This window comes from Triticum urartu, chromosome 1A (assembly GCF_056163025.1).
Source record: "Triticum urartu cultivar PI428250 chromosome 1A, HENAU_Tu73, whole genome shotgun sequence".
In the NCBI taxonomy this organism is placed as follows: domain Eukaryota; kingdom Viridiplantae; phylum Streptophyta; class Magnoliopsida; order Poales; family Poaceae; genus Triticum; species Triticum urartu.
In genome coordinates this window covers 516,118,420-516,190,508 of record NC_141873.1, presented here as the reverse complement: position 1 = coordinate 516,190,508, position 72,089 = coordinate 516,118,420, and the positions used below count along the sequence as shown (strand labels likewise).

General features: G+C 42.3%; 3 protein-coding genes and 1 non-coding gene across 4 annotated transcripts; 2 read left to right on the top strand and 2 right to left on the bottom strand.

The window, feature by feature from the left end:
- Positions 1-19,262: 19,262 nt before the first annotated feature.
- On the top strand, positions 19,263-20,303 carry LOC147992122 (photosystem II reaction center W protein, chloroplastic-like). Its single transcript, XM_087539761.1, has 2 exons — positions 19,263-19,572; positions 19,649-20,303. The coding sequence occupies exons 1-2, from the start codon at positions 19,404-19,406 to the stop codon at positions 19,978-19,980; spliced, it is 501 nt and encodes a 166-aa protein (XP_087395887.1). The 5' UTR covers positions 19,263-19,403; the 3' UTR covers positions 19,981-20,303.
- Positions 20,304-22,098: 1,795 nt separating this feature from the next.
- On the top strand, positions 22,099-22,188 carry TRNAM-CAU (transfer RNA methionine (anticodon CAU)). The gene is given in 2 exon segments: positions 22,099-22,136; positions 22,153-22,188. It is a non-coding gene; the product is annotated as a tRNA-Met (tRNA).
- Positions 22,189-63,455: 41,267 nt separating this feature from the next.
- LOC147992121 (protein FAR1-RELATED SEQUENCE 5-like) lies at positions 63,456-64,825 on the bottom strand. The gene is made up of 4 exons (XM_087538936.1): positions 64,382-64,825; positions 64,157-64,255; positions 63,979-64,039; positions 63,456-63,865 (listed from the first exon to the last, which is right to left on the bottom strand). The coding sequence occupies exons 1-4, from the start codon at positions 64,823-64,825 to the stop codon at positions 63,456-63,458; spliced, it is 1,014 nt and encodes a 337-aa protein (XP_087395062.1).
- A 681-nt stretch (positions 64,826-65,506) lies between these two features.
- Positions 65,507-66,225, bottom strand: LOC147992120 (protein FAR1-RELATED SEQUENCE 5-like). Its single transcript, XM_087538935.1, has 2 exons — positions 65,771-66,225; positions 65,507-65,666 (listed from the first exon to the last, which is right to left on the bottom strand). Exons 1-2 carry the CDS (start codon positions 66,223-66,225, stop codon positions 65,507-65,509), a joined length of 615 nt encoding a protein of 204 aa, XP_087395061.1.
- Between the last annotated feature and the right edge of the window lie 5,864 nt (positions 66,226-72,089).

The following is a 72,089-nucleotide window of genomic DNA, read 5'->3' as shown; positions in this document are numbered from 1 at the left end:
ACAGAAGTAGTACTACTTACAGACAGTAGCAGGCGACCGTTGTTTTATCGAGGGCCAATTGATTGAAAAACTGATAGAACTCAAATGGAATAGGCAACAGATCAATTCCAACGAGGTCATGCTTCTTTTAACTTTCACATACAAAGTACTCCTCCCCCCAGAGTCTCTGCAGATTTTCAAGTACCAATCATGCAATCTTCGCATCATCGTTGATAGAGATCTTTCATCTTTGACGAGAGGCTTCCCGTACTCGTATCTTTGTATTTGCACCTCCATGGGTTCATAATGTACTTCGTCGGGCAGGTAATCTGCAAGATTGCTATAACCGGGCACCATCCTCGGATCATTATCGACGTTGTGGCTAGGCACCTTGAGCGGGGGGCACGATTGCTTCGCTTGTTCGCCGAGCTGGGCAATTTGTTTCCCAGCTCGTCGTTCTTTCAGCCTTTGATCACTGACAGTACTTCCCGACCGCTCCGCTTCGGCAAATTCCTTTCCAATAATGCGGTCATAGTTTCCTTTCGGCGGATCAGACTTTGGTGGTTTTGTCAGGGCAGCCAGAGTGCGCTTCACTTTCACCCAATCTACCTTCTCCTCCGGAGGTGGATGTTTCTTTGCTTTCACCCCTTCAAAGAAGTTCCTCACTTCTTCTCGCGCGATCTCGGCGTTCTCCTCCAGGGTCCTCTCATATGGTAACTTCTCTGGAGTCTTCAGAGAAGGACCGAATCTGTATGTCCTCCCGCCTCTGGTTGTACTGCTAGACGCCGACCGAGCAGACGGAGCGGTTGTCTTCTTTACTTGCTTAAGCGACGGAGGAGAAGGACTACGACGCGCCGGAGCAGTTGGAGCGGCGGCAGGTCTCTTCCGCCCTTGCTGACGAGGCGGAGAAGGAGGAGGCTGGCTGCTCGGGCGCGTCGGCGCAGGCGGAGAAGGAGGCGGAGTGCCGCCACGCGCCGGAGAAGGAGCCGGCCGAGGGCCCTGATCGTCACTCGCCGGAGGAGGAGGCGGTGGAGGCGGAGTGCCCTGACTCGCCGGAGGAGGAGGAGGCGGTGGCGTCCAGTTCGGAAGGTTGATGAGCTCCTTCCGCCATAGGCATGGAGTCTTCAGAGCAGACCCCAGCCGAGTCTCCCCTTCACCGGTAGGGTGGTCAAGCTGGAGGTCCTCAAATCCCTCCGTTATCTCATCCACCATCACCCTAGCATATCCTTCTGGAATCAGCCGGCAGTGAAAAGTTGCGCCGGGTTCAGTAGGATAAACAGAGCCAACAGCCGCCTTGACCTTCAAATTCATCCATTGCGTCATAAGGTGGCAATTTTGAGACTCTGTTATAGCATCCACGGGATAGCTGGCAGGAGCCGTCAAGGCATGCTCCAGCTGAAGCAGCTCGGTGGAAGCCACGCTGCTTCTGCGCTGAGATGGCGGGGTAGCTTCGGGGGAGGCTTCGGCAGTACGTTTGCTGCGATTTGCTTCTCATTCCTCTATCGCGTCTACCCTTGCTTGCAGCGCCTGTATTTGGGTCTGCTGCACTTTTTTCCTCCTCTCATGGGATTTGTAACCGCCTGCGTCCGGAAACCCAACCTTCCACGGAATGGAGCCTGGCGTGCCTCGTGTCCGTCCAGGGTGCTCAGGATTCCCAAGGGCCATTGTGAGCTCGTCGTTCTCTCTGTCTGGAAAGAACGTCCCTTCCTGCGCTGCTTCGATATACTGCTTAAGCTTACTGACTGGTATGTCCATTTGATCGTTCGTCCAAATGCACTTCCCTGTTACAAGGTCCAGTGTTCCGCCAGCCCCGAAGAACCAAGTCCGGCAACGGTCTGGCAAGTTAATTGTCTCTGGTTCGATCCCTTTATGAACCAGATCATTCTCAGTCTTGGACCACTTAGGCCGGGCTACGAGGTAGCCACCTGACCCCGTGCGATGGTGAAGCTTCTTCTTCGCAGCATTTTGCTTGTTTGTCGCCGACATCTTCTTACTCTTTTCTGATGTCTTGTGGGCCACAAATGCGGGCCAGTGATCTCTGATCTTCTCATATCTGCCCTTGAATTCTGGTGTCTCATTATTTTCGACAAGCTTATTCAGCTCTTTCTTCCACCTCCTGAATAGTTCTGCCATCCTCTTCAGAGCAAAAGACTTGATTAATTTCTCTTTAACTGGGTTCTCTGGATTATCCTCAGGCGGTAGGGTGAAATTTGACTTCATCTCAGTCCAAAGATCATTTTTCTGCATATCATTGACATAAGACATCTCAGGGTCTTCTGTAGCCGGCTTAAACCATTGCTGGATGCTTATCGGGATCTTGTCCCTAACTAGAACCCCGCACTGAGCAACAAATGTGCTCTTTGTCCGGAGGGGTTCAATAGGTTGGCCGTCGGGCGCGATTGCTATGATCTCAAACTTTTCATCCGAGCTCAACTTTTTCTTCGGGCCTCGTCTCTTTACCGAAGTTGTGCTCGATTCGGAGGGCTAGAAAAAAGAACAAAGACTTAATTAATATGTGTACATACCAAAACAATGAATGCATTAATCAGCTAGTCAGCATAGGCTTAACTAATATATATACCTGGCCGGACTCGGTTCGGTCACCGGAGCCGTCATCACGGTCTCCTTCTTGCACCGGCATTGGGTCACCGGAGCCGTCCTCATGTTCTTCTTCTTGCACCGGCATTAGGTCACCGTAGCCAGCTTGTTCACCCTCTCCTTCCAGACCATCGGTTTTGTTGAGAAACAACGAGATGGCATCACTTCCTTCTGCGATTATGTCCCTCAACAACGCTTCTTTTGTTGCTTCGTCTAGGGCGGTGTCCATACTTTCTACAAATATTTACAACATGGCAATTATTATTCAAACATGACAGATGGATATATTGGTGCCAAACGTAGAACTAGCTACCTAATCATAGTAAGCTATCGGGAGGGGGTATATATCGACAACGACGACACTACATCTATGTCCCTCGACGACCCTCGTTCCCGATAAAAAAAAGAGGAAGAAGAAGAAAAATAAGAGGAGAAGAAAGAATAGAGGAGAAGATCTCCTCTATTCTTTCTTCTCCTCTCTTTTTTTCTTCTTCCTCTTCTTTTTTTATCCTCTTCTTCCTCTCATGTTCGATAGGATCGCCGAGGGGTCGGGAGGTTGCCTAGTGTCAAGGGATTCAACAAAACCATGTCTTCATCATTATGCGAAAGTAACATGTGCATGATGGTACGAAGCTCTTCAAAGTTGTTCTAGAATGGAGTCCCAGATAGAATAATTCGCTTTTTGGTACAAAGTTCAGCAAGAGCCTTCCGAATATCGCTATTTGGAAGGCCTTTGCTGAATTCGTACCAAAAGGCGGATTATTCTATCCGGGACTCCATTCTAGAACAACTTTGCATAATTTCGTACCAACATGCCCTGGTTACTTCCGGCTAATGATGAAGGCATGGATTTCTTCAATACTTTGACACTAGGAAACCTCTCTCTACTTCCGGCTAATAAGAAGAAGAAGAAGAAGAAGAAGAAAAGAAGAAAAAAAAGAGGAGAAGAAGAAAGGAATAGTGGAGAAAAGAGAAAATAGAATATATTCTATTTTCTCTTCTTCTCCACTATTCCTTTCTTCTTCTCCTCTTCTTTTTCTTCTTTTTTCTTTTTCTTATTTATTTCTCCTCTTCTTTTCGGTAGAGGAAACCCTAAATAGCTAGCAAGTATCGTGGGTGTGAGATACATGTGGCCTTCGGTGTCGGACACTACATCCACGTCCCACAAGTGACGTGGGCGTCGAAGCCCGCGCCACTTGTGGGATGTGGGTGTAGTGTCCGACACCGACGGTACATGTATCTCACACCGACGATACTTTCTATTTAGGGTTTCTCCTCTACCGCTCCTCGACCTCTCGACGACCCTCGTTCCCGATAAAATAAAGAGGAAGAAGAAGAAAAAAAAAAGAGAAGAAAGAATAGAGGAGAAGACTTCCTCTTCTTCCTCTCCTCTTCTTCTCCCTCTTCTTCCCCTTCTTCCTCGCCTCTCTCATGAATGTCCGGCGTTCTCGACCCCCCCCCCCGACGTGTCGAAGAAAAAAAGAAGAAAAAAAAGAGGAGAAGAAGAAAGGAATAGAGGAGAAAAGAGAAAAGAGAATATATATTCTATTTTTCTCTTCTTCTCCTCTATTCCTTTCTTCTTCTCCTCTTCTTTTTCTTCTTTTTTCTTCTTCTTATTTATGTCTCCTCTTCTTTTCGGTAGAGGAAACCCTAAATAGCTAGCAAGTATCGTGGGTGTGAGATACATGTGGCCTTCGGTGTCGGACACTACATCCACGTCCCACAAGTGACGTGGGCGTCGAAGCCCGCGCCACTTGTGGGATGTGGGTGTAGTGTCCGACACCGACGGTACATGTATCTCACACCGACGATACTTTCTATTTAGGGTTTCTCCTCTACCGCTCCTCGACCTCTCGACGACCCTCGTTCCCGATAAAATAAAGAGGAAGAAGAAGAAGAAGAAAAAAGAAGAGAAGAAAGAATAGAGGAGAAGACTTCCTCTTCTTCCTCTCCTCTTCTTCTCCCTCTTCTTCCCCTTATTCCTCGCCTCTCTCATGAATGTCCGGCGTTCTCGACCCCCCCCCACCCTCGACCCCTAGGCGACCGTCGACCCCTCCCGATAAAAAAAAGATGAAGAAGAAGAAAAAAAAAGAGGAGAAGAAAGAATAGAGGAGAAGCTCCTCTATTCTTTCTTCTCCTCTTTTTTTTCTTCTTTCTCTTCTTTTTTATCCTCTTCTTCCTCTCATGTTCGACGACCCTCGACCCCGATAACATTTTTTTCCCCGATAACATTTTTTTCTCCGAGATAGTTAGTGTTCCCGAGTGAACCGGAGGGGGACATTTTTTTCTATGAATGTTCTATATACATACATCCATCGATATCATTCCATACATACATATACATCTACATTATATATGAACAAAAAAATATCAAAATTCATCATACATACATGTACAGTATATATGAAAAAAAATTATAAACTTTCTCCCCAACTCATACATACATACATACATCTACATCATATCAATATTTTGCAAATTAAGGAGCAGGGAAGGAAGGAAGGGGGGGATGGGGCGGTAGCTACCTCTCCCGGAGGGATCGGGGAGGAGACGCGGGCGGCCGGCGTCGGGGGCGACGGCGACGAGGACGGGCTCGGGGTCGGCGAGGGTGAGGGCGACGGCGGGGCGCGCTCGGCGGCGGCGGACGGGCTCGGGGGCGCAGGGGGTGCTCGGGGGCGGCGGATGGGCTCCGCGGTGCAGGGGGTGCTCGGGGGCGGTGGACGGGCGGCCGGCGACGACGGCGAGGCAGGGCGCGCTCGGGGGCGGGGCAGGGGCAACGGCGGCGACGGCGAGGCGAGCACAGGGGCAGCCTGGCGGCGACGTCGGGGCAGGATCGAAGAAACTGAACCAAAATTTTCACAAGTGTGGCTTATATAGACGGAGTATTGGTCCCGGTTGGTGGCACAAACCGGGACTAATGCCCCCTTTAGTCCCGGTTGGTGCCACGAAGCGGGACCAAAGGCCAATTTTCAGCAGCCCAAAGGGCGGGAAGCGGCGGCCTTTGGTCCCGGTGGGTGGAACCAACCGGGACTAAAGGGGGGCATTGGTCACGGTTGGTGCCACGAACCGGGACCAATGCCCCCCTTTAGTCCCGGTTGGTGCCACCAACCGGGACCAATGGCCTTTGCTGCCCCGAGCCCAAAAGTTTAGTCCCACATCGCTAGCTGAAGGGCGCCGACACTGGTTTATAAGCGCTGGTGTTCCTACCCATTCGAGCTCCTCTCTAATGCAGGCTTTCGGGCCTAAACTTGCTACTGCCTGTGGGCCTATTGGGCCTTTTGCGGGCCTGAATCCTGGCCTATGTAGGGTTTCTAGTCGTATTCAGGCCGTGGAGGCCCAGTAGGAGGCATTTTTTTTGGTTTTTTCTTTTTTATTTCTATATTTTTTTGGTTTTTTATTTTTTTTTTATTTCTACTTAAAACTAAATACTTACAGTTTTTTAGTGATTTCTTTTTGCTTTTAGGTCACAAAAATTATAAACTTTCTGTTAGTGCCATTAGTTTTAAATTTTAAATAGTTTAAATTTGAATTTTTAAAAATTTGTGTGAATCACTAGTTTATGAATAACTTTACTATAAAAATAGAAAAAAAATTCTATTTATTTTTTATTTCTACTTATAACTAAATACTTACAGTTTTTTAGTGATTTCTTTTTGCTTTTAGGTCACAAAAATTATAAACTTTTTGTTAGTGCCATTAGTTTTAAATTTTAAATAGTTTAAATTTAAATTTTTAAAAATTTGTGTGAATCACTAGTTTATGAATAACTTTACTATAAAAATAGAATTTTTTTTCTATTTATTTTTTATTTTTACTTACAACTAAATACTTACAGTTTTTTAGTGATTTCTTTTTGCTTTTAGGTCACAAAAATTATAAACTTTCTGTTAGTGCCATTAGTTTTAAATTTTAAATAGTTTAAATTTGAATTTTTAAAAATTTGTGTGAATCACTAGTTTATGAATAACTTTACTATAAAATTAGAAATTTTTTCTTCTTTGCTATTTATTTTTTATTTATACTTATAATTAAATACTTATAGTTTGATTTTAGGTCACAATTTAATGCTATTTTAGATCACCCGCGCCGGTTTATTTATACTTACAATTAAATACTTATAGTTTCTTCTTTGACTAAAGGGGAGTCTTTGGTCCCGGTTCAAGCCACCAACCGGGACCGATGGTGGTGGGCCAGGAGCGAGGCCCATTGGTCCCGGTTCGTCCCACCAACCGGGACCAAAAGGTCCAGACGAACCGGGACCAATGGCCCACGTGGCCCGGCCGGCCCCCTGGGCTCACGAACCGGGACCAATGCCCACATTGGTCCCGGTTCTACTCTGAACCAGGACTAATGGGCTGAGCCGACCTGAACCATAGCCCTGTTTTTTACTAGTGTTACCAACCCAAGTGAGATGACGGAGAAGATCACTGAACTTGAAGTTGTGTCGAAGGCTTGCATCAACACGTACTGTTGGCAGGGGCAGGGGCATGGAATCTTACTGGCTGATGAGTCGTGTGCAAGGCTTGCATCAACACTGTGGGCAGGGGTATATGTTGCGAATATACCATAGTCAAACTAGAACTTGAACACAAATCTGATTAACGGTACGAAGCAAGTTAAGTTGTGTTAATCTATCTCATCCGGCTGGGGTTCGAAGTAAGATCCAAAAGCAGAACACTTAATTTGTTTCAGGTGTGTTAAATCTCATCGGAGTTTTCAGGGAGTTTAACTGCATGGGAAGATACATGCATCCCCTAATTTCTCTCCTTGTAGTGTTAGGTGCAATGCTGCAATGCAGGTACTAGACAGAAGTTGGCAGTAAACCAAAGGAACAGATTGGCCTTCAAATTTATGAGCCAGCATATGAATGAGCATAGTATGGTCCAGAGATATCTTCCATGTTCTCGCTTCATGTGTAGCTCAACTGTAACCATGATAATAAACACTGTTTCACTTCATTAGCACAATTGGGTGGCGAGCGCAGGCCTCATAGCTAGAGCGTGAGTGATCCTTAAGTTGAGAGTTCGAGCTTCTACTCTCACCTGCGTTATTAAAAACAACCTTGTAGTGATGAAAAACTCTGTGACAACTTGGGTGGTCACATCCCCACCTGAGTTCAGGGGGTTAACTGAGCAAATCTTAATCTGTCTCGAATTTTCATTTTTTTGCTTAATCATGGACCACTATGAAGCACTTGGTTAGACGGCTGCATGGTACTTCCTCCGTTTGAAAATAGATGACCCAAATTTATACTAACTTTGTATTAAAGTTAGTATAAAGTTGAGTCAGCTATTTTAAAACGGAGGGAGTAGCTCTGAACTGAATGAACATCAGTTTTGTTGTATTTCTTTTAGACGGAGGCAAAAGTTTTACCTCGTCTCATTAATTAAAAGCAATTTTACAAGTTACCGAAACGGCCGAAAGCGGCCAAAAGTCTCATAAGCCTACTCTCACAGCATCAAAGATTTCAAATGCTTAGCGCCCGCTACGCCTCAAAGCGCGGACTCCACTTTAATCCTACTTGCTTTTACACCGGGCCTCACACCAGTACACCACGCTGCCACGTTCCTAAAGACTTGCATTTCTCTTGTTCCTAATCTCCCATGAAACCAACATAATCATGGACGAGACACCTTTCCTCACACTACTGTTGGCATTTACCATGGAGTACCACCAATCTTTGACCGAGTTAAAATTGCTCCAGTTGTCCAAGGTGATGTGCGCTAGATTAAGCCAATTTTTGATGTCATACCAAATTCGCCTTGTGTATCTGCACCAAAGTTTCAAATCGCCGGCGAAAATTGAGCGATAGCGGCGCTATCGCGGGCTGGGAGCCTCCCCGCGACGCTATTGATGGAAAACCGCGATCTGCCGCTAATCACGCGATCGCGCGCGAGACGTAGCGATTTGTCGTTGCGGTAGCTGCAGTTTCGTGGGACGGGCCGAAAGTCTGATACACATGGGCCCAAACAGACCAGAAACGGCCCAAATCTCTCACAATACATATAGCAGCTCCTCTAGAAAACCTAGCGCTATGTCCCCGTTCCCTTCTCTTCCTCCCAGGTTGTGTCGGCTCGGCAGTTCATCACAGCCGTGCTCTGCGGGCCGGTTGTTGCTTGGCCGCTTGCCAGAGGTAGTGACGGACGAGGCGGCAAGGCGGCGACTAGGCTCCAGGTAGCAGCCACGTCCTATACGGCAGGTCTGCAACCGGCGATGAGGGGTCTCTCCGCCTCTTTACGACGACATCGACAAGTCCAAGATGTCGTCTCGAACAGAACCAGGACATGGCATGCTCTTGGTTCCCTTGTTTGTGAACTGGTGATGCTTGTTTCAGTTTATAACTAAATACTCTGTTCACCTAATGCTAATTTAGGGATTTGAAAACATGTTCACTAATATTTTTAAATATTCATGAATTTCAAAAAAAGGTTCACTATTCTAAAAATGAATATTTAGTAAATTTTGATGAATTTATTTTTGAAAATTGATGAAAATTATTTATAATTCCGTTAAATTTTTTGACCGGATGAATATTTTATGTGATTCAATGGGCATTTTTTTGTAATAATGAACAAATTTTCAATTCAATGAACATTTTTTTTGAAATTCTTGAAAATAAAGTAAATTAAATGAACATGTTTTTGAAATTTATGAACAAATGTTGTATTTGAGAACATTTATTGACGAGTGTTTTTAAATTTGACGAATTTTTTGAATTCAATGAAAAAATGAATTTCAAAAAAAGTTCACCAATTTGAAATAATGATTGAATTGCAAAAAAGGTTCACCAATTTGAAAAACATGTACCTAGGTTTCAAAAAATATTTTTAAATTTGCAACGAAAATAAAACAATGGAAAAAAATGGAAAATGAAAAATAAAGGAAAAATGAAAAAGAGAAAGTGATGAGGAACACTAGATGAGAAGAAAGAATACACATGACAGATCTGTTTGGCTACTTCTAGATGCCTCCACTCTAGTGTAGTATTCCTTTCCTTTTATTTTCTATCCTACCTACTGTTTTCTAGAGTCTTCTAGTTGTGAGTAGCTATGAGTAGAATGGTGAAATTTACATAATGTTTTCTAGAGTATTCCAGCTATAAGTAGAAGTATGCGAAGCCTTTCCAAAGCCCTATAAATAGGGGTCCTCACCTATACTTTGTACCCAGACTATGTACCCCTACCTATAATAGAACTTGTTGTTCTTATCTAAAATCTTGGAGTAGATCTTGTGCCCTAGGAGTTCTGAATTGAACTCTTGCTGCCCTATCAGCCTACATTCGCCTCTAAGCGATATCTAGCGCAGCACGTTAAAGCTGTTGCTTCAACACTTGCGCTATACACATTGTAGCAGCAAGGTGGAGTTGCTCCTTCTCAACCTTTGTGCCGCTTCAGGTGGTATCAGAGCCTTGTTGACCCATAATTGTTCTTGTTGTCCTCTTCGAGAGCAAGTTGCAGCAAGCAATGGAGCAATTGGAGAAGAGGATGGATGTTGCTGAACAACAAATCAAAGAGTTGTGTGAAGATCTTAATAGGAGATTTGACCAGCTAGTTGAGATGATAAGAAAGGGTGTCCCCCCTTCTACCAATGAAGGAGTTTCATCTAAAGAAGAGGAAGATGTTCATCAAGGAAGAAGGAGAGGTAACCTTGGAGCAAGACCGCCACAACAACATGTTGTTCAACGTGCTTCAAGAAAGGCAATTTATGTTGAAGCTTCTGAAGGTGAAGAATATGATGATGCCCTTGAAGAACCAAATCTCTACGCATATTGGAGAGCACCCGACCCTACATATGCAAGAGATACATACAAGGTGAAAGCTGAGATCCCAAGTTTTAATGGAAATGTTGACATTGAAGGGTGCCTAGATTGGTTATATGAAGTGGAGACTTTCTTTGAGGTCATGGAGGTTCCGGAAGATCGTAGAGTTCCTTTGGTCGCATACAAGCTAAAAGGAGGGGCTGGTGCATGGTGGCATCGCGTTCAAGAAGAGCGCAGGCTGAGAGGAGAACCTCGTGTGAGAACTTGGTGGCAAATGAAAAGTCTCTTGAAAGGGAGATTTTTGCCCGCTGATTATGACCAGATCCTATTTATCCAATTTAAAAATTGTGATCAAGGAAATAGGACTGTTTCAGATTACACGGAGGAGTTTCTAAGGCTACAAGTGAGGTGCAACCTTGCTGAAACTGAAGAGCAACAAGTTGCAAGGTACATCAATGGTCTCAATGATGCTATTCAAGATCGATTAATGATGCAACAAATCTGGTCCATTGATCAAGCACAAGCTCTAGCCTTAAAGGTCGAGAGGTTTGTGAGGATGAGAAAGACAACTAAGGCTCCATATCCTCATACCGAAGGCTCATCTAGGAACCAACCTAATAGAGTGGAGAAAAGACCACTCCACCAAAGACAAAACAGCCCATCCTGAAGCAAATTAGAGGCAGGGTAAGGCAAATGAAGGCCCAAAGTGCTATAAATGTGGTAAAGAGGGACACATATCCAGCGGTTGCCCACTAAGGAAATTTGTTAACACGACTATCCATGATGGTGAAAGCGATGAGGAAGAATACGAATCTGAAGATGTAGACGGACAAGAGGTTTGTCAAGAAGAAGGTGAAGAGGTGGTATGTGTGATCCAGCGTGTCCTATGTTCCACACCACAACTCGATGACACACAACGGAAGAAAATATTTGAGAGCAAATGCACGGTGAATGGCAAGGTATGCAAACTAGTGATTGATAGTTGCAGCTGCGAGAATCTTATCTCCGAGAAGTTGGTGGACCATTTAAAGCTTGAAACCCATGATCATCCAAATCCCTACACTATTGGATGGATCAAGAAAGGAGTGAATATGAGGATCACCAAACAATGCAACCTGCCACTTTTTTTGGGTAAGCATTATCGCTCAAATGTGTTGTGTGATGTGGTTGACATGGATGCCAGCCATGTTCTTCTTGGGAGGCCTTGGCAATTTGATGTGGATACTACACACAAGGGCAAGGAAAATTCTTACTCTTTCATTGGAACAAGAGAAAGATCATTATCTTACCAAACAAAGCCGAAGGTAATACCTCTAAGGAGGAGGGGAAAACTATGTTAACTATCTCCCATACCTCTCATGAGTTTATGGAAGACTTGAAGGAGGCAGATTTTTGTGTTGCACTTGTTGTAAAGGGAGAAGAACACCTGACTGTTGAAATTCCAGCAAAGGTACGTGGTTTATTGGCAGAATTTCAGAACATACTTGGGGAACCACATGGCTTGCCACCGATGAGAGGAATTCAACATAGAATTGACTTAATTCCGGGAGCAAGTCTTCCTAATCTTCCACACTATCGAATGAGCCCAAAGGAGCATGATATTGAAGGATAAAGTGGAGGAATTGTTGTAAAAGGGACACATTCGAGAAAGTATTAGCCCATGTGTTGTACCAGCCCTGCTCGCACCTAAGAAAGATGGATCTTGGTGCATGTGTACGGACAGTAGGGCTATTAACAAGATCACCGTAAGGTATAGATTCCCTATTCCCTGTCTGGATGATATGTTGGATCGGCTTAGTGGAGCAAGAGTGTTCACAAAGCTAGATTTAAGAAGTGGATATCATCAAATCCGTATAAGACCCGGGGATGAATGGAAAACCGCCTTGAAGACAAAGGAAGGGTTGTTTGAATGGCTAGTCATGCCATTTGGACTCTCAAATGCATTGAGTACCTTTATGCACTTAATGAATCAAGTCCTTCGACCCTTCTTATCCCACTTTGTTGTGGTCTATTTCGATGACATCTTGATCTATAGCAAGGATGAGGATGAACACTTTGATCACATTCAGAAGGTGCTAGAAGTACTAAGGGAAAATGAGCTCTACGTCAACTTGAAGAAATGTGTTTTCCTACAAACACAACTTCTTTTCCTAGGATTCATCATAACATGTGACGGCATTCGTGTTGATGATTCTAAGGTTGAAGCAATCCGAGAATGGTCAACTCCTAAGACCATTGCTGAGGTAAGAAGCTTTCATGGCCTTGCAACTTTCTATAGGCGATTTGTGAAGAATTTCAACACTATCATGGCACTAATTACCGAGTGTTTGAAGAAAGGAAAGTTCCAATGGACAGAAGCAGCTGAAGCTAGTTTCAATGAGATTAAACAAAAGCTATCACAAGCTCCTGTCTTGGTACTACTTGATTTCAACAAGACTTTTGAGTTGGAGTGTGATGCAAGTGGAGTAGTCATTGGAGCTGTCCTATCTCAAGAAAGGAAGCCCATTTCTTTCTTTAGTGAGAAGTTAAGTGAAGCTAGACAGAAATGGAGTACCTATCAGCAAGAATTAAACACCGTTTTCAGAGCGTTGAAAACTTGGGAAGTCTATTTGCTGCCTAAAGAGTTCATTGTTTATAGCGACCATCAATCCTTGAAGCATTTTAGAAATCAAAAGCATGTTGACCGCATGCTAGCAAGATGGGCAGCATACCTGGAGAGGTTTAACTATCTCATCGTGCATAAATCTGGAATAACTAACAGGGTGGCCGATGCTTTGAGTCGTCGTGCATGCCTCTTGACTTCTTTTGAAGCTGAACTTCCGGGCATGGATCAAATAAAGGAGTTGTATGAGGGTGACGAAGACTTTGGCCATGTTTGGGTAAAGCATGCAAGGGGCCAACCATTAGGTGATGACTATTTGATGCAAGATGGATATCTCTTCAGAAATGATTGTTTGTGCATTCCAAGAAGTTCTCTACGTGACAAGCTAGTTAGAGAGCTCCATTCAAGTGATCTTAGTGGCCATGTTGGACGGGACAAGACTGTCTCTAGCCTGGTAGCTTGCTACTTTTGGCCACAACTAAAGAGAGATGATGGAAAGTTTGTTCAGCGATGCCCTACATGTCAAACCTACAAAGGCCAAGTCTAGAACACAGGGTTATACATGCCTTTGCCTGTTCCTGTCGCTCCATGGGAGGACATCTCTATGGACTTCGTCTTGGGCTTGCCAAGAACAAGACGAGGGAGTGATGCTGTGTTTGTGGTCGTGGACAGATTCTCTAAGATGGCTCATTTTATTCCATGCCGCAAGACAACGGATGCTCATCATGTGGCAAACCTATTTTTTCGAGAAGTGGTCAGACTTCATGGAGTTCCAAGGTCCATCGTCTCAGATCGTGATAGCAAGTTTCTTGCTGCATTTTGGCTCATTTTGTGGAAGCAATTCAACACTGAATTGAAATTTTCTAGCACTGCTCATCCACAAACAGATGGACAAACGAAAGTGGTGAACAAGTTTTTGGGTAATCTGATCCGTTGCATTTGTGGAGAAAGAAAGGGGCAATGGGATTTGGCTTTATCTCTTGCAGAGTTCTCCTACAATAACTCCAAGCATAGATCAACAGGAAGGAGCCCTTTTTCCATTGTATACACTAAAGTTCCAACACATGTGGTGGACCTGGTGAAGCTTCCATCAAGGGGAAACTCAAAAATCAGCATTGTCCTTTGCTGATAATTACACCGAGTTATTTGAGGAGATTCGTGGCGCTTTGGAAGCATAAAATCAGAAATATAAACAACTTGCTGATTGCAAAAAGAGGCCAAAATCATTCCAAGTCGGTGATAATGTGATGGTCTACCTCCGGAAAGAGAGGCTGCCTTTAGGTGTTAAAGGGAAACTTAGGCAGCGAAGGTATGGGCCCTTCTCTATCGTGAGGAAGATAAATGATAATGCTTATGTGATAGATCTTCCAAGTGACATGGGTATCTCCAACACTTTCAATGTTGCGGACTTGAGTCTCTACCATCCAGAAGAAGCACTCTATGAAGATAACTCGAGGGCGAGTTCCAAACAACCAGGGGAGAATGATGAGGAACACTAGATGAGAAGAAAGAAAACACATGCCAGATCTGTTTGACTACTTCTAGATGCTTCCACTCTAGTGTAGTATTTCTTTTCTTTTATTTTCTATCCTACCTACTGTTTTCTAGAGTCTTCTAGTTGTGAGTAGCTATGAGTAGAATTGTGAAACTTACATAATATTTTCTAGAGTATTCCAGGTATAAGTAGAAGTATGCGAAGGCTTCCCAAAGCCCTATAAATAGAGGTCCTCACCTCTACTTTGTACCCAGACTATGTACCCCTATCTATAATAGAACTTGTTGTTCTTATCTAAGATCTTGGAGTAGATCTTGTGCCCTATGAGTTCTGGATTGAACTCTTGCTGCCCTATCAGCCTACATTCGCCTCTAAGCGATATCTAGCGCAGCACGTTGAAGCTATTGCTTCAACACTTGCGCCATACACATTGTAGCAGCAAGGTGGAGTTGCTCCTTCTCAACCTTTGTGCTGCTTCAGAAAGTGAAAATAAACGGAAATGGCTAACTAGGCCCCAAACCTACGCAGCGTCAAGGGGGTGGGGCGCCCATATCTCGGGAGCAACTAACGAACGAGTGCTCGTTCAGGAGCCCCACAAGGGTCACCTGGGTGTGGGCTGAGATCGTGCCACTTGGCGCGCTCTCAGCCGCCGCCAGGTGTCGCGCTCTGGGCGCCCCCTCTGACTATTTTTTTGCTTTTTCGCACGCATTTTCGTCTATTGAGATGATTTTCCCGGGTATTTTCGGCTTTATGGTTGTCCACCGGTCTTTCTTAGCTTTTGGACAAATTTTTTTCAAAAAAACATTTTCTTTGTCTGAAAAAGCCTTTTTTTCCTTTCGCAAGTGGCACGTCCGTGCCTCTCGGAAATGGAAAAAATGTGATTTCTTTCCTTTTTCTTTCGCTAGAGGCATGGCGTGCCTCTCAAAAACGAAAAAAACGTGTTTTCTGTTTTTCCTTCCGCGAGAGACACGGCCGTGCCTCTCGAAAAGGGAAAAATATGTTTTTTTCCTTCCGCGAGAGGTAGAGTCGTGCCTCTTTCGGAAAAGAAAAAAATGTGCTCATGGTTAATTTTTTTCATTCGTTTTTTCGTGAAAAATAAGTTCGGCAAAATCTATTAACATCGGATCTAATTTTGAAGATCTCGACGCAAGAAATCCAACGATGAAAACGGTTTGAGATTTGGATGCATGATTTAAGAGATAAAACGTTTTGAATAAATAGATGTATGAAAAATAAAAAAACTCCCTGGTTGCGTCAAGTGGTGCACATGTAGTGCACCACTTGTCGCAACCTGGGAAGATGGGAGTGACCTTTGCAAAGAGTGCTTCTTAATTAGTGACTAGTAAGATGCCACTGTGTTGCACGTAACACCAAAGTGCATTGATCTGGGTCATCTCATGTTTAACAAATATCGATAGGTTTCTTCGGATATTCATTCTTCTCTAGAGCTCACAAGCATCTGGATGAATAGTAAATGTAGAAAAAATAGATAAAAAATATCTTTTGCAAACAAAAGCGTTCAAGTGTTCAACCTACATCCAAAACTTCCTGAAGAAATAACACTTATTGTGCTTTGCAGAAAATGATCTTCAAAAAATATTTTTTGAGTATGGATTTTGTTTATGTTTTCTAGACAGCCATGAATGTAACTTAGGATGACTTGGAAGGGGGCAGAGGATATGGCGAGGAGGAGGGGGTCGTGGTGGTGGTCGGCAATGCGGCCTAAGCGAAGGCATGAGAGGCGTTGGGGGCGACGACGCCAAGCACAGCGATCTCTTCAGATCCTTCTTATTTTTTTATGAGATGGCTAGATGAGGTGAGAGGCAGGGGGTTATCTACAAACAAGGAGTGAAGTGCGGGAGTCATTTTACAAATCTGACATAGTTTGTTTTAGATGCGTTGGATGTAAATCGAATTGTTGTAAATGAAGGATGACAGGCACACCATTATCATAAACTCAGCTTTTTATATAAAAAATAGAGATTTTGTCATATCTCGCTTTCAGCAAGATGCGCGAGTGTTTCTAAAAAAAAGCAAGATGCGCAGAGGCTATGTATAGCCTTAAGCGAGATGTGAGGAAGGCTGTGAGCATATGGGCCGGCCTATTAGTTTAGGTTTGATCGCTTTGCTCACTACCATCTGTTTTAGGTTCGCTCGCTATACATTTTTTCTTTTTTCTTTTTTTTCACCCGGTTTTGTTAATTTTCTTCTTTTTTCTCGTTATAAATTCAGTTTTCACTGATTTTCTTGATTTCTTTCTCGGTTTTCACAAACTTTTGTTTTCTTCCCTTTTATTGTTTTCCTATGGAGTTCTTGATTTTTTGGTTTCTTTGGTTTTAATTCAGTTTTCAAAATATAAGTTTTCCAAAAATATTAATCATGTATTTAAAAAGTGATTAACATGTACATAAAAAATATTTCAGATATATATGAAAAATGTTGAATGTGTACTGGAAAAAGTTAACATGTGTTGAACAACAATTAAACCGATGAACATCGACAAAAAAACAAAGAAATAAAAACAAAAGACGAACAAAACAAAGATAACCAAAGTATAGCGAAGAACGAAAAAAACCAGTGAAAAACAAAAGAAAACAAAATTTATAACAAAGTAAAAAGAAAAGCTGAAGAAAACCGATGAACATCGACAAAAAAAATCAAAGAAACAAAAACAAAAGGCGAACAAAATAAAGCTAACCAAAGTATAGCGAAGAACGAAAGAAAACCGGTGAAAAACAAAAGAAAACAAAATTTATAACGAAGGAAAAAGAAAAACTGAAGAAAACCAATGAAGAAAAAGAAAAAAAGAAACAAGGAAAACCAAAGAAAGGAAAAAATTCTGAAAACCGATAAATTAACAAAGAAAAGCGGTGAGAACAATAAAACTGGAGAAAAAAAATAGAAAACCAAAGAAATCTGTTGAAGAAATAGAGAAAAACTAAAGAAAAAGAAAAAAAGGAAAAGGAAAAAAACCGAAGGAAATAGCGAAGTGAACGGATCGAACGCAACGAGCGAGCGAACTTTTACCGTAGCGAGCAGGGAAAAACCTTGTACGTACGAGCCGAGCATACATGGCTATAAGCGAGATATAGCTTGGCGCGTAACCTCCCTGATTCCCTCGTCTTCTCCTCTCGATCTCTCGTCGCGCCGCCTGCTCGTCGTAATTTTTGTGCGCTGTGACACCATTGATGGAGATCGGAGATCCCGGTGTGTTCATACCCAACAAATTGCAAATCCCGCAGTTTGCAGTGGTCAGTAGAAATCCCTTCTGCATAGCACTCAAATTCATTGCATCGATTTGATCTGTCGTTCCATGTTCGTGTGACTTTGGTGCTCCCCTAATTTTGATTCTTCAGTTTCCATTGGGTTGACAGAGCATATGGGATGTCTAGCTTGCCAGCTGCGTGTATCCGTTTACGTGGAACTGAAGGAGCGAGCCTTTGTGCGTGCATGGAAGAGTCAAAGCCGAAGCATGCATTATCTGCGTGCCTCTTCGAGTCTAGCTAAAAATGCGCACTTCGTCCATCAATCTTTCTGCACCGACTGGTTCTTGTCGTGCCAGATCCATAGCACTCTTTTTTTTTCTCGAATACTCGGAGGAGGGGAACGACATCCCAGAAACTCCGCAGGTTTACATAGATAATTGCACGGACTACCCCGTCACATCCGCTCTACTGATTTGGACCCCAAGTGCATGTTTTTTCTCGCGGGGCACCGAAATTCTCGGTTACCGCGGTATCCGTGAAATCCCGAAAAAAATTCGAACGAAAATTGAATTTGAAATTTGAATTCAGTTTTCTTTCCTCTACTATAGATCATGCCTGGACTCCATTTTATCGTGAACCGCCTTGTGGCGCAATGGTTACGTCTTGTGGGTGTTTCTCTTGCCTTGAGGTTGCCGGATCGAATCACTCAGGCAACATTTATTTTTCACATGCATCTTCCTTTTTTCCCTAAAATTTGCGCAAAAAATGTGCATCCTAGAGACTCGAACCCGAGACCACAGGGCTTATAATTAAAACGCCCGTGCTTACAAGTACGCCACCGCAGCCTAGCTGTTCGTTCTGAGTTCCTAGCGTATCTAACTTAACTTTCGGAGTTTAAATTCAAAAATTTCAAAAAATTCAAACTTTTTCGCTCGGTACAAAGGTTTCTCGTGGGGTGGCGATAAACACGGTTACCGGGCGGTATCCGAATATTCCGCCCGGTACCCAAAACCATGGCACTACAAACTAACGGAATTACCCACGCTGCTAATCCCGCGAAGAACCCATCGAGGTCCCCTTGAGCGATCTTGATTGCCTCCAATCTACCTTCGCTATCGATCCTCTGCGTTAGCCTATGCAGAGATGGCGCAGCTCCGTTGAGGTTGAGGTGATTGGCAGCACTGCCTCACCGCGTTCTCCATCAGCTAGGAAAGCCCATCATCGGTGCCCACCACTCCGATGAAAAACTTGAACCATATTGAGATGGAGGGCTGAAATGAGATGATTGGCAGCACTGCCTCAGCGCGTCGCGTTCTCCATCACCGGTGCTCACCGCTCCTGGCGCGAAGGATCGGCATGCGCCAAAGCATTTCCTGGACTCGTTCTTGTCAGTTTTCCCTGATCAGGTATAGATCCAAGGCGAAGCATCAAGCATGTGTTACCTGTGCGCCACCGGAGCAGCTAAAAACGTACAACGCGCCCATCATCTTTCCGCGCGGCCCTCTTGTTGCGTAGTGCAACCCTACCCTCTTCTGAACCTCTGATACGTGTGCCTGCTCGCTACATTCGTCGGAGAAACACAAGTTGGACGCCTGCTTGCTTCCGGCTTCATGCCTTCCGCTTGCTTCCGCTCCGCCACGACTCAAGTTGGTTCTGAATGTCTGAGCGAGCCTAATTTGCCTCGCACCGGCGACTTTTCCAACAAGAATCTGTGGTGCCAAAGGTGCCAGCCAATTAGTAGCCCCATCGGACCGCCCGTGATGAATGATGATGCAGTATATATACTGGCCGGGGCGCCTCTGGCTTCTGCGTACTGCATACTCACAATCACAAGTTGGCTCTCCTCTGCATCTCCCGCGGAGCACACATCTATCAGCAATGGCGGCCACCTCCATCGTCGACGTCTTCGCCGCCCGACCGTCGCCGGCTCTAGGTAAGCAAGCGCATCATCCGGAAAAAATGCCAGCCAGACATGTTACAAGTTGCTAACTAACAGTGGGGCGCTGCAGGGCTGCCTGGGCTGAGACTCACCAGGGCCAAGGGGCTGAGGTGCAGGTGCAGTGTCAGCAAGAAGGCGTCTTCGGCTCTGGCTCCGATGGTGGCCAAGGGCGCGCCGCTGCTCGCTAAGGCGAGCTGCATGGCGTCAACAGCCCCGATGCTGGCCTCGGCTCTGGCGCTGGTGGACGAAGGGATGTCAGGTGAGCGCGCCGGGCAGAGCAACGACCTGCTGGGCTGGACTCTGCTGCTTGCCTTGGGCCTCGTCTTGTGCTTCTACGCCGTCTACTCCACCACCTTCGACGACGACGACGACCACTCAGGTGGCGGCGGCATCACGCTCTGAACTCTGAAGTCTCAGCACCACCACCATCTTCTTATGCTGCCTGCCTGCCGGCCTGATCCGTAAAAGCTTTGTGTAATTATTAATTACCATCAATCTACTGTATCAAGCATGGATGAACACTGTGTTACTGCATGATTACGGTAGGAAAACTGAAGCGAGCTATATATGGCAGTGTTAAACAGCTGCAGACATTATGGGTTTGTTGTTGTACCGCGGATCTCGTCGTCGATGCAAAGCAAGTTGAGCTGTATGAATCTATGTCGTCTACCTGTTACAAATCTGGGGTTCTAATCAATATAAGTTGTGTTCAATCTCATCCGGCTGTTGATAAGGGAGCTTAACTGAATGAAACTGGCAAGACACAGCCACACAGGCATCATTGAATTTTCGCCGTGTAGCATTGAATACGTACAAGTTGGCACTTGGCAGTTACTTAGGAACGAACACGCCTTGAAACTATATTGCCAGTATAGATAATCAGAAACACGAACCGTAAGTAATGTGCCATCTACGTCTACAATTTGGAATGCCCAATGGTCCTCTTTCTCAACAAGGACATTTGTTTCGCTCTTAGAAAACAACAATTGGGGTGTTGGCGCAGTTGGCTAGCGCATAGGCCTCATAGCTAAAATAAATGCGAGTGATCCTGAGGTCGAGAGTTCGAGCCTCTCTCACCCCACACCATTGTTTTAAATAGCGGCGAGGCACCCTGCTATGCCCCACACACGAAAAGACCATCGTTGTGATGAAACGCTTAGATTTACTCTGGAGCAACTCTGAACCTGGTCTCATCCTTTTTAATTTTTGGTTCTGCACAATAAGTGATCTCCTCCACTGCTGCACCTTCCTCTCTCTCACTCCCTGCTCCTCCTGCCCAAGCACCGACGTTCAGGCTCACAAAGATTGGAATTGCACATGATGCATTGCCTAAAATATCTTGATCATGCTACAGAGGTCTTCTTGAGCTACCAGCTTCGGGTTCTCGATTTTAATTATCTGGGAATTGGTATGAAGCACTTGGATGGATGGAGGATTGGTACAGTAGCTTGGAAGTTGGAACAGTCTGGGCACTTTTTGAGTTCTTTTTTTTGCGGGTGGGCACTTTTTGAGTTCAGCTTTAAGAATCCACTATGATGAATTTATTGTTCGATTGCTGGGAGACACATCTATTTCCTAACTTGCCAAGAAAGAGAGGAGAATAAAAGCATGCTTCGGGATTAATCCCGCTGCACTATTTGGTTGGGATTAACTTCTGAAGCTCATGCTTTGTTTTCTGGACATCTACAGAGGAAAAGGCACCTGAAGCCAGCTTTAACAGTGAAAAATAAACTCATCTGCGCGGCATGATCATCGTGCAGGCAGCCAAATTGCAATACTGTGGCTTGCCTCTTACAATAAGATTGTGACTAGAGACAATTTGCAGAAAAGAAATATGAACAAGCCTCTAAACTACTCCCTCCGTAAACTAATATAAGAGTGTCTAGATTACTAAAATAATGATCTAAACGCTCTTATATTTCTTTACAGAGGGAGTACTATGTTTCTATTCTGAACAGCGTCTATTTTTTGATTGCATAGTGGCTCAAATGGTTTGGGCTGAAACTAGATTATTCTTTGAGATGCATTTTGACCTTTCCTTTGCTTCTATCTCATCATATTGGATGGCTGGCAAAAAGCTTGATGTTTTCAACACTGCTGCTGCGGCTGTCCTTTGGTTTTTAATTGGTGCCACTTGGTTGTCTTTGAAACAGATTTGGTCTCTGCTTTTATTTAAACTCAATCAAGAACAGGCACCTCTTGTTACATACTGGAGAAGATGGATGCTCTCTGAATCACATCCAGCGGCTGCTGACTGAACCAAGCAAGATTGGGGAGAGCTGAGCCCTCGCTATTCCTCGCCACCGAAGACCAGGATGTTGGGGGTCCTGAGCCCAACATCCACACTTGAGGCTCCTGAATCTCCTGCAATGCCAGTTTTCCTGCCTACTGTTCCCTCACAGATGTAATGATCTTGTTCATGTAAAACCAGAGAGCTTTGGTTGTACTGTTCTTTATGGTTTTGCAATGGTCCTGCTGCTTTTTAACAAGGGCGTTTGTTTCGCTTCCAACACAACAAGTGGGGTGGTGGCGCAGTTGGCTAGCGCGTAGGTCTCATAGCTGAAAACGTGAGTGATCCTGAGGTCGAGAGTTCGAGCCTCTCTCACCCCACACTTGAAAAATGACCATCGTAGTGAAGAAACGCTCAATGGCAACTTTGGGTCGCCACATGGTACATCTGATTCTCAGGTGAAACCGAGCATGTCTGAACCATGGCCTTCTCCATATATATATATTTGGTTCAGCTGCCTAAAATATTTGGCCTTTTCCATATATATAATATATATTTGGTTCAGTTGCCTAAAATATCTTGATCATGCTACAGAAGTCTTCTTCAGCTAACACAGCGTCGGGTTCTTGATTTTTAATGGTGTGAGAATTGGTATGAAGCACTTGGATAGTTGGATGCATGGCAGCTTGGAAGTTGCTACAGTCTGGGCACTTTTCTGTTTGAAATGGGCTAAAATATTCTTGGGTTATCATTCTTCTGGTTCTTCGGATGGGAATGTTGATATTGAAAATGGGAGTATCGCTCTTTTAGAATCCAGTGATACAATTAGCATTCTCAAAGATTATTCGGTTAGCTAGCATGGCAAGAAAGAGAAGAAAAAGAATAACTGTAAATGCACTGTATGATAGTATTAACTTCTGAGTATACGTACGCTCTTTTATTGCTGAATCGATGTGGTCCGTATAGGTATTGATTTGAGTGTTTTCATCATTTCCATGTTAAGTTACTTTTGGGGCATCAGGTTTGAACAGAATAACTCTGATGCTATTGTGGCTTGAACAATCAGTTGTGCTGCACTACTTCTGAAGCGAAATTAAGCTCACTCTTTTGTTTCCTGGACATGTACAGAAAAAAGAAAGAGGCACCAGCTGGTAAGCCATCTTCTTCTGCACAGACCACAGAGATATGATTGATGGCACCACCTCGCCGCGTTCTCCATCGTCAAGCACGGAGTGCCTCTGCCTGGATGGACACCCACAAGTAATTGGCCCTCCTACTGTCACCTGCTCTGCTGCTGTGCTGCATCTTATTCTTCCCCATAGGACGTACTGTATTTTTCAGAATTCAGCAATGGCAATGATCAGGGCCACCACCGTCGTCTTCGCCGCCAGACCGTCGCCGGCTCTAGTAGGTAAGCAAGCTCGTCATCCATGGGAAAGAGATGCATGTCATGTTAAGTTGCTAACTAAAACCCGGACGCTGCAGGGCTGCGTCGGCTGAGAATGGCCAGGGTCGAGAGGCCGAGGCTGAGGTACAGCAAGAAGGCGTCTTGCTCTGGCTCCGGTGGTGGCCAAGGGCGTGCCGCCGCAGCGCCACCGCGGGCATCTATGCTTGGCATCGCCCCGCTGCTTTTTAACAAGGACGTTTGTTTCGCTTCCGACACAACAAATGGGGTGGTGGCGCAGTTGGCTAGCGCGTAGGTCTCATAGCTTAAATAATGCGAGTGATCCTGAGGTCGAGAGTTTCGAGCCTCTCTCACCCCACACCAAAAAAAGACCTTGTAGTGATGAAACGCTCGCTGACAACTTGGGTCGTCAGATCTGGACCTGATTCATCAGGCGAGATGAGCAAGTCTGAACCTGGTCTACTGATTTAAGGATTGCTCTGTCTATTACTACCTTCATGTGCGCGAGTGCTGGGCTGAACTTCACTCCAGCGCATATATCACTTAAGATGTTCAGTACTCCCTCGGTTCATTTTTATAAGTCGTTTTAGACAACTGAAAATGAGCTATTTTGTACCCTGTCTGAAATGTCTTTAAGGCCTTATAAAAGTGAACAGAGGGAGTATAATTGTAAAATGCATGTGGCCCAGTGTCCTCTTACAATTTAACCTAATAAAAAAGGTTGATATGCAACGAACGAAAAATCCAGGCCCGAAATCCTGCTTACTATAATCGAATTGAACTCCTGTGAGTTACTTCCCCTGTAAAGAAATATAAGACCGTTTAGATCACTCCCCCACACTTGCCGAGAACCACTTGGACAGAGAAAGTCCAGCGTATGTTATTTTTGCGGAAAAAAAGAGAAGAGAGTCGAACATATTGGGTATAGTTTAGCTCGGTCTTCATGTTGATCCTGCTCAATGATGTGATGTTATGTATCAGCAGAAGTATATGTTCTCTGCAGTGCTAACAGTACAGCCGTGCGTTGTATACGCAAGCATGGTCCAATCGAATTGTGACCCCAATAAGAACAAGTCCATGCATCTCGAGTTGGTCATCCATGCTCAACAGATTTGGAAAACTATGCATCTTGAGCTTTGAAGTCGACGCAAGTGCTCACTGCTGCGTTCTCATGAAACCTCATTCCGTGTCATGTGGTGTCTGAAGACTTGCGTATTTTTTGCTGCGGAGGGAGCTAGTCAAGTTGTTTTGGATGTCTCACAGCACAATGGATGATATTGTTCCAAAAGATTCTCCTGTGAGGTGATCAAGTTGTTTTACATTGTTGGTTTGAGTTATATGATTCGGCGAAACAACATACTGAAATTGGCATAGACCAACAAATCAAGGCCAGAATATCAGCACGGAGACAACACCTTCAACAAGGAAATGGCATTGGGTATGTTGGTTTTATGTGAGCCTAATCCAAACTGGGCGGATAATGCTCCAGCGTTGAAACATTGAACACTAGTACTCGCGTAAATAATAAATATTACCAAAAAAGGTAAATAATAAATATTACCGAAAAAGGTAAATAATAAATATTCTCATTTTAAGTCCATCGGGAAGCATGCCTGCATGCATTGTTGGCCCAGAAAAGTAGTGGATACACCAAAGTTCATTGCAGCCCATGATGAACAATAAAATCAAAACAAAATCAAAAAAATATGAAACTTCGTGGCATTGATTATGAACAAATGTTGTAGGTACTTGCAAAGTTTGATGAACAAATAACATCAAATGATCTCCATACAAACGAAATACAAATTCTGCTCAAACAGTGCACATATGTTTGAGCACAATTTTTTTCAATAGAGCTCTTCAAATGTCATTTGGCCACCACATTTTGCAAGCACCTAAAACATTTGCTCATAATCGAAGCCACAAAGTTTCAGACTTTATTTTATTTTATTTGCTATGTTTTCGATCATGGGTTCAATGTCCCTGGGAGTAGAAAAGCACTCTCAGCTTGGCCCTAACAACAGGAGATAACATGTTGACTAAAAAACCAGGAGGAGTGAGTATGGTGGGGGAAGAGAAGATATCAATCCTTTTAGGTACAACTAACTTGGGTATTAATATTCTACAAACCACAATGAGTATATCCGCCAGCCTTGAGCATTGTAGAACCCCATAACAAAACTTCTATAAATACTCGACACACATAAACACATTATACATGAAAGTGGTACTAATTAGTACGTGTATGTGAGTGTTTGTGGTTGTATTGTGTTTTCTAGAAACAAACATGTATGTTTCTGACTTTTTCCCTTACATTTAGACTAGAACCATATACTACCAAAAGATTTTTTCTTCCGGATGTTCCATACCAAGTTTTGAAAAATAATGCAATTTCCTTGTACTAAAACACTACTATAATCACAATGTTACATATTGTATAACGATAAACAATGTATTATTATATGAATAAACACACTTATATATATGGCAAGAGTTTTAGATAAGAGAAAACATTAACTAAAATTGTATGTTGATAAATGATCAATAAAATACTAGTTAAGATTTACTTGTAGAATAAATTGTAAACAAGTAAAATTGTTTGGTATAAATAGGGACTAGCTATAGGTCAGTCGACTGAAAATAAGTTTCGGGTCAGTAGCTCTGTCATCTATCGTTGATTTCAGATTAGAAGGCCAAAGACAAATTCTGTACAAACTGAATCAATTGGCTCAAATTATAAGGTAAATGATTCTATTTAGACAGTCTAACCAAATAGTTTGTAGCTTTGGTCAATTCAATGCAAAATACAAGAAGCCCAACAAACCAGGTTGGACCTGTTAACCCGGTTACCTGATCATACCAAAACACACCTGGTTGCCAGCCGCCACACAGATCCCTAGGGTCACTTTATTTCCTTCCATCCCTTTCCTATGATGTTTTTGATTCCAGTCACCGCACAGATCCCCATGCAACGATGGCGCCACCATACATTGCGAGAGGAGGGAGAAATTAAAAGGGGAAAAAGATAGCAAAAATAAGAACACACAAGTTTTCTCATCATGGTAAAAAACTATCATTTCGCATCAAGCTTTCTCCCTTTGTAATTTGGTTTCTACATATTTGAATTTCAAAATGCATTGGCTATATAAAAATGAAAACAGTCCCACAGAGATTTTGCACATATGAATACTACAAAATCATTCAGCTTATATTAAAAACAAAAACTTGATCCTCCGGGATTGAGAAACTTTTGGAAGCTATCGACCCAAGGATCGAATCCTTGCTCTAAAACTTTTTGCACCTGGATGTGCAATGGTGATGAGTGGATTTTATGCGCACTTTTTAGAGTATATCTTAGTGCCAAAGTCATTCATATCATACCTATCTACCACCTTTTCATGTCCTATGGAGACTTGGTGATCTATGATGATTGATTTGAGTTGTATGTTATATAATGTTGTTGTCCTTTGGTGCCTAATTTACAAGTGCACGAGTATGTCAGATCACATTTTAGGGTTTGCAATATGTGATGGTTTCCTTAGGATGGATGGTCGGAGTGGCAGATATTAATTACCGTATCCTGAGTTTGTGAATTGCTGCATATCGAATAAAGAGGACCCATAGATCTTAACACTATGGTTGGGGTTTACATTAATGAATCTTTAGTATTTGCGGATGCTTGCGAGCTAGGTTTCCAATCATAACTGCATGTTATCAATGGATTTTGTTGCATGTTAGCATAGGCCTCTCTCACATATAAAACTACAATGCTTGATTATGAATCTAGTATCATAGAGAATTGCGTAGAGACAATTTCACAATTCCTACCACCGCTGCTCCACACTCGCTTTCTCGGTTTCTCTAAAAGCTTGCAAACTACTTGGTTAAGACAAAACAACATTTGGTGCATGTAGAGTTTTGAAGTGACATATATGACCTGAGAGAATACAAATCCTACCTTTAGCTCGTTTTGAGTTCGACACTCCATGCTTACCACCTCCACTTTGGAAGGTGCTACAATACTATGTGCACTCGGGGATTATCAGTCATCCATAAGATGCACAGGTTAACTCAAATTGCAACATTATTACAAGGAATGGAGCTCACTACCGAAAAACAAGGCAATACATGTCGGGTCTATGACCACATACGGAGGTGCGGGATACCCGACTGCATGATAGAGTGATACGTCTCCGTCATATCTACTTTTCCAAACACTTTTGTCCTTGTTTTGGACTCTAACTTGCATGATTTGAATGGAACTAACCCGGACTGACGCTGTCTTCAGCAGAATTACCATGATATTATTTATGTGAAGAAACAAACGTTCTCGGAATGACCTGAAACTTCACGGAGCAACTTTTTGGAAAATATAAAAAATACCTGCAAAATATGAAGGCCAGGGGGCCCACCACCTGTCCACGAGGGTGGGGGCGCGCCCCCCTACCTCATGGGCCCCCTGGTGCCTCTCCGACTCCAACTCCAACTCCATATATTGTGTTTCGGGTAGAAAAAAATCAGAGAGAACAATTCATCGCGTTTTACAATACGGAGCCGCCGCCAAGCCCTAAAACCTCTCGGGAGGGCTGATCTGGAATCCGTTCGGGGCTCCGGAGAGGGGAATCCATTGCCATTGTCATCATCAACCATCCCCCATCACCAATTTCATGATGCTCATCTCCATGCGTGAGTAATTCCATCGTAGGCTTGCTGGAAGATGATGGGTTGGATGGGATCTATCATGTAATCGAGTTAGTTTTGTTAGGGTTTGATCCCTAGTATCCACTATGTTCTGAGATTGATGTTGCTATGACTTTGCTATGCTTAATGCTTGTCACTAGGGCCCGAGTGCCATGATTTCAGATATGAACCTATTATGTTTTCATCAATATATGAGAGTTCTTGATCCTATCTTGCAAGTCTATAGTCACCTATTATGTGTTATGATCCGTTAACCCCGAAGTGACAATAATCGGGATACTTACCGGTGATGACCGTAGTTTGAGGAGTTCATGTATTCACTATGTGTTAATGCTTTGTTCCGGTACTCTATTAAAAGGAGGCCTTAATATCCCTTAGTTTCCGTAAGGACCCCGCTGCCACGGGAGGGTAGGACAAAAGATGTCATGCAAGTTCTTTTCCATAAGCACGTATAACTATGTTCGGAATACATGCCTACATTACATCAATGAACTGGAGCTAGTTCTGTGTCACCCTAGGTTATGACTGTTACATGATAAACAACATCCGGCATAATTCTCCATCACTGATCCATTGCCTACGAGCTTTCCATATATTGTTCTTCACTTATTTACTTTCCCGTTGCTATTGCTATCATCACTACAAAATACCAAAAACATCACTTTTACTAATGTTACCTTTTGCTACCATTACCACTACTATCATATTACTTTGCTACTAAATACCTTGCTGCAGATATTAAGTTTCCAGGTGTGGTTGAATTGACAACTCAGCTGCTAATACTTGAGAGTATTCTTTGGCTCCCCTTGTGTCGAATCAATAAATTTGGGTTGAATACTTACCCTCGAAAACTGTTGCGATCCCCTATACTTGTGGGTTATCAAGACTATTTTCTGGCGCCGTTGTCGGGGAGCATAGCTCTATTCTTTGAGTCACTTGGGATATATATATCTGCTTATCATTATGAAGAACTTGAGAGATCCAAAAACCAAGATCTATCCCTCAACTACGAGGGGAGGTAAGGAACTACCATCTAGCACTTGATTCACCTTCTGTTTTGAGTAAGCTTGCGACACCTAAAACTGCTTCTGCTATTCGTTCTGATATGTGCATGTTATTGATGATGCTACTTCTGCTATGCATGATACTTATGATGAAACTACTTTTATGCTTGATACTACTGTGCCACTTGGTGATTTTTTTGATGAAAAACTTGCTAGGGCTAGAGAGATTGAAAATATTGAATCTGATAATACTGATGAAAGTGATGATGAAGAATCACTTGTTATTCCCGAGGGTTATGTTTTTGATCAAGAAGCTTCTTTAGCTATTTTAGCTTGCAAAGATAGATACGAACTTAAGAGGTTATTAGCTAATTGGAACAAGCAATCTCTAAATGCTAGAATGAAACCTGACCCTGCTTTTGCTACTTCACCTATTTGTGTTACCGATAAGGATTATGAATTCTCTGTTGACCCTGATATAATTACTTTGGTTGAATCTGATCCTTTTCATGGCTATGAATCTAAAACTGCTGTGGCACATATTACTAAATTAAATGATATAGCCACCCTTTTCACTACTGATGAGAGAACTCGTTACTTTTATATCCTTAAAATATTCCCGTTCTCATTAAAGGGTGATGCCAAGATATGGTTTAATTCTCTTGATCCTGGTTGTGTGCGTAGTCCCCAGGATATGATTTATTACTTCTCTGCTAAATATTTCCCTGCTCATAAGAAACAAGCTGCTTTAAGGGATACATATATATAATTTTGTGCAAATTAAAGAAGAGAGTGTTGGGTTTCGTAGTAATTTCAAAAAATTTCCTACGCACACGCAAGATCATGGTGATGCATAGCAACGAGAGGGGAGAGTGTGATCTACGTACCCTTGTAGATCGACAACGGAAGCGTTAGCACAACGTGGTTGATGTAGTCGTACGTCTACACGATCCGACCGATCCAAGCACCGTTACTCCGGTACCTCCGAGTTCTTGGCACACGTTCAGCTCGATGACGATCCCCGGGCTCCGATCCAGCAAAGCGTTGGGGAGGAGTTCCGTCAGCATGACGACGTGGTGACGATCTTGATGTTCTACCGTCGCAGGGCTTCGCCTAAGCACCGCTACAATATGACCGAGGTGGAATATGGTGGAGGGGGGCACCGCACACGGCTAAGGAACGATCACGAAGATCAACTTGTGTGTCTATGGGGTGCCCCCTGCCCCCGTATATAAAGGAGTGGAGGAGGGGAGGGCCGGCCCTCTCTATGGCGCGCCCTAGGGGAGTCCTACTCCCACCGGGAGTAGGATTCCCCTTTTCCTAGTCCAACTAGAAGTCCTTCCATGTAGTAGGAGTAGGAGACAAGGAAGGGGAAGGGAGAAGGGAAGGAAGGAGGGGGCGCAGCCCCTCCCCCTAGTCCAATTCGGACTAGGCCTTGGGGGGCGCGCGGCCTGCCCTAGGCAGCCCCTCTCTATTTCCCGTATGGCCCAATAAGGCCCAATACTTCTCTCCCGTATTCCCGTAACTCCCTCTGGTACTCCGAAAAATACCCGAACCACTCGGAACCTTTCCGATGTCCAAATATAGTCGTCCAATATATCGATCTTTACGTCTCGACCATTTCGAGACTCCTCGTCATGTCCCCGATCTCATCCGGGACTCCGAACTCCTTCGGTACATCAAAATTCATAAACTCATTATATAACTGTCATTGAAACCTTAAGCGTGCGGACCCTACGGTTCGAGAACAATGTAGACATGACCGAGACACGTCTCCGGTCAATAACCAATAGCGGGACCTGGATGCCCATATTGGCTCCTACATATTCTACGAAGATCTTTATCGGTCAGACCGCATAACAACATACGCTGTTCCCTTTGTCATCGGTATGTTACTTGCCCGAGATTCGATTGTCGGTATCTCAATACCTAGTTCAATCTCGTTACCGGAAAGTCTCTTTACTCGTTCCGTAATACATCATCTCACAACTAACTCATTAGTTGCAATGCTTGCAAGGCTTATGTGATGTGCATTACCGAGAGGGCCCAGAGATACCTCTCCGACAATCGGAGTGACAAATCCTAATCTCGAAATACGCCAACCCAACATCTACCTTTGGTGACACCTGTAGAGCTCCTTTATAATCACCCAGTTACGTTGTGACGTTTGGTAGCACACAAAGTGTTCCTCTAGCAAACGGGAGTTGCATAATCTCATAGTCATAGGAACATGTATAAGTCATGAAGAAAGCAATAGCAACATACTAAACGATCGGGTGCTAAGCTAATGGAATGGGTCATGTCAATCAGATCATTCACCTAATGATGTGATCCCGTTAATCAAATAACAACTCTTTGTCCATGGTTAGGAAACATAACCATCTTTGATTAACGAGCTAGTCTAGTAGAGGCATACTAGTGACACTCTGTTTGTCTATGTATTCACACATGTATTATGTTTCCGGTTAATACAATTCTAGCATGAATAATAAACATTTATCATGATATAAGGAAATAAATAATAACTTTATTATTGCCTCTAGGGCATATTTCCTTCAGTCTCCCACTTGCACTAGAGTCAATAATCTAGTTCACATCGCCATGTGATTTAACAGCAATAGTTCACATCACCATGTGATTAACACCCATAGTTCAGATCGATATGTGATCAACACCCAAAGGGTTTACTAGAGTCAGTAATCTAGTTCACATCACTATGTGATTAACACCCAAAGAGTACTAAGGTGTGATCATGTTTTTCTTGTGAGATAATTTTAGTCAACGGGTCTGTCACATTCAGATCCGTAAGTATTTTGCGAATTTCTATGTCAACAATGCTCTTCACGGAGCTACTCTAGCTTATTTCTCCCACTTTCAATATGTATCTAGATCGATACTTAGAGTCATCCAGATCTGTGTCAAAACTTGTATCGACGTAACTTTTTACGACGAACCTTTTTGTCACCTCCATAATTGAGAAATATTTCCTTATTCCACTAATGATAATTTGGACCGCTGTCCAGTGATCTACTCTTACATCACTATTGTACTCCCTTGCTTAACACAGTGTAGGGTATACAATAGATCTGGTACACAGCATGTCATACTTTATAAAACCTATGGCTGAGGCATAGGGAATGACTTTCATTCTATTTCTATCTTCTGCCGTGGTCGGGCTTTGAGTCTTACTCAATTTCACACCTTGCAACACAGGTAAGAACTCTTTCTTTGACTGTTCCATTTTGAACTACTTCAAAATCTTGTCAAGGTATGTACTCATTGAAAAACTTATCAAGCGTCTTGATCTATGTCTATAGATCTTGATGCTCAATATGTAAGCAGCTTCACCGAGGTCTTTCTTTGAAAAACTTCTTTAAAAACACTCCTTTATGCTTTGCAGAATAATTCTACATTATTTCTGATCAACAATATGTCATTCACATATACTTATCAGAAATGCTGTAGTGCTCCCACTCACTTTCTTGTAAATACAGGCTTCATCGCAAGTCTGTATAAAACTATATGCTTTGATCATACTATCAAAGCGTTTATTCCAACTCCGAGAGGCTTGCACCAGTCCATAAATGGATCGCTGGAGCTTGCACACTTTGTTAGCTCCTTTTGGATCGACAAAACCTTCCGGCTGCATCATATACAACTCTTCTTCTAGAAATCCATTCAGGAATGCAGTTTTGACATCATTTGCTGGATTTCATAAAATGCGGCAATTGCTAACATGATTCGGATAGACTTAAGCATCGCTACGGGTGAGAAGATCTCATCGTAGTCAATCCCTTGAACTTGCCGAAAACCTTTTGCGACAAGTCGAGCTTTGTAGATAGTAACACTACTACCAGCGTCCGTTTTCCTCTTGAAGATCCATTTATTTTCTATGGCTTGCCGATCATCGGGCAAATCCATCAAAGTCCATACTTTGTTCTCATACATGGATCATATCTCAGATTTCATGGCCTCAAGCCATTTCACGGAATTTGGGCTCATCATCGCTTCCTCATAGTTCGTAGGCTCGTCATGGTCAAGTAACATGACCTCCAGAACTAGATTACCGTACCACTCTGGTGCGGATCTCACTCTGGTTTACCTACGAGGTTAGGTAGTAACTTGATCTGAAGTTACATGATCATCATCATTAGCTTCCTCACTAATCGGTCTAGTAGTCACAGGAACAGATTTCTGTGATGAACTACTTTCCAATAAGGGAGTAGGTACAGTTACCTCATCAAGTTCTACTTTCCTCCCACTCACTTCTTTCGAGAGAAACTCCTTCTCTGGAAAGGATCCATTCTCAGCAACGAATATCTTGCCTTCGGATCTGTGATAGAAGGTGTACCCAACATTTTCTTTTGGGTATCCTATGAATACGCACTTCTCCGATTTGAGTTTGAGATTATCAGGATGAAACTTTTTCATATAAGCATCGCAACCCCAAACTTTAAGAAACGACAACTTTGGTTTCTTGCCAAACCATAGTTCATACGGTGTCGTCTCAACAGATTTAGATGGTGCCCTTTTAACGTGAATGCAGCTGTCTCTAATGCATAACCCCAAAATGATAGTGGTAAATTGGTAAGAAACATCATAGATTGCACTATATCCAATAAAGTACGGTTATGACGTTCGGACACACCATTATGTTGTGGTGTTCCAGGTGGCATGAGTTTGTGAAACTATTCCACATTGTTTTAATTGAAGACCAAACTCGTAACTCAAATATTTGTCTCCGCGATCAGATCGTAGAAACTTTTATTTTTCTTGTTACGATGATTCTCCACTTCACTCTAAAATTCTTTGAATTTTTCAAATATTTCAGACTTGTGTTTCATTAAGTAGATATACCCATATCTGCTCAAATTATCTGTGAAGGTCAGAAAATAATGATACCCGCCACGAGCCTTAACACTCATCGGATACATCACTATGTATTATTTCCAAGAAGTCAGTTGCTCGCTCCATAGTTCCGGAGAACGACGTTTTAGTCATCTTGCCCATGAGGCATGGTTCGCAAGCATCAACTGATTCATAATCAAGTGATTCCAAAAACCCATCAGCATGGAGTTTCTTCATGCGCTTTACACCAATATGACCTAAACGACAGTGCCACAAATAAGTTGCACTATCATTATTAGCTTTGCATCTTTTGGTTTCAATATTATGATTATGTGTATCACTACGATCGAGATCCAACGAACTATTTTCATTGGGTGTGTAACCATATAAGGTTTTATTCATGTAAACAGAACAACAATTTATTCTCTTACTTAAATGAATAACCGTATTACAATAAACATGATCAAATCATATTCATGCTCAACGCAAACACCAAATAACACTTATTCAGGTTCAACACTAATCCCGAACATATAGGGAGTGTGCGACGATGATCATATCAATCTTGGAACCACTTCCAACACACATCGTCACTTCACCCTTAACTAGTCTCTGTTTATTCTACAACTCCCGTTTTGAGTTAGTAATCTTAGCAACTGAACTAGTATCAAATACTGAGGGGTTGCTATAAACACTAGTAAAGTACACATCAATAACATGTATATCAAATATACTTTGCCATCCTTCTTTATCTGCCAATCACTTGGGATAGTTCTGCTTCCAGTGACCAGTCCCTTTGCAGTAGAAGCACTTAGTCTCAGGCTTAGGACCAGACTTGGGCTTCTTCACTTGAGCAGCAACTTGCTTGCTGTTCTTCTTGAAGTTCCCCTTCTTCCCTCTGCCCTTTTCTTGAAACTAGTGGTCTTGTCTACCATCAACACTTGATGTTTTTCTCGATTTCTACCTTCATCAATTTCCGCATTACGAAGAGCTTGGGAATCGTTTCCGTTATCCCTTGCATATCATAGTTCATCACGAAGTTCTACTAACTTGGTGATGGTGACTAGAGAATTCTTTCAATCACTATCTTATCTGGAAGATTAACTCCCACTTGATTCAAGCGATTGTAGTACTCAGACAATCTGAGCACATGCTCACTAGTTGAGCGATTCTCCTCCATCTTTTAGCTATAGAACTTGTTGGAGACTTCATATCTCTCAACTCGGGTATTTGCTTGAAATATTAACTTCAACTCCTGGAACATCTCATATGCTCCATGACGTTCAAAACGTCTTTGAAGTCCCGATTCTAAGCCATTAAGCATGGTGCACTAAACTATCAAGTAGTCATCATATTGAGCCAGTGAAACGTTCATAACGTCTACATCTGCTCCTGCAATAGGTCTGTCACCTAGCGGTGCATCAAGGACATAATTCTTCTGTGCAGCAATGAGGATAAACCTCAGATCACGGATCCAATCCGCATCATTGCTACTCACATCTTTCAAAACAATTTTCTATAGGAACATATCAAAATAAACATAGGGAAGCAACAACGCGAGCTATTGATCTACAACATGATTTGCAAAATACTACCAAGACTAAGTTCATGATAAATTTAAGTTCAATTTAATCATATTACTTAAGAACTCCCACTTAGATAGACATCCCTCTAATCCTCTAAGTGATCACGTGATCCAAATCAACTAAACCATGTCCGATCATCACGTGAGATGGAGCAGTTTCATTGGTGAACATCACTATGTTGATCATATCTACTATATGATTCACGCTCGACCTTTTGGTCTCCGTGTTCCGAGGCCATATCTGTATATGCTTGGCTCGTCAAGTATAACCTGAGTATTCCGCGTGTGCAACTGTTTTGCACCCGTTGTGTTTGAACGTAGAGCCTATCACACCCGATCATCACGTGGTGTCTCAGCACGAAGAACTTTCGCAACGGTGCATACTCAGGGAGAACACTTCTTGATAATTAGTGAGAGATCATCTTATAATGCTACCGTCAATCAAAGCAAGATAAGATGCATAAAAGATAAACATCACATGCAACCAATATAAGTGATATGATATGGCCATCATCATCTTGTGCTTGTGATCTCCATCTTCGAAGCACCGTCGTGATCACCATCGTCACCGGCGCGACACCTTGATCTCCATCGTAGCATCGTTGTCGTCTCGCCAATCTTATGCTTCCACGACTATCGCTACCGCTTAGTGATAAAGTAAAGCATTACAACGCGATTGCATTGCATACAATAAAGCGACAACCATATGGCTCCTGCCAGTTGCCGATAACTCGGTTACAAAACATGATCTCATACAATAAAATTTAGTATCATGTCTTGACCATATCACATCACAACATGCCCTGCAAAAACAAGTTAGACGTCCTCTACTTTGTTGTTGCAAGTTTTACGTGGCTGCTACGGGCTTAAGCAAGAACCAATCTTACCTACGCATCAAAACCACAATGATAGTTTGTCAAGTTGGTGCTGTTTTAACCTTCGCAAGGACCGGGCGTAGCCACACTCGGTTCAACTAAAGTTGGAGAAACTGTCACCCGCTAGCCACCTTTGTGCAAAGCACGTTGGGAGAACCGGTCTCGCGTAAGCGTACGCGTAATGTCGGTCTGGGCCGCTTCGTCCAACAATACCGCCGAACCAAAGTATGACATGCTGGTAAGCAGTATGACTTATATCGCCCACAACTCACTTGTGTTCTACTCGTGCATATAACATCAACATATAAAACCTAGGCTCGGATGCCACTGTTGGGTTTCGTAGTAATTTCAAAAATTTTCCTACGCACACGCAAGATCATGGTGATGCATAGCAACGAGAGGGGAGAGTGTGATCTACGTACCCTTGTAGATCGACAACGGAAGCGTTAGCACAACATGGTTGATGTAGTCGTACGTCTTCACGATCCGACCGATCCAAGCACCATTACTCCGGCACCTCCGAGTTCTTGGCACACGTTCAGCTCGATGACGATCCCCGGGCTCCGATCCAGCAAAGCGTCGGGGAGGAGTTCTGTCAGCACGACGGCGTGGTGACGATCTTGATGTTCTACCGTCGCAGGGCTTCGCCTAAGCACCGCTACAATATGACCAAGGTGGAATATGGTGGAGGGGGGCACCGCACACGGCTAAGGAACGATCACGAAGATCAACTTGTGTGTCCATGGGGTGCCCCTGCCCCCGTATATAAAGGAGTGGAGGAGGGGAGGGCCGGCCCTCTCTATGGCGCGCCCTAGGGGAGTCCTACTCCCACCGGGAGTAGGATTCCCCTTTTCCTAGTCCAACTAGGAGTCCTTCCATGTAGTAGGAGTAGGAGACAAGGAAGGGGAAGGGAGAAGGGAAGGAAGGAGGGGGCGCAGCCCCTCCCCCTAGTCCAATTCGGACTAGGCCTTGGGGGGGGCGCGGCCTGCCCTAGGCAACCCCTCTCTCTTTCCCGTATGGCCCAATAAGGCCCAATACTTCTCTCCCGTATTCCCGTAACTCCCCGGTACTCCGAAAAATACCCGAACCACTCGGAACCTTTTCGATGTCCGAATATAGTCGTCCAATATATCGATCTTTATGTCTCGACCATTTCGAGACTCCTCGTCATGTCCCCGATCTCATCCGGGACTCCGAACTCCTTCGGTACATCAAAATTCATAAACTCATTATATAACTGTCATCGAAACCTTAAGCGTGCGGACCCTACGGTTCGAGAACAATGTAGACATGACCGAGACACGTCTCCGGTCAATAACCAATAGCGGGACCTGGATGCCCATATTGGCTCCTACATATTCTACGAAGATCTTTATCGGTCAGACCGCATAACAACATACGTTGTTCCCTTTGTCATCGGTATGTTACTTTCCCGAGATTCGATTGTCGGTATCTCAATACCTAGTTCAATCTCGTTACCGTCAAGTCTCTTTACTCGTTCCGTAATACATCATCTCACAACTAACTCATTAGTTGCAATGCTTGCAAGGCTTATATGATGTGCATTACCGAGAGGGCCCAGAGATACCTCTCTGACAATCGGAGTGACAAATCCTAATCTCGAAATACGCCAACCCAACATCTACCTTTGGAGACACCTGTAGAGCTCCTTTATAATCACCCAGTTACGTTGTGACGTTTGGTAGCACACAAAGTGTTCCTCTGGCAAATGGGAGTTGCATAATCTCATAGTCATAGGAACATGTATAAGTCATGAAGAAAGCAATAGCAACATACTAAACGATCGGGTGCTAAGCTAATGGAATGGGTCATGTCAATCAGATCATTCACCTAATGATGTGATCCCGTTAATCAAATAACAACTATTTGTCCATGGTTAGGAAACATAACCATCTTTGATTAACGAGCTAGTCTAGTAGAGGCATACTAGTGACACTCTGTTTGTCTATGTATTCACACATGTATTATGTTTCCGGTTAATACAATTCTAGCATGAATAATAAACATTTATCATGATATAAGGAAATAAATAATAACTTTGTTATTGCCTCTAGGGCATATTTCCTTCAGAGAGTCTCCCACAAGCTTGGGGGAGGCTTCTCCAATTACTTAATGCTTTGCCTGATCATCCTCTTAAGAAAAATGAAATACTTGATATCTTCTATAATGGACTAACCGATGCCTTCAGAGATTACCTGGATAGTTGTGCTGATTCTGTTTTCAGGGAAAGAACACCAGATGAAGCTAAAATTCTGTTGAATAATATGTTGACAAATGAAAATAATTGGACACCTCCGGAGCCAATTCCTGAGCCTATTCCTAAACCAACTCCGAAGAAGAGTGGTATTCTATTTCTCAGTCCTAAAGATATGCAAGAGGCAAAGAAATATATGAAAGAAAAAGGTATTAAAGCTGAAGATGTTAAGAATTTACCTCCTATTGAAGAAATATATGATCTTAATCCTATACCTATTGAAGAAACTCATGGTCTTGATAACCCGACACAGGTAGTAAAGGTAAATTCTCTCTATAGATATGATAAAGCTGAAATCCCATTTACTAAGTTTGCTAGCCCATGCTTAGATGAGTTTGATAAATTTATGGCTAAGCAAGAAGACTTTAATGCTTATTTTGGTAGACAATTGAAATACAATTCAAATATGCTTGAACACTTGGGTGATTATATGACTAATGTCAAAGGTGAACTTAAACTTATTAGTAAACATGCTTCTATGGTTACCACTCAAGTAGAACAAGTACTTAAAGCTCAAAATGATTTGCTTAATGAATTGAATAGTAAGGATAATGATAATGCTGTTAGAGTTATGACTAGAGGTGGTAGAATGACTCAGGAACCTTTGTATCCTGAAGGCCATCCTAAGAGAATTGAGCAAGATTCTCAGAGAAATAATATAGATGCACCTAGTCCTTCTAAAAGGAAGAAAAAGAAAAATGATAGGACTTTGCATGGTTCTAGTGATCCTATTGTTGAAACACCTGAGAACCCAAATGATATTTCTATTTCTGATGCTGAAACTCAATCTGGTAATGAACTTGAAACTAGTGATAATGTTAATGATAATATTCATGATGATGCTCAACCTAGTAATGATAATGATATAGAAATTGAACCTGCTGTTGATCTTGATAACCCACAATCAAAGAATCAACGTTATGATAAGAAAGACTTTGTTGCTAGGAAACATGGTAAAGAAAGATAACAATGGGTTCAGAAACCCATGCCTTTTCCTCCCAAACCATCCAAGAAAAAGGATGATGAGGATTTTGAGCGCTTTGCTGAAATGATTAGACCTATCTTTTTGCGTATGCGATTAACTGATATGCTCAAAATGAATCCTTATGCTAAGTATATGAAAGATATTGTTACAAATAAAAGAAAGATATCAGAAGCTGAAATTTCCACCATGCTTGCTAATTATACTTTTAAGGGCGGAATACCAAAGAAACTTGGAGATCCAGGAGAACCCACTATACCATGCTCTATTAAAAGAAACTATGTTAAAACTGCTTTATGTGATCTTGGAGCCGGTGTTAGTGTTATGCCTCTCTCTTTATATCGTAGACTTGATTTGAATAAGTTGACACCTACTGAAATATCTTTGCAAATGGCTGATAAATCAACTGCTATACCTGTCGGCATTTGTGAGGATGTGCCTGTTGTAGTTGCAAATGGTACTATTCTAACGGACTTTGTTATTCTCAATATTCCCGAGGACGATAGTATGTCTATTATTCTTGGAAGTCCCTTTTTGAATACTGTAGGGGCTGTTATTGATTGCACTAAAGGCAATGTCACTTTTCATGTTAATGGAAATGAGCATACGGTACACTTTCCGAGGAAACAACCTCAAGTTCATAGTATCAACTCTATTGGAAAAATTCCATCGATTATATTTGGAGGTTTTGAATTTCCTCTTCCTACTGTCAAGAAGAAATATGATATTCTTATTATTGGGGATTGGCATATCCCCGTTGAGGTAACATAGTGTTATTCGAAATTTCTGCGGTTCCATGTTATTCGGAATGAGTTCGTTAACAAGACTTGATCAACCTTGTTAGTGGATTCCTTTTGATGAGCATGAGATGGATGAAATTAGAGAGCACAACCTTCTGTACCACACTTTTACTTTCTGTTATTTATATTAAATAAAATAAAAATAAATATTTTTTTGTCTGTTATCTGATTATCCGTGCAATATAAAAATACCCCGAAAATAAAAGTTCTCCAAATGCCCTGAAATTTAAATATGATTTTTTCTAGAATATTTGAGAATATTTGGCACTGAGAACACAGCAGGGGGGCTCAACCACCTGCCCACGAGGGTGGAGGGCGCGCCCTACCCCCTGGGCGCGCCCCCTGCCTCGTGGGCCCACGGTGGCCGTCCTCCACTTATCCTTTCACCCACACACTCCTTCTTCCTCCCCCAAACACGGATATCCAGCTCAAACCCGAGCCCAAGCTCATTTTGCTGCCATTTTCGATCTCCTTACTCAAAGCACCTCTCACAAAACTGCTTGGGGAGATTGTTCCTTGGTATGTGACTCCTCCATTGGTCCAATTAGTTTTTGTTCTAGTGCTTTATTCATTGCAATTTTTTGCTGCTTAGGTGACCCTGTTTTTGAGCTTGCATGTCAAATTTATATGGTCAAAAGTATTTTTGATGCATGATATAGGCCCTAGGCACTTGTAGGAGTAGTCGCTATCAATATTATTGAGTTTGGTTTACTTTTATTTTGAAGTTACTAAAAATTTCAGAATTTTTCAGAAAATGATGAAGAGACTTTTGAGGGGCTCATCGAGCCAAAGCTTGAAGGAAAAGGCACCGAAGCCTAAGTATAATCTGCCTCGCACCGCGTAGGTTCGGACGTGTGAATGGCCTTCCGGTGATTTCTTGAGAGCAGCTGGGATTTATGAAGATTTTCATGAATTGGCTAAGAATGCAGGCCTCACCACTTTCCTCCATGACCAATGCGATCAATATCTCTTACTCACAAATATCTTTGTGCAAAACTTTCATTTCCATTCTAGGAGCTCACCACCTATGGTGGAGTTTTATTTATATGATGACCATAAGGAGATGTCACTTTATGATTTTTGTCGGGTTTGTTTGGTCCCTTTCGAGGGAAAGACAAAAGAACCACATCGCGATGATGTGGACGGGTTTATTGATACTATCATTGTAGGGGAAACAAGGAAGGTTTCCGATGCATGAATCACTAGCATACATTTTCCTGTTTTACGCTATTTTGCATTATTTGCTAGTCGTTGTTTAATTGGTTGCGGAAACTGTGGAAACCTTAGTATCCCTGATATTATTATTTTGCTCCATGGTTTATACGGTGATAACTCTGTTAGTATGGGCGGCATTATTGCTAAACGGTTAAGTCTGAACCATACAAAGGGGCCCATCTTTGGAGGCATCTATGCTTCACGCCTAGCTGCACATTTTAACATACCTATTAGGCATTATGAGAAGGAAGAAAAAGTGCTGCCTCGTGTTTATTTAGATTATAAAAGTATGGTGGCACATGATTTTATTATTAAGAATAGGGAAGGAAAGCTTAAATACAAATTGTTCTTTAATAAACATCATCCTGAGACTATTACCCTGCCTGCTCCTTCTTTGTTTGATTTATCTGCAGGCCAGTACCTTGTTCCGTTAAAGGCTATTCACGCCTACCGGAACCCTGCACCAGCCATGGAGCCAGAGCCGGAACCACAAGTTGATCCTTCACGACAGTCTAACTACCAGTGGGATCCGGAGATGATTGTCAGCCAGTGGCAATCGGAGTCTTTTTCTTCTTCTCAGTACGACCCCAACTACTATTATGGATATCCGCCAGGCCAGCCGTGGCCATAGACCAACTTAGGCCAAAAGCCTAAGCTTGGGGGAGTACGTATTTCCCACCGACATTACATTCATGTTCACACACTCATTGCTAGATGTCGGTGCTCATACTTTTTCATTGTATCATCCATGCTAGTTTATTTTCCTTTTTATGCTTTCTTCTTGTGTGTTTAATAAACCTTAAGAAAAACCAAAAAAAATTAGTTGTATCTTTTAGTTAGTTTAATTTCCGTGCTTGTAGTAGTAATTAAAAAGAAAACCCAAAAAGATTTCATGTTCTTCTTTTTACTTGTTGGGAGCTCTCCCGTGTAAATAGTTTTATTTCTTTCCTTTGGGGTCGATAGGAGAAGACCATGATTAAATTGTTGAAGTGGCTCTTATATGCATTATTGTTGATCTGACAAAAGAGCCATATTGCCTTGTCTTCTCCTGTTTATTGAATGCTTGCAGATTCCAGCTTAGTCCAATACACGTGCACTATTATTATAATTCACATCGTTCTGTCGTGCAAGTGAAGGGCAATTATGACGATATATGATGGACTGACTGAGATGAGAAAAGCTAGTATGAACTCGACCTCTTTTATTTTTGTAAATATGATTAGTTCATCGTTCCTGATTCAGCCTAATATGAATAAACATGTTTGCAATGACAACTAGAGATCATAGTTTCTTGTGCCATGCTTGATTAGCTAGGAGCTTATAATGGTTTACCTTGCGTGCCAACATGCTATTAAAATGGTTGTGATGTGGTATGATAGGGTGGTATCCTCCTCTGAATAATTTAAGTGACTTGACTTGGCGCATGTTCACACATGTAGTTGAAACAAAATCAACATAGCCTTCATGATATTTATGTTCATGGTGGATTATATCCTACTCATGCTTGCATTCGGTGTTGATTAATTTTAATGTATGTTCATGACTGTTGTCGCTCTCTAGCTGGTCGCTTCCCAATCTTTTGCTAGCCTTCACCTGTACTAAGCAGGAATACTACTTGTGCATCCAATCCCTTAAACCCCAAAGTTATTCCACATGAGTCCACTATACCTGCCTATATACGGTATCTACCTGCCGTTCCAAGTAAATTTGTATGTGCCAAACTCTAAACCTTCAAATAAATATCCTGTTTTGTATGCTCGAATAGCTCATGTATCAACTAGGGCTGTCTGTATCTTCCATGTTAGGCGGGTTATTCTCAAGAGGAGTGGACTCCGCTCCTCACTCACGAGATAAATGGCTGGTCACTGGGATGCCCAGTCCCATGCTTTATGCAAACTAAATCAAAATAATTGCAAACAAAACTCTCCCCTGGGACTCTTGTTAGTTGGAGGCACTCGTTGTTTCGAGCAAGCCATGGATTGATGCTTGTTGGTGGAAGGGGGAGTATAAACTTTACCATTCTGTTTGGGAACCGCCTATAATGTGTGTAGCATGGAAGATATCGCCATCTCTTGGTTGTTATGTTGACAATGAAAGTATACCGCTCAAAATATTATTCACCTCTATTTCAAAACCAAGCTCTGGCACCTCTACAAATCCCTGCTTCCCTCTGTGAAGGGCCTATCTATTTACTTTTATGCTGAGTCATCACCCTCTTATTAAAAAGCACCAGTTGGAGAGCACCGCTGTCATTTGCATTCATTACTGTTAGTTTACATTGAGTACGACTTGACTGGATCTCTTTTACCATGAATTATAATGTCTAGTCAGTCCTTGGTCTTTAAAGGTGCTCTGCATTTATGTTTTGCGGTCTCAGAAAGGGATAGCGAGATACCACCTTGTTATATCATATTATGATTGTTTTGAGAAAGTGTTGTCATCCGAGATTTATTATTATTGCTCGCTAGTTGATTATGCTATTGATATGAGTAAACTTGAGACCTAAGCGTTATTGCGAATGTGGTTAGTTATAATCTTTGCTGAAAACTTGAATGCTGGCTTTACATATTTACAACAACAAGAGCAAACAGAGTTTGTAAAAGTTTTTCTTTATCACTTTCAGTTTGTCAACTGAATTGCTTGAGGACAAGCAAAGGTTTAAGCTTGGGGGAGTTGATACGTCTCCGTCGTATCCACTTTTCCAAACACTTTTGCCCTTGTTTTGGACTCTAACTTGCATGATTTGAATGGAACTAACCCGGACTGATGCTGTTTTCAGCAGAATTACCATGGTGTTATTTATGTGCAGAAACAAACGTTCTCGGAATGACCTGAAACTTCACGGAGCAAATTTTTGGAAAATATAAAAAATACCTGCAAAAGATGAAGGCCAGGGGCCACCACCTGTCCATGAGGGTGGGGGCGCGCCCCTACCTCATGGTCCCCCTGGTGCCTCTCCGACTCCAACTCCAACTCCATATATTGTGTTTCGGGCAGAAAAAAATCAGAGAGAAGAATTCATCGCGTTTTACGATATGAAGCTGCCGCCAAGCCCTAAAACCTCTCGGGAGGGTTGATCTGGAGTCCTTCGGGGCTCCGAAGAGGGGAATCCATCGCCATCGTCATCATCAACCATCCTCCATCACCAATTTCATGATGCTCACCGCCGTGCATGAGTAATTCCATCGTAGGCTTGCTGGACGGTGATGGGTTGGATGGGATCTATCATGTAATCGAGTTAGTTTTGTTAGGGTTTGATCCCTAGTATCCAGTATGTTCTGAGATTGATGTTGCTATGACTTTTCTATGCTTAATGCTTGTCTCTAGGGCCCGAGTGCCATGATTTCAGATCTGAACCTATTATGTTTTCATTAATATATGAGAGTTCTTGATCCTATCTTGCAAGTCTATAGTCACCTATTATGTGTTATGATCCGTTAACCCCGAAGTGATAATAATCGGGATACTTACCGGTGATGACCGTAGTTTGAGGAGTTCATGTATTCACTATGTGTTAATGCTTTGTTCCGGTACTCTATTAAAAGGAGGCCTTAATATCCCTTAGTTTCCGTAAGGACCCCGCTGCCACGGGAGGGTAGGACAAAAGATGTCATGCAAGTTCTTTTCCATAAGCACGTATGACTATGTTCGGAATGCATGCCTACATTATATCAATGAACTAGAGCTAGTTCTGTGTCACCCTAGGTTATGACTGTTACATGATGAACCGCATCCGGCATAATTCTCCATCACTGATCCATTTCCTACGAGCTTTCCATATATTGTTCTTCGCTTATTTACTTTCCCGTTGCTATTGCTATCATCACTGCAAAATACCAAAAACATCACTTTTACTACTATTACCTTTTGCTACCGTGACCACTACTATCATATTACTTTGCTACTAAATACCTTGCTGCAGATATTAAGTTTCCAGGTGTGGTTGAATTGACAACTCAGCTGCTAATACTTGAGAGTATTCTTTGGCTCACCTTGTGTCGAATCATTAAATTTGGGTTGAATACTTTACCCTCGAAAACTATTGCGATCCCCTATACTTGTGGGTTATCATAGAGCAACACTGGCAATACCGCTACATGACGATGAGTCTACGACCGCGCACGACAACTCTGGAGACCCGGGATCACACGATAGGTCGTTCTGCTTAGCAATAGAGAAGGTTGTACGGGAGAGGTGTCATGCGACCGTCGAGACAACGCATGGCGAGAGAGAGTCATAGGATGGTGTGGGTGCGGCCATGTCGGGACAGTGCGGCCGCACCGGGTGGACATGGGGACATCGGAGAGAGCACCATCGCCATGGATCATTGCCGGGATAGAGGGGAGGGTTAAGAGAGGGGGCGGATGGAAGGGAGAGCATCACCAGAGCACGGTCAAAGATAGTAAAAACTAAACAAAGAGGGGCTCGGCAGCGCAACATGACGGTTTGGAATGGGGAAGGACAGTGGACACAGATTATAACGGGAGGTGTACACAATAACATTGACTGCCGAAAAAAATAAAGAGTCCTTTTCAATTAACAACACTAGCGGGCTGTGTTGGTAGCAACTCGGTGATGGTGACCCATCCATTTTGGGCACCATAAGGTGGCTTGAATACATAGTCACTGACTGTTCCATTTAAGGCTCGTCGTCGATAACCCTTCAGCCGAGCCCTTAGAACCCTGACACCTCGGGAGTGGCAGGTCAGTGCTAACGCTCATCACTGATGCCTGGTCGTGGGCACCTCACTAATGAGGGGTTGGTATTAAAATGATTTCTAGTAGAGTTATGAGAACGAGACCTGTTACGTATCCTTCATGGACGAGGAAATTGACGCGGCTCTTAGCTCAATGAAATCAAAAATGGGACCAAATCCTGATTGTTTACCAATGTGTTTCTTCAAGAATTCGGGCGTTTCTTAAAGCCCTACTTTTCTAAATGACGAATTGTTTTGCCTTAAGGAGGTGGATATTCCACAACTTAATTTTTTGGTTTTGGTCTTGATCCCAAACATTCAAGGTGCCGACTAAATCACTAGTTTTCGGTTGACTACGCTCAATTGCTCATCAACGTTATCGCTCATCAATGTTATCTTCAAACTCGTCGTAAAACTCTTCGCCCTTAAGTTAGATCATCTGGGCAGTTACATAGTTGACATGTGTCAATCCGCTTTCATGGAAGGGTCTCACATCATGAAGGGATCCTATGGCTTCTCGAAGTGATTCATAAAGTCGGATATAGAAATAGAAAGCGGTGTTCCTAAAACCTGACTTCAAAGAGGCGTATGACTGGGTTAGTTGGTCCTTCGGGCGTGAGGTGCTCGCGCAAGAGCTTCCTTGTTGATTGTGTGCCTCACATGATGCAACTGGTCTTGCGCAGCCAAACTGTTGTATGAACGGGATGATATGCCCCTTCTTTAGGGCTTGTTCGGTTAATCCCTGCCACAAGGGGATTGGAGGGGTTTGAGGTGGATTTTGACTTACTGGGAATCCCTTCAAACCTCTTAAAAATCCTATGAAACTGAACAAGGCCAAAGGAATAATAAAAGGGCGCTTTGGCAAGACGGCCACATTTCTTCTCTCTTTGACATTGTAGCAGATGCACCTTCTAAAATTGTTTATGGAAACCACAAGGAATTACGACACTAAACGTTGTGAGGGACTCATTAGAGTGTTTCGACAGCTGTAACTACACGCAAAGTGTTTTTTACCGGTGATCTTCCCACCAATGAGGTGTTGCCACATCTAAATTTGTGGGAACATGTGCATGTGTATATGAAAGTATTCATTGTAAAAAATCTCTTGTATTTCTGATTTTAGTCTAATCAATGTCAGAATGATGTAGTACCTTTTAACAAGAATGGTACCCATGCATGCATGCGGAATCTCTCCTCTCTCTCAAACACAAATCCATCCATTTTATCTTTGTTTACAATTTTAGATGGACAATATCTCTAACACTAATTTTCTGTTATTTAAATTTTTTATATATTCAAATTCCTGAATATGTGATCTGTAGAACAAGACCAATTTTGAATATATTTAAACTAGTTTAAGTTTTTCTATTTCAATCATATCAAAATTTAAATTTAAATTATTTCAAATTTACTTATTTGAAATAATTGGAATCGATTTTGAAACTAGTGAAATTATTTTTTGAAATAAGTGAAATCAGTTTTCTGAAACTAGTTTGTTCAAACATGTCAAACTGGTTATTTCAAAACATTTTGGTAATGAATGAAATAAGTTTAATGAAATGAGTGAAGTCAGTTCTGTTGAAATGAATGAAATCATTTTTATACGAATTATTATTTTTTAAATATATGAAACATATTTCATTGTGTTTTGTAAGTTTGCATATTATAGTGCTGAAAAGAGTCAAAGTTGGTTACTTACCACATTGAAATATAAATTTCACATATCTTGCACAAACCATTATAGTTAAATTAGTTTAACAACTTGTAACACCACATCGAAATATATTTCAGGGAAGTAACTACATATTTTCTAGGGAAGTAATTTCATATATTTCAATATATATCTCACGGAAATAACAAGTTACAGATATGACAAATAAGAGTTTCATATATTTTAGATAAGTAATTTCATATATTCCCCCAAAAAATGAAGGAAATATGCCCTAGAGGCAATAATAAAGTTGTTATTTTATATTTCCTTACTCATGATAAATGTTTATTATTCATGCTAGAATTATATTAACCAAAAACTTGATACATGTGTGGATACGTAGACAAAACAACGTGTCCCTAGTAAGCTACTAGACTAGCTCGTTAATCAAAGATCATTAATTTTCCTAACCATAGACATGTGTTGTCATTTGATGAACGGGATCACATCATTAGGAGAATGATGTGATGGACAAGACCCATCCGTTAGCTTAGCATATTGATCGTTTAGTTTTATTGCTACTGCTTTCTTCATGTCATATACATATTCCTTTGACTATGAAATTATGCAACTCCCGGACACTGGAGGAATACCTTGTGTGCCATCAAACGTCAAAACGTAAATGGGTGATTATAAAGATGCTCTACAGGTATCTCCGAAGGTGTTTGTTGGGTTGGCATAGATCGAGATTAGGATTTGTCACTCCGAGTATCGGAGAGATATCTTTGGGCCCTCTCGGTAATGCACATCATAAGAAGCCTTGCAAGAAAAGTAACTACTGATTTAGTTGTGGGCTGATGTATTATGGAACGAGTAAAGAGACTTGCCAGTAACGAGATTGAACTAGGTATGAAGATACCGATGATCGAATCTCGGGCAAGTAACATACCGATGACAAACGGAATAACGTATGTTGTGATAACGTTTCGACCGATAAAGATCTTCGTAGAATATGTGGGAACCAATATGAGCATCCAGGTTCCGCTATTGGTTATTGACAGAGAGGTGTCTCAGTCATGTATACATAGTTCTCGAACCCGTAGGGTCCGCATGCTTAACGTTCGATGACAACTTAGTATTATATGAGTTATGTGATTTGGTGACCTAATGTTGTTCGGAGTCCCAGATGAGATCACAGACATGACAAGGAGTCTTGAAATGGTCGAGAGGTAAATATTGATGTATAGGATGATAGTATTCGGACACCGGATGTGATCCGGATAGTATCGGGTATTTATCAGAGTACCGGGGGTGGTTACCGAAACCCCCGAGGGAAAGATATGGGCCACATGGGCCATAGGAGGGGAGCACACCAGCTCACAAGGGTGGCGCCCCCCCTAGGGAAGGAGGCCGAGTGGGGAAGGGAAAAGGGGGTTCGGCCCCCCTTTCCTTATCTCCCTCCTCTTCCCTTTGCCCCCTCCGAAAACAAGGAAAGTGGGGAGGCCGAATTGGGGAGGACCCCAAGTAGGATTCCTCCTACTTGGGGCGCCCCCTTGGCTGCCTTTCCTCCCCTCCAACATATATACAAATATATATATATATATATATATATATATATATATATTCTGATCACAGGATCAGAATAATATTCTGATCACAACCTGAACTTCCCATGTAACGCGCTACTTCCCTCTCTATGAACCCGACCTTCGGGCTATCTTCACAACCGTGGCTTCCCCCGCGAATTATTCCGGTCGGTAGCGTTGTTTGGGATGTCACTATAATCCAGATACTCACACCTGCATCTAAATGCTCGTTTTGATTCGTAATTTTGCATTTTGGCGGATTCACTCTCGGGGCGGATGAACTTGTGTCTGTTTATAAGTTTAATGCATTCACTGGATGTTCTAGAACCTCCAACATGATGGGAATTTGGTGTAAGTACGAGTTTCGTGGACAATTTTTCGTTAATTTCAACGGATTTGATTTCGGGCTCTGTGTTCTTCGTCCGCGGGAGTGGTTCCGCGGCTTTTGTGGATTTGTTATTTTTATTTGAATATAGAGGGCAGATTTGATTGCAGTAGTGAGATTGGACCATTCATGCATTGTTAATTTGATCGGGCAAGCGAATACACCCCTGAAATCGGGCGATTGGATCTCGTGTCGGTCCGTGCTAGTTTCAGTTCTTCAATGAGACAGCTTGGTTGATTTATCGTTTTGATGTCAGGGCGCAATAGGATATCGTTCGAGGTCGCGGACTGAGAAGGTGTAGTCACCCAAGTGATTAAATCTGAAAACCAAATTCGATAATGCATATTTTTCAGTGATTCTACTGTCTGTGTTACAGAGTTGGACTTCTGCACCTTTTGTGCTTGAACTTCCCTTGTTTTAATTCATGTTTTTGGGGTGATGCTGCAATACGATCTGTTCGGTTGGTGTTGTTATAAAAATTTTGTGTTTGTTTTTTTGTTTTTCAGAGTACTCATATACGTAAATGTGGAGCTGGTCCATAGATACACAAATCATCCTTTTTATATTTATTCTATCTTCGGGACTAGTTTTTTGGTTCATCCACATTCTGGGCTAGTAGTTGGACTTCTATGGTACCAGTGATTGAACTTCCTGATTTCCACATTGCAAGGTGGTGCCACATCGCGCTCTATTTTTTCTTTTTTCTTTTTGTTTTTTTTGTAATTTTCAATTTTCTAATTTGGGTTTTAGTTTGTTCCGTGGCAACTATGGGATTATTCCCAAATATGCATGCATACCTTACTTATTTTTTTGTAACATGTTTGCATACTTCAAACAGTGGTAGAACTTCAGTATGTGTTTAACGTGAACTTACAAGATTTTTGCTTCTGTGTAATTTGTCTTTCTACATGTTCATTTGATGTTTTTTCAAAACACCGAACTTCTGTGTTTTTACAACTTGAACTTACCTTTATTTAGAACATTCGATTAGTTAACTTACGCCTTGTGCATTTTGTTTCTTTGACACTAAACACTATTATTCCTAAGGTGCTTCTTTCTTGGTTTTTTATGTCACAACAAAACTTTTCATGAATGCAGGTCCATCTTTTTGACATAGATATTATAGGACAGATTACATTCCAGAAATCAAAAACCCTTACTAGATTTCTTCTGTAATTTGTTGTAACTAGTGTGTAAGTGTGGGGTTGGACCACAGGCACATGCATCCTCTTCTCCCTTAGTCTATGTTTCGGTATAGTTTTTTGATCATCCACTATCTTCAGTAGGATCTGGACTTCTTTTTTATTAATGGTTGAACTTCTGGTTTTGGAGATTGCACTCCACATTTTGCAAGACGAAGGTGCATAATGCTCTATATTTTCTTTGTTTGGTTTTCTTTGTAATTTTAATTCTCCAGATGTTTTTTTAGACTTTTGTCTCGTGAGCAATCATGGGATTAGCCCAAGTATGGGCCGAGACAGGAACAAGCCAGAGCAGGCGACGACGCAGCTCGTCGCATGCGGAGGCGAGTTCATCACATCCGTGACCCCACTATCTATCTTAGGGTTTTTAGGGTTTAGGGTGCGTGCGGTGGGGGTGGAAATAGAATAACCGCATTGCGTCCTGTCAAATCCTAGCGCGCAGCAATGCGGTAGCGCGAGGCCGAGCAGGGGGGAGGGGGGGGGGTTGGGACCCCCCTCCCCTCTCCCTGCGAGGCTGAGACAGGAACGAGCCGGAGCAGGCGACGACACGGCGTGCCGCGTCGTCGCATGCAGAGGCGAGTCAGTCACATCCGTGACCCCACTATCTATCTTAGGGTTTTTATTGTTTAGGGTGCGTGCAGTGGGGGTGGAAATAGAATAACCGCATTGCGTCCTGTCAAATCCTAGCGTGCAGCAATGCGGTAGCGCGAGGCCGAGCAGGGGGGAGGGGGGTCGGGACCCCCCTCCCTTCCCCTGCGAGGCCGAGACAGGAACGAGCTGGAGCAAGCGACGACGCGGCGTGCCGCGTCATCGCATGCGGAGACGAGTCCATCACATCCGTGACCCCACTATCTATCTTATGGTTTTTAGGGTTTAGGGTGTGTGTAGTGGGGGTGGAAACAGAATAACCGCATTGCGTCCTGTCAAATCCTTGCGCGCAGCAATGCGGTAGCGCGAGGCCGAGCAGGGGGGAGGGGGGGTCGGGACCCCCTCCCCTCCCCTGCGAGGCCGAGACAGGAACGAGCCGGAGCAGGCGACGACGCGGCGTGCCGCGTCGTCGCATGCGGAGGCGAGTCCGTCACATCCATGACCCCACTATCAATCTTAGGGTTTTTAGGGTTTAGGGTGCGTGCAGTGGGGGTGGAAACAGAATAACGGCATTGCGTCCTGTCAAATCCTAGCGCGCAACAATGCGGTAGCGCGAGGCCGAGCAGGCGGGACCCCCCTCCCCTCCCCCCGCGAGGCCAAGAGAGGAACGAGCCGGAGCAGGCGACGACGCGGCGTGCCGCGTCGTCGCATGCGGAGGCGAGCCCGTCACATCCGTGACCCCACTATCTATCTTAGGGTTTTTAGGGTTTAGGGTGCATGTGGTGGGGGTGGAAACAGAATAACCGCATCGCGTCCTGTCAAATCCTAGCGCGCAGCAATGCGGTAGCGCGAGGCCGAGCAGGGGGGAGGGGAGGGGGGTAGCGAGCAGCAATGCGGTTATTCTAATTCCTTTACTTCTTTTATTAGAGTACTTGAACTTCTGTTCTCTATTTTTTGAACTTCTTTTTCTCTTGTTTTTTAGGGGCATATTTATGTATGTATGTTTCTTCCTTTAGTAGTGTATTTGCCATCTATTTTTGGTTTTGAGGATATCAGCTATGCTGTTTTGTGATCTTATCTCATTATAATATATGCATTCAAATGGGGCATTTATTTATCTACACATGTATTTACTATTTTAGTTGTTGGGGGGTAAAACTGTAAATTCAGTGGCGCTGCAATTCCCATGAGAGAGATGCATTAAGTGAGTATCTCCCATCGCCACCATCTGTCAGAAAACCCCTCTCCCTCTCCCCCTCCCCGTGTCGCTCGCACTCTCCCCCCTCTCCGTCGCTCCGCTGTCTTCCTCGCCTCCAACTCCCCCCGATTTCTCTGCCCCTGTCCCCTGCCCTCGTGCTGGAGTAACCGGCGCACGCCCCCGCTCCTATTTCTCCCCCACTCCCCGCACTCTCTCGCCCAACCCGCTCTCTTCTGCTCTGAAGGGAGGGCGGCAACTGCCTGCGCGGTTGCAAGGTGCGCGTGGCTTCATGGGGAGTGGAAGAAACCGGCGCGGATTCATGCGTGCGGTGGTCGTCTGGAGAGGTACAAGTGCTGCCCCCTCCTAATGCTTGCTTCTAGTTTCGCCAGATCTATTGAGTCCGCCTCCTGTGTGCTCTTGCGTCCGCATCCTACCCCCTTCTTCTGATGGTTTGGTGGGAGATTAGGTAGGGTTCTTGTGCGTGTGGTGGTTGGATTCCATTCCCTCGTGGTCAGATTTGTCTATGAGATGCTTGTGTGTACTATTTTATCCGTTCAGAGATGTGTGGATTTCATTTCCCCTTTGGTGATTTCAGCATTCAGATGCATGTAATAGAGGGTGTGCTGTGATGGTTGATGGCAAATCTGATGTATATAATTGTCTTAGTATTGTTGATTTCGAAGTCTAGATTGTGTCTGTCACATGCTATTTAGTTTATGGATTTTTTTGTTTGTGCTTGCCTATATGTGCTACTGTTCATGTTTTCATACATGTTGATATGTTCTAGTTGTTTCATCCTAGGGTTTCATTTAGTTGTTTTTTGTATTTGTTGTATTATTTTCTACCTGCTAACTATATGCAATCAATCCCCTGTTTTTAGCAGGTTGTTCTAGTGTTTGGAGTTGCATTCATCAAGGAGGCTGTGTTGTCATGGCTTCAAAACCTTCTCCAGGTATCTTAATGTAGTTGTATCTTGTGTTTTAAATAGCATTATTCTCATATATGTCTGCCCATATCTTCACTTAGTATTCATGTTGGACTGACATTCATAATAGTGTGAACTTCTAGGAATGGTTATGTGTATGCTTTTTACCATTAGTTTGAGTTAGTAGATTGTTTGCTTACTTTGTAGTTGATGATTTTGCAGGTGAAACTTTGTCACCAAGTGTTGCTGGACTTCCCAAATGTTTCATTTTTGTAGTGTATATCTTTTTTTGTTATCATGTTGATGGTATTGATATTTAGTTTGCCCGTGAAATACTGTTTGTGGTCATGCTACATCTTTTTTATGTGCTACTTGCTTGGGTCACATAGTTGAACTTATGGTTTTAATTATTGTTTGATTGTAATGAAATTTGGTTGAACTTCTGTTATGCACATTTTGTTTTACTGCTTTGTTATGTATCGTTGAACTTCTAGACATTCATGATATATGTAGTAGCCCCTCTGGTGTAGATTGTTTTTATTTTGTAGATTTTTAGTTTGTTTCTTGTGTTTACTGCTTTGTTAGGTATTGTTGAACTTCTGGGTATTGGACATTGTTGTAAAAGTAGAAGTTCCTTTGGTGTAGGATTGCGGATTAGAACTCAGCTACCTTTTTACTTGCATTTTTTTGTAGTTGGTGATGAGTTGAATAGTTCTGAAAAAATGCCTGCGATCAAGATGGAGCTTCAGAGGTTAATACTGATGCTCCAATATCTGATGCGGCTAAATCACCCATTATCCCTTTGACCGTGATTGCCGAGGTTGCTTCGAGCCTTGAGATTTTTTCAAGCCTCGAGGATCTTGCTTCTACAGCTCTTGCTTCACCTAGTATGTGAAACCCCTTTTATTTTTTATTTTAAAGTTTTGAGCCATGTTTTTTTAGCTTGTTCATGTCGTTTGTTTTTTGTTTTTGTTCCTGACTTTTTTTATTTTTTGCTTTGATTTTTTGTGTTCTTTTCAGATGTGTCCACAGAGGAGGAAGCTGTGAGCACCATCAACGATGTTTTATCTGAGTTGGGTTTATCAGAAACCCCTGCTGCTGCTGAGGAGGGGGCTCCGTCAGTCAAAGGTTGTGATTCCGTTCTGGATCCTTTGTGCTCTCTTCAGATGTCAGAGATGCAGTCGCAGTCTGTTGATTGCACTGAACCTGTCACGCAACCCGAGGATGTGTCTCTTCAGCTTCTCCTTGAGGATCAACGTAAGAGGAAGAAGCAAGAAGATTTTGACAAGAAGAGGGCGGCCCGCCTTGAGGAAGGTTCTGATGTTCCTGGATCTGTTCATGCGGCTGAGCTCACTGTTGAGGAAGACGTGTCGTGTGGCAGTGATGGCACGGTTGTCCCTGTTAAGAAGAAAATCAAGAAGATTGCTGCGAGGAAGCTAGTAGTTGGTGACGTTACTCCTCGGAGGAGCCCACGTGTTTCAAGGCCTGCAGAAGTTGTTGAAGATGAATTGTTAGGCCTTGGTGGTACGCCACGCCATAGTCCTCGTGTGCTTGCCACTGCCGCGCCTACACCTTCCCCGCTTGGTGCTGGTGCATCTGGTAAGGGGAAGAAATGCGGCGTGAAGCGCAAGGTTCCACCTGCAAAGGTCAAAAAGGGTGTGAGGAAGCATTCTCGTGTTAATCCAGATGATAAGGATGATGCTGATTTCAATGTTGATGATGAGGACGACGACGATGATGATGCTGCCGCTAATCAGGTATGAATGTCTCATGTTTACTGTTTTTTGAGAGATTTGTCGCTATTGCTGTAGTTTTATTGTTTTTAGCACTGCCTTGGTGTACATAGCTGACCTTTTGCTCCATATAGACGAATAAATTAGCCGACATGCCTTGCTTTTATGGTATTTCTGCCTTTGTGTACATAGTTGGACTTCCGGGTATATACATGAAGAAATTAGCTTAACTTGTTGGTATAAATGTTTGGTTACTGCCTTAGTGTACCGGTGCCCCCCATGTAGATCCAGGAGGTTCTTCTGCCCGTGTGAGTGCTGCAGGTGGCGTTTCTTCTGAGAATTTGTTTGAAGCTGCCAATGTTTCTTTGGTTAGGATTGACAGTCTTCTTGAAACTGTTTGTGGAGAGTTGGCTCGTGTTCCTTCAACTGCTGAGCGTCTTAGTCGCATTGATGGGATTCTTCCTCCCGGACACGGATTTGATGCTGAGTCTTCGAAGGGGGTCTTATCTATTGAAGCTAAATTTTCTTGAAGAGCTTCGTCAGAGCACTTCCCACCTCTAGACTAGCGTTGGGCTGTTCAAGGAAATGCAGGATGCTCGTTGCAAGCCTTTTGAAGATGAGGCAAGTGTTGTTCTGAGACAGATTCAGAGGCAGGATTCTGTTCGTTTGGGTCGTGAAGGAGGCCACGTGGAGCATACCAAAGAGGTTTGTTTATGTTGGCTTTTGATATTTCTTTGCACTAATGTTAAATGTTAGCTTTTAGTTATTACTGTTTGTAGTCATAGGCGACCGTTATTGATTTCATGTGTCGTAAACAGTTTCTTTTTAGCACTAGTGTTCCTAGGTGACCTTCTCTATTTATAGAACCTGAACTTCAACTGCTACAGCACCTGAACTTCCATGACTGGCCCTTTTTTGTTCCCTTTTTGTATCTTAGAGTAGTTTGATATCTGACCTGCTATGTTTACTGTATTTGGACTTCCATTATGTGTCAGTTGTGATAGTTGACCTTCTCTGATTATGCAATCTGAACTTCTGCTCATTAGGTATTTGTTTTCTACATGATTTTTTTGTAGGCTGTTTATGATGATGCTAGGGTTGAGGAGGATGTTTTACCTGTGCATGAGGCTGCCCCTGTGCATGAACCTGCTCCCGCTAGTGGCGTAATAGTTGATGAGGTTCATGGCAGTGAAAATAAGGTACCATTTTCTTGTCCATTTGTCTTGTTGCCCCTGAGACGGACTTGCTGCCCCTATGCAAGAGGTTCAGTCAGCCCTTTGTAATGACTTTCTGTTTCTTTTTGCAGCAGCAGAATGATGATGTTAGTGTTCCTCCAGAGAAGGTTGCAGACATGTCCGTCTCAAGCACCGGCTGCTCCGACGGGGTGGTCCTGACTGAACCTCAGTCGTCCATTAGTGCTGAGGTTTCTGATGCTGAGCAGGGCAAGACAACTGGAGACATCATTTTGGAGAAAGATCATGTTGAGTCTGCTGTTGAAACCGGTGGTAGTGCTGCTGCAAGCCCGGAGAAGTCTCCTGCAGCAGAGCCATCAGTTGATGTTGATGCTATACAGGCACAACCAAATGTTTTTCTTGTTTCAGTTTCTCCAGTTGCTCCGGCTGCTGCTGGTGTCCTTCCCGACGACGCTGCAACGCCTACCGGAGACGACGATGAAGATACCGAAAGTGATAGCTATGTAGAGGAGGTTGATCATTCTAGTGCTGCCACTGGTCTAGGCAAGGATCCATGAAGAGAGGAGCATGCTTCTCTCTTCTTTCCCCATCCCCTTCCATCTTTCCCCATCCACGACAGTCCATGATATCCCCTGTGAACTGCTTGTGTGGTCTAAGTTGAACTTCTAGTTTTGTTGTTTGTCGTGTGGGTTGTAAAGAATGTTAACTGAACCTGTTTTCTATGTGGGTGGAGGTTTGTAATGAATGGGTTGTGATGCCTATGATGCCGTGGTTTTATCTTTTCTGATGCAGCAGATGAGATGTGCTTATGTTTTGAATGTTTGTGCTTGAATGTTGGTCTTAATTGAAACTGTCGTGAATCTATGTGCTTTGGAGTGTTGCTGTTAATTGCTATTTTCTTTTTGGTGAGCGGATAGCGACCTTGCTGTCGTCCGAAAGAAGGTCGATGCCTTTTATTACAGTGTAACTAGGCTTAGGAATGATCGTTCCAAGAGGTGAGTGCAGCTTCTCAATATTTACATCATCCATGTACCCCTGTGAACTGCCTGTGGTTTCATATCTGAACTTCTCAACTCTATGTACCTGAACTTCTTTATTTTTACTTCTCTGGTGCTGAACTTCTGGCCTCTTTTGTACTGTATTGCCTGTTGTGATATAGCTGAACTTCTGTGCTAACATGTTTATGAACTTCCTGAGTTCCTACTGCTGAACTTGTTTTACTTTCTATTTCTTGTTTTAGAGAAATGATTATGTTCCGAAACAAGGAGTGTGAAGCTTCTGTTCAAGAAGTCGCAATATCTTTTGGTCCTCGCGGAATGCTTACATCTAATGTGGCTGAGTGTGCACTCTACTGTCTACGTGCGAAGTACCAGGGATCGGATAAACTCATCCTGCCGTATTGGGTTTGTGTAAGTCAACCATACAGTGATTTCTTTTCTGTTTTGTTCGTTACCATTTTAGGTAAATACTTTTTTGTCTCATTTTTGTATTTTTTCATATGTTGGTGTTGCCTGCATTATTTTAGGACAAGATTTTCAGAGGTCAATTTGATTCCCGTGTGAAGAAGTACGTCATGGCGAGTGGTCCAGATAGCATGGATGCACATGATTCGGTATGCAATATCTTGTTCTTTGCCTCTGTATTAGTTTTGCAGTGCGATCCACTGTGTTAATATTTGTTTTATTTTTCTTTGTACCGTTCTGACATTAATTCTTAGTTTTTAATGATTCGTGTGTTTATGATGCTTCAGGTTGTTTTCCCTACTTTTGACCCGCCTGAAATTCCTGCTTCCATGGGTGGTGTTGGTCATTGGGTTTCAATATTTCTTGACCTGAAGAATTCAGGGTTCCAGCTTCTGGACTCCTATTATGGACCAGGAGATGAATGTGTGGTACGCCTGTTTCGGCAGATGACCGATAACATCAAGAAGCTTTGGAAGGATGCCAGCAACAACAGGGAGACACCCTTCAGTCCTCTTACCATCGACCATTTCCCTCTGGATTGGATTGATGTCCCCCAGCAGCAAAACAAGTATGAGTTCAACTTTTTCTCTTTATCACATCTGTTTAACTGTAGTTGTACTTAAGCTGCGACGTGTTTAATTCGTTGGCTTTTTTCTGTTCTAACACTATTTCTTTTACTTCGTTTGATGGCAATATCGATTGCGGATTCTTCATGCTTACGAATGTTAATTTGTATCATGACGGGGTTCTTGCAAATTATTCCCATGAGAATATCAGGGATATCAGGAAGACGTGGATGTACTCAATCGCTTCTTCTAACCTGTTTGAGACAGACTTCCAAGCTATGTTTGGCTACTACACATGTAAGTATTTGGAACTTGGACTGCTTACCTGCACTGCATCATTTATTCTACCTGAACTTCATATTTTTCTCTGAACTTGGACTTCTGCTTGAGATCTAGCTAGGCTGCTGGTTTCGGAAGGAGAGGAGCATTTTATTTGTACATGGACTTCATTTCTATCTTTTTTAATTTTGCTTGTGTGTTTTGTTTCAGTAATTTCTGTCCTTTTCCATTGCTTAAATGGACATGAGCATTTTCTTTTCTAATTGAACTTCAGAGATGATGCCTTTCTATGGTTTTGTTAGCTGTAGTTGAATGATTTCCAGTTCATCGGTTTTTCTTGAACTGTGCCTCTGGTTGTGCCCGAACTTCATTTAGTTTTTTACTGCAACTAATTTTTTTAGGTCAGCTTGAGTAGTAACCATGTCATCTTTATTAGTTGGACTGCATGTTGTGCTGTTCCTGAACTTCAGTTGTATTTAATGGTGATGTTTTCTCTTTCTTTTTTCTTTGACAATGGAATCGTTGGAGTTGACCGATTACCACTACTCATTCCTCGGGTCACGAGAATACCAGCCTAGGGAGGAACCGATGAGTACAGCTCCGATAGAAGATGATAGACCTCGGACCCTTTTTCCTTCCAAGTTGGGGAAGCAGGCTGGTGGTATTCGTGGTACTCCAAAAACCCCTTGCTATAGGAAGGCTGATGCAGTCGAAGCAGCCGAAGCAGAAGTGATTTCATCCGATGATGATTTTGAGAAGATTGCTTACCTGAAGAATGGTAAATCTGCTGCTGGTGCTGTTGCTGGTAGAGGTGGGAAGAATGTTGTCATCACCAGGAGGAATCCAACAGTTGAGCCTGGGAACATAACTTCCTCCAAGAGAGCATCAAGATGGCCTTTGAAGTGGTGTTCTCCTGTCGCTCCCCTGAAAAAATACAGTTACCCTCATCTATCCGAGGCCCGGAAGTTGAAACAGTATGTGCTGAGTAAAGAGGGTCTGGAGAAGTATTCTGAGTGAGTTTTCTTCTTCTTTAACTTTGTTGCTGCCAGAGATGCTACTCTATGTCTGAAACTTCTGTTGTTGTGTAGTATGTGGGCTTCTCTTCATTTCTCCCTTGCCTTGGAGTTATAGTGTCTGAACTTCTGTTGTTGTATTGTCTGAACTGTCGTTGTTGTAGTATCTGAACTTCTGTTTTATGTCTCCTCTTTGCCTTTTGAGTTATAGTGTCCGAACTTCTGTTTGTCATTGTATCTGAACTTCTAATATATTTTTTTACCATCCTTTTGTATTCTGCAGGACAAGCTACTGCATGTTTACCATCCCTGCGAATGTGATTCACCTCACAGGACGTGTCCTTTATACGCTTTTCGGTGAAGGACAGCAGATGGAAGGAGACATAATGGATTATCTCATAAATTTGTGGAAGGATAAGCCGGAGACCTCTGAGATATTCACTAATGCTGACAGGGTTGTACTTAGTCCCTACTTCATACAGGTTTTAGTTCTTTGCACCCCTATCTCCTTCTTTTTGCCTTAGTTTTGTTGTAGTGGCATTTGGGAGGTGTTTTAATTGTGTTTTTGTGAATGCACAGTACTGCCTGGAGTATGATTTCTTCGGTGCAACAGTTCCAAAGTTTGATGCAAAAAAATCTGCTGGTCTCCTCCCAATGTTTGTTCACAAGGAAGAAGACCTTCTTAACGCAAAGCTGGTTAGTTTTTCATAACTCTTGCTTTTTTTAATTTCATGTGCATCCTTTTGCTGAGTTTGTCAGGAAGTTTTTGTTCATGCCAGTTCTTCAGTACATATGCTTTTATAGTTTGTGTTCACCGGTCCTTTCTTTCTTGGCAGGTTTTCTTGATTCTATTCAAGCCAATTGGCACAATGGCGCACTACAGTGTGTACGTGGTGAATAGATATCGTGGGAGCATTGACATCCTTGATTCACTTCCTTACGATAATATGAAAATGTCGCGATCGAGTTTCCACGAGGACTGCCAAAATATCGTGAGTGTTTCTTAGCCTGAACCTCCTTTCACATTCTCTTGTTTGACACGAAGTTTATTATGCCTTGTGTTGACAAAATATGTTGCTGTCTCTGTTTTGGTAATACTGCTTGAACTGACTATCATTTAGAAGTTGAATTTCTACTATTTTTTTAGGTGGATATTATGCAAGTGTCGCTTTTTTATGTACCTGAACTTAACTATTTTGGTTAATAAGTTTTTGACTTTATCTAATTTTGTTATTTTCGGTAGATTAAGAGATTTGTTTGGTTGCTCGAGGAGGTGTACGGCAAGGCTGCGTACAAGGCGAGCAAGCAGCCTAACTGGGTGACTATTGCAAAGAGGCCGACTTTCATCGATGTTCCGAAGCAGAAGAGTAATGATTGTGGTTTCTTTGCCGTGAAGTTCATCTCTTCGTATGATGGCGATGAGATTATTGAAGATTTTGGTGATGTGGAAGTATGTTCTGTCTTTGTTCTTGTCTCATCATCCTTTGATTTTTCTTGTGTGTTTTTGCTGAGATGCTCCTGCTCTGGTTTTAGATATCCATTACTAAACCATCATTTCACCTTTCTTTGTTTTGCAGGCTGCTGCAGATGACTGGAAGGCTGAGTTCATGCACACTCTGATTTTTAGCGAGAAGAATGAAGTCATGCGTTCAGAGGTCCCTAAAGAGATCCAGTCCTTTGGCCCGTGAATTCGAAGCATTAGTTTCATTGTAGACTTGATTTCGTACAGATTTTTAGGTTTGATAATGATTGGAACAATTCCATAAAGATTTGGTTGTAAGAATGTTTTAGTGATTTGTGTATCTATAGGTGCAGCACTATTTACTTATGATATTGTGGACAAATGTATTTGTTGTGAAGAATGATTTGGCTTTGTGAATTTCAATGTACTGCGTCGTTTTTCAGTATCCATGTGTTGAATGTTTTTGCCCCAACAGATGTACCTGAACTTCTGCCTCTGTTTTGGTTGAACTGCTTGATTTTTTTTGTGTTGTTTATTTTTGGGCCCCCAACATATGATCGTAGACTTGAACTTCTACTTTGAGATGTGGCTGGGCTGCTGATTTCACATGGAGAGGATATTCTGTGTTGTGTAATGTATTGGTAATTTTCAACCCAACCAATATGTATGCTTATGCGTAGAATCTATATTTGTTTTTTTGTGTTTTTTCAAGTGCGAATGTATTTCATATGTAACTTTTGTGCAGAAATGTTGTTGACGTTTCTTTATCTTTTGTCGGCATTGTACATGAACTTCTGCACGTATCCAAGCAGAACTTCACATTTGAACGCGTTGTCTTAGGCTTGCTAACCTTAGTTTATGCGGCGAAACTTTATTTTTTAAGCATATTTTTTTCCTACATCGATTCTACATACCAGAACTTCTTCTGTAAGCTGACCTGAACTTCAAAACTGTATGATTATTTGTTGGTTGCTCTTTTATGGAATACAACACGAGCAGCTCCTGCCATAACATATCAGAACTTGTGCAGTAATATTACTTGAACTTCACAATGTATGTTTTTCATGTTTGTTCTTGCTTGCAGTTTCATGCAATACATCACTAGCACATCACTTCCTTCCATAACATACTAGAACTTCTGCAGTAATATTACTTGAACTTCACAGTGTATGTTTTTTCAATTTATTCCTTCTTGCACTTTCATGCAATACAACACCAGGACATCACTTCCTCTCATAACATACCAGGACTTCTGCAGTAATATTACTTGAACTTCACAGTGTATATTACCAGGGGATGACATAATGTTCTGTACATTGACATGACATAAGTTTGCATTGTGTTAATTGACCTATTCTAACTGTTCATGAGCCTCGCGCTCCTCCTAGGCTTTGGTGGTAGAGGTTTTTGCTTGACATGTACCTCTTCCTCTTCATCGTCCTCTTCCTCTTCATCGTCGCATTCCACTTCCTCTTCCTCTTCGTCTTCCTCTTCTTCGACGGTCTCTTCATCTTCGTCTTCCTCTTCATCTTCCACCACTTTCTTGTTGTTGGCTCTAGGTCTTGCTTTATGTTTCTTCTCTGGCATTTTGCTTGTCTTTTCAGCATCTGCGCGCTTCGGGCATGTTCTTGCATTATGTGGTTCATACTCCTTGCATATGCTACAAAGTCTGCTGCTTGCTTTCTTTGGGTGTGGTCCCTTCTTTTGTTCCATAACTTTGGGCTGCTGTTTTTGAGATTTGGGTTGCTTGACCTCCTCAGCATTGTTTCTTTCCAAGAGTGTTGGACAGGTCAGCTTGTTGTGTCCCGCAACCTGGTTGCACACACTGCATTTTCTGTGTCCAAGTAGCACTCCGTTCTCATCGAGCACGACGACTCTTCCTGCAGGTGGTGCCTTTATTTGAGCTCTCTTGTCACTTTTCTTTGCTGCAGTAATTTTCTTCCTACCCTTTGTTTCAGAATACAACGGCAATTTCATTCTCTCTTGCTGTCGCTGCTCCATTGATTGACCATCACCCTACTTGCATTGGTTGGCTTCAGCGGCGGCATTGAGCATTTCAGCTGCATAATAATGAAGGTCATCTTCAATTTCAGCGTCCTCTTCAGCCATCCTTTCGTCAGCATCCGCTTGATTTGCTGAATGTATTGCATCAAGCTCTTCCACAAGCCTCTTGAGAACATAGTAGGCTCTGTCATATTGCTGGTCACATCTCATCGCTTTCTTGTTAATCATCAAATTCAGCTGCAGCAAGATGTGTTGCTTCGATAGCCTTGAGCTGCCATCCGATGCGGTTGTGTTGTAGTCCCTTGTATCAAAGGTTTGTTGTGATCTTGCAGTCTTTGTGTACCGTTTGAGGATATACTTGTTTGGAAATTTGTCAGGCTTCAGGTAGTCCAGTATGTTCATGTTGTGAAGGCAGAACAGGCCTGCATTTTGTGATGAATGTAGAATACATAGTTTGTGAGCCAGCAATGAGTTTCATAAATTTTGATATGATACTACTAGTCTAGCTATTTAATGAGTTTGTTTTTTCGCTCACCTGTGTGTGTCCAGAGCTTGCATTCACACTCATATATTTCATTCTCTGGGTCAGCTACAACCTGGAATTCATGCTTTCACCAGGAAAATCTTTCTTCATCATCATGGCCAGGCTTGTTGTGGTAGTACACAAGGTACTTAGTGGGCTCTGCTATACGCTTTGCGCGAAATAGTGTGGCCTTTCTCATCCTATTCCTCATCTCGGTGTACACGGCTCTCGTGTACTTGATAGACATGTCTTCCTCGTAGCCGTAAGTTGTTTTTGTCACAGGATTGGTCTGCACATGTCAAAAAGTGAGATATTAGTCGAAGCAGAGTCATGGGTTTCATTTTTTTAAATTCAAAGTGCACATGTTGAAGGTAAAACAGAACATGATGGGGGTGTTTTGTACTTGTCATCATACCATGCTGGTCATTGTTTGCTCGTTCTCCTTCTGCATCCGAGTTTGTATGCAAGCATTGACCCGCCTAGAAAACTTGTGTAGGTTCTGGGTCCCCTTGACAAACCCTTTCTTTAGCACGTGGTTCATGCTCTCGCTTCGTTGTGTGGAAGTCATTCTAGCACAAAAAATGTTCTTGTAATATGCTGAAATCCACATCTTCCTATCACTCCAGAGCTGCATCATCATCTGGTCATTCTCCAGGTTGTAGTTGTGCACGAGTTTAGCCCAGGCATCTTCAAACTCCGTTGGCATCAGCGGCCAGTTTAAAATAGCTGTGAACTCCTCTTTGAATGTTTTATACTTTTTGTACAGCAACGCGAGGGATTCCCTGTACTTCTTCATGATGTGCCAATGGCATAGCTTGTGGACGGTGTTTGGAAATGATTGTGGTATAGCTATCGCCATCGATGGGCATTGGTCTGCATGAATTAAAAAAAATGAAACTTGATTCTTTTTTTTGTACTGATGGTGAACTTATGTTGTACAAGTACTTGAACTACACATCTTGGCAGTATGGTATCTAAGAATGTCACATGTTTTTTTCTTTACAACAGTGTTGCTGAACTTCTGTGGTACCAGTGCTTGAACTTCACAGTTAGTAGTAGGACAAACTAGTAGTGTCGCAATCAAAATTTTTCTTAAAGCATTGTTGTTGAACTTCTGTGGTAGCAGTGCTTGAACTTCACGTAAATAACTAATTTTTTCTGAACATGCTACATATATTTATCTTACAGCTTTGTCCTTGAACTTCTATGATTCATGTATTTGAACTTCACATTCATAACTAATTTTTTCCTAAGCATGTGACAGATAATTTTGCTTTCTTTGTACTGCTAACAGTGGTTGAACTGCATTCTTTACATTATTTTCAGACAAAACCAATGTAGCTTGTTGTTCATGCACCGTAGAAATGTATCAAACAACCACTTGAATGACTTTGCATCTTCGTCTCTTATCAGTGCAACAACAAATATCGTTGACTGCAAGTGATGGTGTTCCAACAAACACTCCCAGGGGCATATGAAATCTATTGGTCTTGTAAGTTGTGTCGAATGTTATGCAATCGCCAAAGTCTTAATAGGCTCCTCAGCAGCTTGCATTGGACCAGAAAATGTTTTTAATTGACTTGTCCTTGTCCACTTGGATGTCATAGAAAGACTCATCATTTATTGCCTTCATGTCTTTGAAGAATGAAACAAGTTTCAATACATCATCCAAATCATCTTTCCTTGCATTCATGGCTTTCCTGCAAATCACATGCAAACATGCATTTGTTTATTTTTTGCTAGCAAAGGGTTGTAAGCTAGGATGCTATTTTACATTGCAGTATGTGGGTGTTTGAATACTTACCAGTTTAGCAGGTCTCGTCCGGTCATGCTTAGGAAGTAGCTTCCATCTTCATTTTCAGATAGCATGGACATGATTGTTGTGTGCTTGACATCATGGTACTGCAGGAGCTTTACGTACTCCAAAATAGTGGGGTCATAATTCTTGTGTGAGTGCAAAAATACCAACATGTCATCAGTTTGCATGAGTTTGTGATTATGATTGTACTCAATGTCCACTGCCACGCATGTGTCATCCTCCTGCACCTTCACCCTCATTCTTGCATTGCAGCCCGTCCTCTGCGATGTTTTGTTTCGCTTCCTGTTGGCCTCTGAAATAGAAGATGTGTGTATCCCTTGGAAGGCGCAAACAAAATACTTGTGGTTGTCATTTCCTCCCATCTTCCTGATTCCAAAACCAGCGTGTCTGGCGTATCTGTTATAAAATTCCCTTGCTTTCTCTACATCTTTGAATCGCATCTTTAGTCTTGGTATTAGATAATCCGGTAGATCCGGCGTCCGGAGAAAAAGAAAAAAATAATCCAAAACAACATGTTAAAATGCAGTTTATGAACTTGTTATCCTGGAGGGAGCAGAAATTTTGCAGATAATACAAGATGCGTATATAAATATTTTTTGTTTCACTTACGTGCGTGTATGATCGCAACTCCGCCGGTGTCGGCTGTTGTCCCTCTGGGATGGGGCATGGCGGAGTAATCATAGCAGGATGCAGCAGTGGATCACGAGGAGGAAGGAGGGTTGAAGATGGCCTCTCTCTTGCTTGCGTCCTTTTTGCTTGAGGTGGTTCTCGAGGTATTGCGATCCTGGTCTTGGTTTGCTCTTTTGTTTTGTGAAGCAATCCATCTACCTTATGCCCTGTACAATTCTTACTTGTAGCAGCAGCAGGATCCAACGGTGGTAGTGTGCAGAGCACTCTCCTCTGTGTGTGTGTTGCAGTTGGATTTGTCCTGGGATCCGGTTTAGTTGCTTCGAGGCACACCAGGATAACCTCCAGAGTTACACGCAGGACTTGAGCTAACCCCTCCTCCATCAGCGTGCTTGGGAGTCTGCTGGTGGATACAAAGAATCCGCGGGGGATTTCCGGCGTCACCCAATTAGGTGGAGGCGCAAACTTGTGCGGATAGGGCTGTGACCCAGCATCTTGTAAGTATCCGTGTGTTTCGGGTGTCATCCATTTTTGGTCTGGAGCAGGTTGGTAATGCTGTTGGTGCGTTTGAGGTGTGACTCATTGAGGGGGTGGAGCAACGCGTACAGGCTTTGGATTGTGTACTTGCTGCTGGGAACTTCTAAGCTTCTTCATGCGTCTCTCGTCTTGCTGACATAAAAGAAAAAAATGTCTATTAGCACACAAGTTATATCTGCCTATACCTTTGTAACTGAACTTAGCATTATTCACAGCCTGAACTTCTCATATAAAAGTGGTGAGAGCCATCACACTATGCACTAAGCTGAGCATCTGCCAATACCTTTGTACCTGAACTGAGCACCCCTTCACAGAATGAACTTCACATCCTGTTTTTTAATTCTACAATATTTGATTACTTATATGTACCTGAAATGAGCACTGTCCACAACCTGAACTTCTTGTTTTGCAAAGGGGAAATACTGTCTACAATTAAAAAACATGAACCTTCGTGAGTTTGAATGGTTGGACTGCTAGTCCATACCAACCTGACCTTCATGTCATATCACATGCATGTTCTATTTTCCTTTTATTTTTTTGCACAGAACCAGAAACATACCAACCTGAACTCTAGCACACTTACTAGTTGAACTTCACATGGCTTTTCCACATGTGAATGTGAATGCAGGTGATACGTCTCCAACGTATCTATAATTTTTGATTGCTCCATGCTATATTATCTACTGTTTTGGACTATATTGGGCTTTATTTTCCACTTTTATATTATTTTTGGGACTAACCTATTAACCGGAGGCCCAGCCTAAAATTGATGTTTTTTCCTATTTCAGTGTTTCGAAGAAACGGAATATCAAACGGAGTCCAAACGGAATAAAATCTTCGGGAACGTGATTTTCTCACCGAACGTGATCCAGGAGACTTGGACCCTGCTCCAAGGAACAAAAGAGGCGGTCAAGAGGGTGGGGGCGTGCCCCCTGCCTCGTGGGCCCCTCGTTGCTCCTCTGGCGTACTTCTTCCTCCTATATATACACACGATCAGAACAAGAGCCAAAAACCTAATTCCACCGCCACAACTTTCTGTATCCACGAGATCCCATCTTGGGGCCTGTTTCGGAGCTCCGCCGGAAGAGGGCCGTCATCACGGAGGGCTTCTACATCATCATAGCCTCTCCGATGAAGTGTGAGTAGTTTACCTCAGACCTTCGGGTCCATAGTTAGTAGCTAGATGGCTTCTTCTCTCTCTTTGAATCTCAATACAAAGTTCTCCCCCTCTCTTGTGGAGATCTATTTGATGTAATCTTCTTTTTGTGGTGTGTTTGTTGAGACCGATGAATTGTCGGTTTATGATCAGGTCTATCTATGAATAATATTTGACTCTTCTCTGAATTCTTTTATGTATGATTGGTTATCTTTGCAAGTCTCTTCAAATTATCCGTTTGGTTTGGCCAACTAGATTGGTAATTCTTGCCATGGGAGAAGTGCTTAGCTTTGGGTTCGATCTTGCGATGTCCTTACCCAGTGACAGAAGGGGCAGCAAGGCACGTATTGTATCGTTGCCATCGAGGATAACAAGATGGGGTTTATTTCATATTGCATGAATTTATCTCTCTACATCATGTCATCTTGCTTAAGGCGTTACTCTGTTTTTAACTTAATACTCTAGATGCATGCTGGATAGTGGTCGATGAGTGGAGTAATAGTAGTAGATGCAGAATCATTCCGATCTACTTGTCACGGACGTGATGCCTATATACATGATCATGCCTAGATATTCTCATAATTATGCACAATTCTATCAATTGTTCAACAGTAATTTGTTCACCCACCATAGAATACTTATGATCTTGAGAGAAGCCACTAGTGAAACCTATGGACCCCGGGTCTATTCTCATCATATCAATCTCCATCACTTTTATATTGTTTTGCTATTTACTTTGCCTTTACTTTTTACTTTGCATCTTTATATCAAAAATACCAAAAATATTCTATCTATCAGATCTCACTCTCGTAAGTGACCGTGAAGGGCTTGACAACCCCTAATCGCGTTGGTTGCGAGTAGCTATCGCTTTGTGCAGGTACGAGGGACTTGAGCGTGGGCTCCTACTGGATTGATACCTTGGTTCTCAAAAACTGAGGGAAATACTTACGCTACTCTGCTGCATCATCCCTTCCTCTTCGGGGAAAACCAACGCAAGCTCAAGATGTAGCAAGAAGGATTTCTGGCGCCGTTGCCGGGGAGGTTCGTGCAAGTCAAGATTTGACTCCCGACAACGAGCCATTTCTGGCGCCGTTGCCGGGGAGTCTACGCAAAAAGTCAACATACCAAGTACCCATCACAATCCCTATCTCTCGCATTACATTATTTGCCATTTGCCTCTCGTTTTCCTCTCCCCCACTTCACCCTTGCCGTTTTATTCGCCCTCTCTTTCCCAATCTCCTTCTCCTTCTCCTCTCTCTCTTTTCCGCTTGCCTTTTTGTTTGCTCGTGTGTTGGATTGCTTGTTTGTCGTGATGGCTCAACCGAGACTTGGTGATCTTCACCTTAAAGGGTTAGAGGATATTGAAAACAACGTTAGGAAGTTTATGGTTTTGCAATTCGAGCATAATAATTTCTTTAGAAATGAGCTTAAGGTACAAAAAAGTTTTATGAGTTATATGAATAAAGAGCTTGATGATATGTCTAAAGAATTTGATGGTATAAGATCCCAAATTGCTCGTCTAGAAAAGATGACTGCTGAAATTTCGGATATGCAAGCCACCTTAGTCAATAAGATGGCCGCTAAACCGAATTCCTATGAAAATCAAGATGAAGATCTAAAAGTTATTGATGTGTCTCCTATTAAATCTTTGTTTTGCAATATGAATCTTGATGAAACTGAATATGATCTTCCTTTACCTAGAAGGCGTTCTAAAAATTCGGAGTATTTAGATCTTTATGATGAAATTGATGAAAGTGGGATTGAAAGAAATAAAAATCTAGATGTTGCTAAACCCACTATATTGGATTTTAAGGAATTTAACTATGAAAGTTGCTCTTTAATTGATTGTATTTCCTTGTTGCAATCCGTGCTAAATTCTCCACATGCTTATAGCCAAAAGAAAGCCTTCACCGAACATATTGTTGATGCCTTGATGCAATCTTATGAAGAAAAACTTGGGTTGAAAGTTTCTATCCCTAGAAAACTCTATGATGAGTGGGAACCAACTATTAAAATTAAAATTAAAAATCATGAGTTTTATGCTTTGTGTGATTTGGGTGCTAGTGTCTCTACTATTCCCAAGACTTTGTGTGATTTGCTAGATTTCCGTAATTTTGATGATTGCTCTCTAAACTTGCATCTTGCGGATTCCACTATTAAGAAACCTATGGGAAGGATTAATGATGTTCTTATTGTAGCAAATAGAAATTATGTGCCCGTAGATTTCATTGTTCTTGATATAGATTGTAATCCTTCTTGCCCTGTTATTCTTGGTAGACCTTTCCTTAGAACGGTTGGTGCGATTATTGATATGAAGGAAGGGAATATTAGATTTAAATTTCCATTAAAAAAGGGCATGTAACACTTTACAAGAAAGAAAATAAAATTGCCATATGAAACTATCCTGAGGGCCACTTATGGATTGCCTACCAAAAATGGCAATACCTAGATCTATCCTCGCTTTTATGCCTAGCTAGGGGCGTTAAACGATAGCGCTTGTTGGGAGGCAACCCAATTTTATTTTCATTCCTTGATTTCTGCTCCTGTTTAGTAATAAATAAATTATTTAGCCTCTGTTTTGGTTGTGTTTTTTGTGTTTAATTAGTGTTTGTGCCAAGTAGAACCGTTGGGAAGACTTGGGGAAAGTCTTGTTGAACTTGCTGTAAAAAACAGAAACTTTAGCGCTCACGAGAACTGCTGTCATTTTTATTTAAAGAGTGATATTTAGTTAATTCTTTTTTAAGATGATTAATAGATAAATTACCCACGTCCAGAAATTTATATTAGATTTTTGGAGTTCTAGATCTTGCGCTAGCTACAGATTACTACAGACTGTTCTGTTTTTGACAGATTCTATTTTTCGTGTGTTGTCTGCTTATTTTGATGAATCTATGGTTAGTAAAATAGTTTATAATCCATAGAGAAGTTGGAATACAGTAGGTTTAACACCAATATAAATAAAGAATGAGTTCATTACAGTACCTTGAAGTGGTCTTTTGTTTTCGTTCGCTAACGGAGCTCACGAGTGTTCTACTTTAAGTTTTGTGTTGTGAAGTTTTCAAGTTTTGGGTGAATTCTTGTGATGGATTATGGAACAAGGACTGGCAAGAGCCTAAGCTTAGGGATGCCCATGGCAACCCCAAGATAATCCAAGGACACCAAAAAGTCAAAGCTTGGGGATGCCCCGGAAGGCATCCCCTCTTTCGTCCACTTCCATCGGTAATTTACTTGGAGCTATATTTTCATTCACCAACATGATATGTGTTTTGCTTGGAGCGTCTTGTATTATTTGTGTCTTTGTGTTTTAGTATGCCACAATCATCCTTGCTGTGCACACCTTTTGAGAGAGCCATACATGAATTAAAATTTGATAGAATACTCTATGTGCTTCACTTATATCTTTTGAGCATTATAATTTTGCTCTATGTGCTTCACTTATATCTTTTGAGCTATGTAGTTTTGCTCTATGTGCTTCACTTATATCTTTTGAGCATTATAATTTTGATCTATGTGCTTCACTTAGATCTTTTAGAGCACGGTGGTGGATTTGTTTTAAAGAAACTATTGATCTCTCATGCTTCACTTAAATTATTTTGAGAGTCTCTTAATAGCATGGTAATTTGCTTAATAATAATACGCTTGGTATTCAAGATTTGTGAAACTTTCTTTTGAGTGTGTTGAATACTAAGAAAAGATTGAAACATGATAATTGTTTTGAGATATGGAGGTGATAATATTAAAGTCATGCTAGTTGAGTAGTTGTGAATTTAAAGAATACTTGTGTTAAAGTTTGTGATTCCCGTAGCATGCATGTATGGTGAACCGTTATGTGATGAAGTCAGAGCATGATTTATTTATTGATTGTCTTCCTTATGAGTGGCGGTCGGGGATGAGCGATGGTCTTTTCCTACCATTCTATCCCCCTAGGAGCATGCGCGTAATACTTTGCTTTGATAACTTCTAGATTTTTGCAATAAGTATATG

Bases quoted from the DNA above. Each gene is read 5' to 3' on its own strand.
- LOC147992122 (XM_087539761.1), top strand. From the start codon at position 19,404: ATGATGATGCAGTATATATACTGGCCGGGGCGCCTCTGGCTTCTGCGT. The intron at 19,573-19,648 runs GTAAGCAAGCGC...GGGGCGCTGCAG, and splicing joins CCGACCGTCGCCGGCTCTAG to GGCTGCCTGGGCTGAGACTC.
- LOC147992121 (XM_087538936.1), bottom strand. From the start codon at position 64,825: ATGGCGATAGCTATACCACAATCATTTCCAAACACCGTCCACAAGCTA. The intron at 64,256-64,381 runs GTATGATGACAA...TGACATGTGCAG, and splicing joins AGCAAACAATGACCAGCATG to ACCAATCCTGTGACAAAAAC. The intron at 63,866-63,978 runs GTGAGCGAAAAA...CACAAAATGCAG, and splicing joins CAAGCTCTGGACACACACAG to GCCTGTTCTGCCTTCACAAC.
- LOC147992120 (XM_087538935.1), bottom strand. From the start codon at position 66,225: ATGCGATTCAAAGATGTAGAGAAAGCAAGGGAATTTTATAACAGATAC. The intron at 65,667-65,770 runs GTAAGTATTCAA...TGTGATTTGCAG, and splicing joins GGACGAGACCTGCTAAACTG to GAAAGCCATGAATGCAAGGA.